Here is a 72,089-nt window from a genome sequence, read left to right on the forward strand (position 1 = left end):
TGCTGAAACCCCTCGGTTACCCTCTTCAATTTAGTGATCATAGTTATGACACTGTTGAATGCAAAATTTACACTGTGAATGATTCCTACCTGGACACTTAGCTTATATGATTTACATTACCCAGTCCCGGTGGAATTATTGGGTGGCTCTGTTCTAATACTAATACATTTACAATGCGGCGCATCATGGTGCAAGGAAGGGCAGATGTGTGACGCATCTTGTAGTGTACGGGCGGCGCATTGCTGGAGTAGCATCGCAAGTGCGACGCAACTCCTGCAATGTACAGAGGCCACCCATACATAACATGGTGCGTCACTCCTTACGCCTGCTTCAAGCAGGCGTAAGGATTTGACGCAGCAGCGTCGTAACACTGACTCAGTGAAATCTTGTAGATTCAGTTTTATAGGGCTTTCCAACAAGGGAACCCCCACCCGGCGACAGAACGCCCACATGAAACCTGACGCAGGTTCCATGTGGCGCAGGGCTTTACAACGTGATGCATCTGCCTAGATGCGTCACGTTGTAAATAGGTCGCATGGATGCACCACGTTTCCGCGCCATTGCGTCACACAACGCGGCGTAAACGTGGAGCAAGTCCGACATAAATCTGCCCCTTTATAATTATGCATTGGTGTTTCTCCTTTATTTAGGATGAAAAATGATGTTTAAAAATAACATAGGGCGATTTGATTGTATGTGCCTATATTTTAACATGAACTGCAATAGAGAAACTCTTTTATGTCTATGATTGTAATGACAAGACACGCAACGTCATGTTCTGACGAAATGTATTTAAACCAATGCTCACCTTGTCACTGTGTCATGTGATCAAGGCCCAAGGGAGGGGCCGAAACGTGCCATGGCGTCCAAGCACTGAATAAACACAAAACGAGCACGAAATTGTGGTCCGTGTCCGTTCCTTGAGTGTGTTATTTCCATCGAATGGAACCTTTTGTATATATATATATATATATGACCCCATAACATCAATGTATACCATTCTCAGCTTGTGCATAGTTTGCCCTGCGATTGACATTATTTGGGCACTTGCCCGTCATTGACTAAAAAGTGGATCACAATTTAAATTGTAAATTCAAATGTTTTTCATCATTTACATATTTGGTGTTTTAAATTGTGTATTTGTCGACCATAGTTGATAATGAATGGTATTTCTTCTATGTTGTTTTAATTCATGGGAGGAGTCTTGTTGTAACCAGTATTTAACCACATGATTCTCTGGGTTTGTCATGTGATCAAGTCCGGGTTTCCCGGACGAAACGCGTCATGTTGCCGTCCCCATCGATGGAATAAAGCACTTCATTCACCTTTAATTCCTCGTCTTGTGGTCTGTACCTGGTCTGTGTCCGTGCGCTGTTGCTGGCACCTCAGGATTGTGAATTCTTATATATATATATATATATATATATATATATATATATATATATATATATATATATATATATAAATAAATATATATATATATGAACCCAGCCCGTCTCCAATGTGCTTGCAGAAAGGCACGCAGACAACAAAATCAGCACTCCGAGGCAAATTGTTCGTAAAGCTGCTTAAATTTATTTGCACAACTCGTATTCTCCCAATTACTCTCCTGCACTCCAGCCGGACATGCCGAGAAACGGGAAACGGACACCAAATCCTGTGGTTGTAGCAGGTCTTAGTTTATTTGCCACAGTCAGATGTGCTTCGAATACCGGAGTATCCTTGTTCACTAGCGGAAACGCAGTCCGCTTTTTATTTTTATGCCGTGTTTTTTTAAATATATATATTTGGACACTCTGCCGCTTTCAGTTTATCACCATTACCCACAGAGGTTTATTATAATCAGTCCCTCCCAGGCAACACTTACCAGGTAATACAGCATTCTGGGAGCTGTAGTTTTGGTCAAACTGCAGTGGAGTTGCGAGCATGTGACCAGTGGTCAGCGGACTACCGCCAATAGGAGAGACTTTCGTCAGTGAAAGGTGTGGGTGGAGTTATACCTTGCACACAGCGGAATCTGAGGAAGGCCTAATTGGCCAAAATGTATTATGCATGAGCTGTTTAAATAAAGATCTCCTGACGCTTCCCCAAGTGGCCTCTACCTCTTCCGTGTGGATTGGAATGCTCTGCATATTTAATCAAAATTATTCAGCCAGAACATGACAGCAAAGAGCGCCTCCCCGACACGTTTTCGTTCAATATCCATACTCATGGGTGTGGTAGGCGAATCCATATATTGCATGACTTTTCACTTTCCTTTATACCAGAGGCACTCATGATAGGCCAACCACTCGTAATCAAATATAGACAATCTCCCAATCATTATTCCAAATGGATATCCGAGTGGGACATATCTGTAGGTATAAAAAGTCACTATCATTATCAAAATTAAACCCTTCAATGGGAACACTTTGGACATGTTCTTCAATCACAAACCATGCAGTCCCATGTTCGCCCAAATTTGCAGACGAGCATGATCCTCCTAAGCTGGAAATCTGTGGCAGCCGGGGCCGTCCACCATGATCACGGCGGCAGAGCGCTGATGGTGCTGAAGTGGTGCAATCCTGTACCGGCATCAGGCTACGCCATCGAATGTAAGTCCAATTTCTCCAATGCCCATGGAGAAAGAAGGATGCACTCTGCTGCAGGCATATTTACTCAAATTTGTTCAGCCAGAACATGACAACAAAGAGCGCCTCCCCGACGCGTTTTGGTTCAATATCCTTACTCATGGATGTGGTAGGCAAATCCATATAGCACATGACTGTTCAATTTCCTTTATACCATTGGCATTCATGATAGGCCAACCACCCGCAATCAAAAATGATGCATATATATGATGTCATCAGTGATGTCACTGACCATGTCATGAGTGATGTAATATGTGAGGTCATTAGCAGTGCATTGCAGAGGTGTAAGTTATAGTTAGCTCTGGATATAACTTACGCATTTTGTTTGAGTTAAATCTGAGCTTAACTTTAACGTTCCTGTAACCTTTGATTTCCTTAAGTGAATTTCTAAGCTTTTTCACATTTTATTTCCTAAGTGTAACCAGTAGCCTTTGACAGTGCGTATGTGAGGGAGTGCATTGGTGTCTTAGTAGGTTTGTGAGTGGGTGTGAGTGTCTGAGTAGATTTGTCAGTGAGTCTGTGAGTGTCTGAGTGGGTCTTGGAGTGGCTCCATGAGTGTCTCACTGGGTTTGTGAGTGGGTACATGAGTGTAAGTGGGTCTGTGAGTGGGTGCATGAGTGTGTGAGTCAGCCTGTGAGTAAGTGAGTACATGACCATCTGAGTTGATATCTGAGTGAGTGCATGCATTTCTATGTAAGTCAGTGAGAGGGTGTGTGAAACTGTGAGTGGGTCTCTGAGGCAGTACATGAATATCTGATTAGGTCTATGAGTGCATGAGTATCTGAGTGGGTCTATGAGTGAGTGTGTGAGTCTCTGAGTGGGTGTGCAAGTCTCTAAGTGGGTCTGTGAGTGGGTGTGTGTGGGTCTGTGAGTGGGTACATTGATCTCTGAGTGGGTCTGTGAGTGGATGCATTACTGTCTAAGAGGGTCTGTGATTGGGTGCATGAGTATTTGAGTGAGTTTGTGAATGAGTGTGTGAGTGAATCAATGGGTCTGTGAGTGGGTGCATAAGTCTCTGTGGGTCTGTGAGTGGGTGCAGGAGTCTCTTAGTGAGTCTGTGAGTGGGAGCATGAGTGTCTGAGTTGCTCTATGAGTGGCTGCATGACTCTCTCATTGGCTATGTAAGTAGATGCATACGTCTCTGAGTGTGTCTATGAGTGGGCACTTGAGTTTCTCAGTGGGTATGTGAGTGGGTGCATGAGTCTCTCAGTGGATCTGCAAGTGGGTACATGAGACTCTGAGTAGGTGTGTGAGGGGTGCAGAGGTCTCCGAGTGGGACTGTGAGTGGGTGCATGAGTGAATGCATGAGTCAAGTCTCTGAGTGGTTCTGTAAGTGGTTGAGTGAGTGTCTGAGTGGCTCTGTGAGTGGGTGTGTGACTCTCTCAGTGGGGCTGTGAGTGAGTGTGTGAGTGGGTACAAGATTTCTGAGTGGGTTTGTGAATAAGTATATGAGTGTCTGAGTGTGTCTGTGAGTGAGTGCACGAGTCTCTAAGTAGGCCTCTGAGTGGGCACATACGTGTCTAAGTTGGTCTGGGAGTGAGTGTCTCAGTGGGTCTGTGAGTGGGTACATGACTCTGAGTGGGCCTGTGAGTGGGTAAATGATTCTATGAGTACATCTATGAGTGGGTTCATGAGTGTTTGTGTGGGTCTGTGAGTGGGTATGAGAGTCTCTGAGTAGGACTGTAATGGATGCATGAGTGTCTGTGTTGGTCTGTGAATGGATATGTGGGTCTGCTTATTTTTCTGCACTCTGTTTTGCCTTCCCTGCTCATTTTTCTGTCTCTGTTTTGCCTTTCCTTCTCATTTTCCTGCCCTCGGTTTTGCCATCTTCTACTCTGTTTTGCTTTACCTGTTGTTCTGCTCACTGTTTTGACTTCTGCTCGTTTTTCTGCCAATTATTTTGCCTTTTCTGCTCTTTTTTCTGCTCTCTGTTTTGCCTTTTCTGCTTGGTTTTCTGCAGTCTATTTTGTCTTGTTCTGCATCCTTCTCTTTTTTACAGGAGAGGGGGGCAGGGCAGCGCCTCTCCTCTGACCGATTTGGTCCTGGGGACCTCTACCCTCAGGGCCCAGCTTTATTATATTTATAATCTAAATGGGAGGGTGGCTGCATGGTCCGTCTCCCTGGACCGATTTCAGACCCGGGGACCCAATCCAACGGGACCTGGCCAAAACGTGATGTGGAATTCCTGGGGCTGATTTGGGTCTTGGGGTCCAGGCACAAACAAATGGTGGAGGGGAACCCACACACACACACACGTATATATATATATATATCTATCTATATATATATATATATATATATATATATATATATATATATATGGTCCAGTAGAAGGCTGGGAAGCCAAAACGTGCAGACCGTCTTTTTAAACCATGTTCTGCCCTTTGGTGCACCATTAAATATACATGAAAACTACCTCTGCTGTGGTGCCATGAATTCTCGCTGTAGTGGTCGAAATCCAAGCGTGGAATTAATCTGTGATGTAATTTGCACCACATCACTCCTGCAATTCATCTCAGAGTTCCATGACGTTATAAAGAAACTTTGTTGTTGGCTTGGTTCCTCTCTAGTGGCACAGAACTCTTTGTTGATCTGCAATATCCTGAATAATGTATGAAAATGATACATTATCCCATATGTAATACTGAGCATTGACAAGATGTTACACTATTACACAAAAAAGCATAACTAGTAAATGTAAAAAAAATAACTTAATTTGCTTTCTATTATCGCTTCAATTAGAATTAAAAGTTTTACAATTCCGTTGTATCACTCCCATTTGAAAGCTGCAAGAACATATTGGTATGTATTGCTATTCAAATATTTTGTGAAACTAAATAAAACCCTAATACATGATCCTTCTCTAGCAGCAAAATTAACAGTTATTAAATACCATGTAAATAAAATGCCAAGCTATTGGCGTTACCAGTGCTTGTTCCTAATGCTTCTAAGGAAACACACCCACTGTGGTCTACAACCTTTTGCTTCCTGTTCCTCTTCTCACGCCATCTGATGTCTGCCCGCCAAACCTTTTGATTCATTTATTTATGCAATGTTTTACAGAGCTTCAAGCTCCAGGTGAAATACAGAAGAGGAGTGTTAAAGTCCAGTCCTTGGATTGAAAATCTGCTTAAAGTCCGCCCCTCTGCTCCAGTGACTGCAGGAGTTAAACCAAATTATTTTTAATATGGATCCATCAAAAGTGTTTGCTATTTTACTGTGCATTATATATTGTTCGTGTTAAATTGTTTGACGGAGTCTTTTGAAAGGTGTTGTTTGACTTTTGTGGTTTTCTTGTAAAAAACAAATAAAGTTGATTAAGACACTGCAGGGGTTTTAAGGCTTCCTGCTATTTTGAGTGCCCCAAAAGGGCGTGTGAATTTCTCCCTTATCATAACAAAGGTTGAGATTTTGGCAAAAAAGAGTCCTTTACTTCTCAGGCAGTCTCCTCTGCCTCACAATGTCCTCATCCCACCCTCCTCCAATGAACATCTGTCTACCTTCCTCTTCCATAACATACACTAATCTGATGTTGCGGCCCTGCTGATTCTCATCTCTCCTCCAGTTAATTGCCAGCTGGAAAGAGGAATGGATCTGCTAAGCATGTGGTGTTTGTCTCGCAGCCTAACCGTGGAGTTTCACAAATAATTGCACCAATTATGAGGCAGACTCTGGCTTCACATAAAGCACGTGATGGGGATTTCCTGCTCAAGGACATCTAATAGTTTTAGTCAGAATGGGTTTTCTTGGAATTCCCAGCACAGGGTCCTGACTCCAGGCACTTTAGGTTTTTTTCTTTTGAAATTCCTATCTCTCTGCAGAATCACGAACACCCGTCTGGTTTACCATTGCACTCGTAGGGCACCGAGACATCTAAAGGCTGAGTTAGGTCTTTGAGCTTCAGAATCGAATGCAGCTGCTCAGCAGTTCAAGTCTTCTGATGGGAACACGGTGGCCAAGTGTGCTTTGTTCTCAGGAACGTATGTCACAATATCACAGTCCTCTACCACTATATCATCATGATTAATACTTATAGGGAAGTCTAGCTTTGCCATTCTTATCACCACATCTACTTACTGCAATGATACAGTAGTAGTCGACAATATGGGTGTGACAATGTTGCTGGTCAATATTTCATCAGCAATATTGTGACCCACCATTGCCAGATTGGATGATCCCAGTGCTATAGAGCTAGATATGTATTTTGTGCATATTTACTACTTTTTGGCTATTCTTGCATGTTGTAATGCACCCATGTATGGGCTGGTCATGTCCAATGGTAACTTTTTCCCATTTTCATAACCCTATATCTGTGTGGTGTACACTATGCTTAATTGGGATGCGATGAGTTTGGGAAATTGAGGAATCAAGTTTTTAAGCTGTATTTAATGTATTCAAATTATCTTTAGATTTACAGAGTAAAGTCAATGTATCCTGCACATATCGGTATTAAAAATATTGTATATGCCCGAACCATCAATTTGTAATTTAAGTTTCGTACTCAAATAAGTGTGGAATTCTTTCCTTCTTACTGTTAAATATTTTGGCCTCATTTTGATCATTGTGGTAAACATGCCATTGAACACAAACAATGTCTCCGTCTGATTTCAAGTTCAGAGTTGAGATCAGAATGTACATTGACTCAATGTTTTTCCTCACACATAATTTTCAAGGTATTTCATGGAGGAATTTAGGTAGAGCAAAAAATGGAAGTGACCTCGATTACAAGTGGTCTGTGAAGACCCATGTGTCTGGTGATGGTAGTCACCTGGTCGAATGGAATTATTAATGATGCTTGTCACATAGACTTCGATCGCTAAAAGCAAATCTCTGTCTCAAACTCTAGAGAAAACCTACATGAATCTGCTCGGAAACACTGACTCCTGCATGTTAATCCCTGAAAATGTTTAATGTCTGTTTCCCCAAATTTTAGGGACCCCCATTAATGGCAATTCTGGGGCAGAGTATCATTGATATTAATCTACCAAAAAAGCAGGAAAACATGCAGTTTTACAGGTCATCAAAACTGAAACTGCATGTTATCTCTCTTTCTGACAACCATACTGAGAAGAGAAAAAGCCTTTATTTTATATTATTTGAAATGTGTTTATTCTGCAGCTTGTATAGTACACAGCGGGTCCTCGTGCAAGAGGCCAAATCAGGAATATAGAATTAGTATGGTACAAGCGCTTGTATGTTTCATAGAGCAAAAAGAACAACCCACAGAACTCTCACCTCCCTCAACCCATTGTCCCCGTGGCACTAGAAGAAAGTATTATGACCCAAGCGGAGCATCTCATCACAGTTTGCAGTATTATAACACATGGTAGTCCCAAGAATAAACACAACTAAAACATCAGATTACAGCATCTATTTTACATCAGGGTTTGTAAGTAAATACACAGAGAGTGGAGCCCAAAAGTCCTTAGGGATGGAGGTTTCAGGCAGTTCCCCGGCATATGTCTCAAGTTGGTCTTTGCAATACAGTAAGTCTCGGACCCACTTATTTTGAGTTGGGGTGGGTCTAAAGCCCCACCACTGCGCCACAGCTCTCCTGGCTAATAAGGTCGAGACAGCCACCAGTCTACGATTTCAGGGCTTTAGATACTTTACCCAGCCTAATAGACAAACCTCGGGGGTACATTGCACAGGCTCAGCCACAACTTTCGTTAGCAGATCAGTAACTTTACCCCAAAATCTATATATACCGTTACAGGACCATGCAAGATGCAAGAAGCCTGCATCCTTTTACTCGGCTCAAAAGGAACTTCACTTCCCCTGGACATGTGGCCAACATGTCTAGGTCCTCCCCCAGACCCAAAGACAGAGGTGAAAAGTCTGGGTGTATGGATTGACTCGGAACTCTCATTCGCCCCGCAAGCAAAGAAGGTCGTAGGGACCTGCTTCGGTCTTCTAAAATCCTTGAGGAAAGTCCTGCCCCTTCTTCCTCCGAAATCGCAAAAATTACTAGTCCAAGGTCTTATTATATCAAGACTGGACTATAGTAATGCGATTTATCTGGGCGCACCGGAAGCGACACTGAATAAACTGCAGAGAATTCAGAATACTGCTGCCCGGATTATTACCAACACCCCTGCCAGATCATCGGCCAAACCTGCCCTCAAACTCCTTCACTGGCTCCCTATAAGGGAGAGAATTAAATTCAAAGCCTTGTGTTTGGTGCACAAAACTTTGAACAACCAAGGCCCCCCAGTTCTCCGCAATTTCATCACCCCTTACATAGCCACTAGATCCCTCCGTTCCAACGCAGAAAATCTCATCAACGCCCCAAGATTTAGGAAAGCACGTTCAGGAGGAAGACGGTTCTCGGTCCAAGCGGCCCGTCTTTGGAACTCCCTTCCTCGTGATCTACGTCTCGAACCCCAATACCTGCGTTTTAGGAAGCTGTTAAAGACACATCTTTTTCCCTAGCTCCTATGTCCTCCTCGTGAACTCAGCCTCAGTCCTCAGTTTTACTGTTCTAGGGTTCTCCAGCGCTGGGATACCTCCGGGTGACTATGCGCTTTATAAAAATAAATAATAATAATAATAATAATAATCCCCCTGCCCACATTGCACACAGCAGGAGCTTTCCCGCAGACCGAACCGCATCAATTGCATCGGAGTATAGTATAGCTGGTGCAGATATTTAAAGTGGATGATGTAGAGGTTACAATTTGTAGTGAGTCGGCCAGTTAGGACGCAGCAGAACTTCTGCATATCTGGCGACAGCAAAGCCCCTAGCAGCGCCAGCCATTTGTTATATGAAGGGGGATCTAGCTGTTCCCTTTCCCTAATAGACGTCGTAAACAATTTTGTGATCAGGCCTGCAGTGCTAACAACGGCTTGGGTTCTGCAGGATAATCGGAGTAGATAGCACGTATCGCCTGTCTCACCCGCACATAAGTGGACCCGAGCACGAAACCCCGGTCCCTGCCACCCTCTATGTCGGAGAGCGATCTGAACTGGCCTTGATTATAGAGGTCATGCATACATGAGGCCGCTGGCTGGTATTGTTCGTCCGCATGGTGTCAATATCATCTCCTATGCGGACAACACCCAGCTGGTGGTTTCCCTTGCACGGAAGAGCGGTCTCCAGTCTCCACCTGACCTAGCGGCCTGCCTGGAGGACGTAAAAAGCTGGATGATGAGCTCATGCTTGAAGCTCACAATGATAAAACTGAGCTTATGCTCCTTGGCCCAGCGGCCCCCTCCACACTGGAGCTAATATGGCCCCCAAGCATGGGCACCCCCCCACTCCCCAAAGACAACATCAAAAGCCTGGGAGTATGGCTCGATAAATCGCTGAGCCTTAATACACAGGCCACTAAGCTTTCAGCCACCTGTATCGGCCTTCTCAGGGTGATCAAAAAAATCCTTCCCCATCTCCCGTTCGAGGCCAGACAAATTGTTATACAGGGCCTGATCCAATCAATAATGCCCTCTATCTTGGAGCCCCGGACTACACCCTACAAAAGCTTCAGCGCACTCAAAACTGTGCTGCCCGGGCGCTCCGGGGAGTCCCTCGGAGGACGTCAATAAAATCTGGCCTAAAAACTTAACACTGCCTGCCTGTCAGGGATAGAGTGAAGTTCAAGGCTCTCTGCATCGCCCACCAGACTTTCTGGAAAACGTGCCCAGAAATCAACTCCTCCCTGATCTTTCCATACCTGCCCAATAAAACTTTACGCTCCTCAACTGCTACACTCGCCAAAATCCCTAGAATTTTCAGAACTAGAGCAGGAGGACGTTCATTCTTATACAATGTAGCCAAACTCTGGAACACCCTCCCTCTGCAGATGCGAAATAATGTAAACCTCACCAGCTTCAGGAAACAGCTTAAAACCCTCCTGTTCAACAATTAGTAACATCAGAGGGCAGTTCTGTTTAGCTCCAGCGCCTGGACGCCTCAGGGCAACTGCAGCGCTCTATAAATCCAATTTTCATTTCTTTTCATTTCATTTCACCTAATTGGGTTATTCCTACCGTACCTATCGCTTTAAGGGCTGCTGGTTCTTTTGCAGCGGAGATATCTAGATGTGCAGCGAGTGTTAACCGTGGGGCGTAGAGATACTGCAATTGTGCGCGTGCCGCAAGCATCTTCCACGCCCATGCCGTGCAAAGTGCAGGGTTGATTTCAGTTCTTGGTCCGCCACTCCCTCCAGACAAGCCAGTCACAGCCAGGGCCATCAGAAGAACTGCATCAGCTTCAATAGCAACATGCGGCTTGAAACGCTGTGGGAAGAACCAATAATGCGCAAACTAGACCTGTGCACATAGATAATATAAGCGCATAACAGCAGTACCAGTACCTCCCAGCTACACCATGGCTCCTTGCCGCCCCATACGAAGAAGAGCAGTGCTGACTGAAGAGAATTAAACAACGCAAGATTGAGGCGGATAGGGACATTAATGATCAAGTAAAGACGTTTGTGCAGTATTGTCATTGCCATTTTGACTACTGCTAAGCGATCCGCTAAGGAGAGAGGGAGTTTGGCCCAAAACGTAGTTCGTTCAGTAATTTGGACTAGGGCCCGACCATAATTCTATGAAACAACTACCTCTGGGTCTCTGTGAAGCCACACACCTAGATACTTTACGGGGTTGGTTGACCATGCTAGAGGGAAATCCAGCTCTATACGACTACAAAGCAGGCACCACTTCTGGGCCTCAGTCCACATCCCCCGCGGGATGAGCCTCCACCTTACCTCACAAGTTCAGGTCAATTGTAGTTGGGGGGTGAGGGCCAGCAAAGCACTGCACATGTTTTGATCTCCCTCTCCTTTCTGTGGGAGTCCTCACCCCCAGGGCAGACACCCTAGCAGCTCTGTAATTGTGCATGTGACCCCTGATCAGTAGGCCGCAAACGTGTTTTGTGATGTCTTATGAACACGTGAAAACTGTATAACCCGTTAAATGACAATGTTATATGTATCATTTTGAATGTATAATCTTTGATACAACCAGAAACATATGGTTACTGTAATTTGATTTTGGTATTTGGTTTAATTTATGAAGATACACATAAAAGAATTCCGTGAAGTGCATTCATTACTGAGTGTAATATCATTGGATTGATTCATGTATAAATATTGTTTATTGTTTATTGAATGATTGTTGTAGTTTAGTAGGTAAGTGCTTTGGAGTCCTAAGGACTCTAAATAAAACCCTGGACCTCCTTCCTTTGGGGCTCGGCGCACTATGACCCAGGCATTGATTACCTCACTCCTCGACTACGGGAATGTTCTCTTCCTGGGAGCTTCTAGTAAAAGCATAGGACGACTCCAGATACTGCAAAATGCCGCAGCCCGCCTAGTGCTGAGACTCCCAAGAAGAACCGCCCTGAAGGCCCTCCACTCGCTCCCAGTGAAAAAAAGAATATTGTACAAAGCCCTCCTAATATGTCATCGGATCCTTTGGCACAAAGCTCCCGGCTATCTGACAGGTCTGGTTACCTGGTATGAACCACGCAGATCGCTTAGATCGGGCGGCATGGGCAAGCTCGTGACCCACCGCTACAGGAGAGAAAAATTGGGAGGTCGGTCCTTTAGAGTGGCGGCTGCCATAGGATGGAATAAACTTTCCATCAGTCTCCGCCTTGAGCCTTCGGAAACTATTTTTCGACGTCAACTGAAAACTCATCTGTTCTCCTTATAGCTTTACTTTAATGCCCTCTGCCTCGCACTTTCCTCTCCTCTGGCGAGCTTTTATTCTCTCTTTTTAGCGCGGGGACACGCCTAGATGGCGTAACCATGCGCTCTATAAATGTTTTTATTATTATTATTATTATTATAATCAAATGTAGAGTCCACCCGGACTACCTCAGCACAGTGCGCAGCGTGTTCTGCCAACCTTGGCAGTATACTTAGCTTTTGTCTTTCAGCACTTGTCAGGCAGCCAGTGCTACGCTGCGGCACCTTTATAAAGCATTGGTTTAAAATAACTATTAAAAGCTTTAGATTAGGTAGAATAGGGAGTGCGCCTCCATCCCCCAATTTTCAACTTTATAAAAGTGGCATTTTCAGAATTGTAATTGAAAATCTGACTTCATCTACCATAAGTTAGGATTTTAAATTAGGTTTCCAGAGACACCAAGTTTTAACTAGCCATATTTTCCTATTTGAAAATGACACTTATAAAATGTAACAAGGTTAACCTATGGGAGATATAGCTATTACAGTGGTGAAAAATGAATTCAAGAGTTTTTCACTACCAGGACGTTCAAAACCTAACAGTATATATCCTGCTTTCCCCCTGCCCTCTGGGCTGCCCAGGGCCTAGCCTATGGTTGAATTATATGTATTAAAATGAACGGTTTGGGCCTGGCAAAAGGTATATTTTGCCAGGTGGAAATGGCAGTTTAAACTGCTTACACAGGCTTTGCAATGGCAGTCCTGAAACATGTGTGAAGTGCTACTAAAGTGGGGGACACAGTTATAGTGTGGTGTGGGTGAACAAGCTAGCTGGAGACTACACGTGACGAGACAAGATAAATCACGAGATTTCACTGCTAAGCGAGGCGGAGCAGAGGAGGAGCACAGTAGCCTTGAGGAGATTAACCGCCCTCTGCTCGCCGCCACCCGCAGCTACCCGCAGCAAGGGTGCTCGACCTCCGACCTGGGGACCTGGGTTCGAGTCTCGGTAACGATGGCAAAAACTCCTGTAATTCTGGACAAATCACTTAATCTCCCCGTGCCTAAAATGAATGTGTGTCCTCATGTAACGTAACTGATGCTATGTAAAACGCTCTGATACCCGATTCGGTTCGGGTCTAGTTCGCGCTATATAAAACTCTGCAAAAAAAAAAGAAAACACCCTGCTAACGGGCCAACAACCGCAAGGGGGGGCCTTGCGGCTGATGAACGTGGTCGAGGCTCAGCCAGGTAATCAGCGGCGAGAGCTCGCAGGAGGCCTTCAGAGCCTCAGCTCCACCCGACCCAGCCGCCCGAGGCAGTTCTGTGGGTGTGGTCAACGTAAGCTGCTTTCTCTTTCCTCGCCTCAATCGGGCTTGATCTGAGGGGCAGAGGGGCTGAGGTTTGCCCCGCATTTGCCTTGCCTTGCCCTATTTTCTTGCCCCGAGAACGCCTCGAGACTGGGGCGCTGCTGGTGGGGAATACAGCACCACGGGCAGACTAAAGTAGACCAATTTAGGTAATAAAGAGCAAAAACAATGCAAAGGGCGACCGGTCTACCTGGAAACATCCGAGAAAGGAAAAAGGGAAAAAAGATAAAGGAAGGAAACTCCAACTGGGTGAACACAGGTTTTTTTTTGTGCTTTTTATCCTTTTCCATTATTTGGAGTGGCCCACTAGTTGCTGCGGCTATGCAACTAAATCAAATTTCGCCAGCCATAGCCCCTGCAATGAAAGCCTCATCTCTAACCTAAACTACCGCCACAAACACAGGAATAACTACAGACGGTTCCTGCAGTTCCATCACATACACACTAAGTGAAACCTTTTTATGATCGCTCTAAATGGATTACCCGAGGTACAGTCCACCAAGAGAAACTGCTACCCTTATAGCTCAGGAAAGGTCCTTAATCATGAAGCCACCAGGAGGCCATACCCTTTCCTTCAAGGATGGAAATGATCTCATAGAATATTTCACCAACGTCGAGCCAAAGCCATGGAAAAAAGGAAGGACCAAAAACCCAAGTCACACAGGCTAAGACAAAAATCAATCAAAACAACTGAAGAGCTAACGACAACCCATGACGTATCTTGCATGCCCTCCTCTTATGGTGCAGAGTCTAATCTCAATCAGAACAAGATAAATCACTCGACCTCGGAGATCATGGTAGCTTCAAAGTCTATCAAAGACACAGCCAGTGTAACAACATTAACACCAAAACTTAAACACACATCAAGAGCTAGGGCCCACACAGATAGCAAAAGGGCCAGCTACAAGAGTAGCAGAAGTATCTCAGAAATCAAAAGAAAAAATTCATTACCAGATTACTTTAAAAAAAAATCTCCCCAGTCAGTCGACTTCAACTTCTTAGACACAACCAGGAAAAAAAGAACCCAACGGAGGCTCAGTAGTCACCTCTGCCCCCATGGTTGATATAATAACACTTATAATCCCGTCTCCTAGAACTAATAGTATGTACAATCAGGCGCTCCAACAATCAATAAACAGTACAGTAATAGACATATCTTTGGGAAGCCTTCCGGATAGTTTTCTGGCAGACATTGATCTATCACCTAGAATGATGGAAACAGACCAAAGAGGTGAAAACGGCATCTGCCTCACAACTAGTCTCTCAACCGCTACCAATTGCCTGTTTAAAGCACAACCCCATTTGAAATCAAACTGCATAACCACAACTGCTTAGATCCACTGCCCAGGGGACAAAAGAACAGGATGCATAGGACAATATGGCACAGTAAGCTGTAACACTGGACTAACTAACTAAGCTGACCACGCACCTTAAAAAGGCAGCCACAGGGGATATGACACCGGTCAGGACCAACCCAGGGCTCTTCTTTGCAATAAGGTCAAGGACAATGATACTATGACTTACACCACGACTGATAAAATACCAGAGCAACACAAGCTCCAACGTTAAGCGGCTCAAAGCTATAATTTGAGCGCGAGCATCGTTGATAGCCTAATACTATTGGCCACTAAAAAAATGAAAAATAACACAGAACAAAACTCTCTACTGGCCTCCATAAATGCCACCTTAGCCAACACAGTAAATGCCCTGACTTGGCAGTCTGACAAATTGGAACTACAACTTGACCTATTTCAAACCTTGGCTATCTCGATATTAAAGATTGAGGAAAACGTCAGCTCCTTGCAGGAGAGGTAAAAAACTTCTGAAGGAAAAGAATCCCCTTGTGCATCATGCTCATGCCACCAGATTGCGGAGAAATTATGCACTATGCCCAACGTTCTTAATCTAATAATAATAGACATAAAATCGGCCCTACAACAACAAATAAGCGCATTGTCGGCTGGCCTAATCAAAAACCTAAGGAGAAGGAAGCCAGACAATTCGCGGAACGAGCAACTACTTTTCCGGAGCTAGCCAACACGGAAACCCCACAGCTGGTTGCAATGCCATCAAAGAAAGTTCTTACAAAATCTCCATTGTACACCTTGGCAGAACCTGATTGCCAGGGGGATGCTCTACCCTTCACATTGCAAGAATTGGACAAAAAATTGCCAGGCTATCAAAATGGAAAAATCCCAACTGTGGACAATAATTGGTCTACTTTCCTATCAAAAAGAGCTAAAAAAAACCTAAAAAAGGCCAGAAAGAAGGCAGTGAGAAAACGCTCTTCAAACCAGCTTTCAGTCAAATCAGTAATACCAGAGAGCAACTTGCTCAATGTATACCCACTGTTTAAAAGCAGTGGAAAAATGAAGAATGCACTAAGATCTTCCCAAGAACCTGTTACTCAATCCTACGCAACCTTGGTTTCGCAACCGGTTCTACCCAAACCAAATACTGTCTCTATAACGGTACCAGGAACACACAAACAGGAACATCCCCACTCATGCAAGACCAGAAGGAAACTCAGCCTAGTAATAGTTGCAATAAGCTAAAAAGGCCTATAATTAGGTCAATTAACTGCTCCCTCACCTGTAATTACAGCAACATCGGCTCTTTCTTCACCCAAGAACAAACTAAGTTCCATTATGGACCAAAGTCCAATATCACGACCCTCAGCTCCTTCTACTCAAACGCAGAGGGCACTCCATCTCCCAGGACTGGCTGCATCTCCTGCAACAAATAGCATGGATCCACAAAGACTATCGCCAGGGAGTGATCAGATCAGATTATTCACCAATGACCATCCTCTCTTCGCCCATCCTCATAGCGAAGGTCAACTTAAAAAGAGCCCGGTTGAGGATCAACCATCTACACTGGCCCTCATCCCGCACTATCCTTCGGAAGGGAGCCACGATGTACTGAATCAATCAAACATACTAAGATTGTTCCAGGCTACTCCCATTCAGTCAAAGATAACGCTGGAGGACGTTCTGAGTGTGGAATTCAAATCCACCCCAGAGTGTCGCAATGGGAGGGAAGCCACATTCTTAACATTAAAAACAAACCTAATGGCAGAAGACATATTAAACTGTAAGGCCATTTTTGAAGAATGGGGCAGAGGAGTTAAAAAAATTCAAGCGCCCAAATACCCAGCCCCACTAAAAAAGTTCTTTGATTCAGTTAACCCAAATGCCTACCCCTACAGTATATTAAGGGGGACTGGGCACTCATTTCGTCCCTTACGGACAGATAATATACAAATCGCTTGCACCTACTCATCAACAAGGGGCCCGACCAGGAAAACAGCAATAGGCCCCATTAGGGGAGAACAACAACCCAACTGGAATCAGGCACCCTTTTTTCTCGTTTAATGAAGCCACAGCTAAAACCTAGCAGTGAGACATGCACAGAAGAGCCACATCAAAATATAAATCTTCTGTCATGGAACGTTGCTGGGTTTTTAGGACTTTTAAATTCAAACACATCAAAATCACTACTAATGGCATTGGACATCCTCTGTTTCCAAGAAACATGGACTCTAACTCCAACAACAATCGCTAGCGTCCAAGGGGTCCATCAAGTAGCAATAAAAAAAAAACATTGTCTGGAGGCCCTCTGGAGGCTTGTCAATATACCTTAACCTTAACATGAAACTAACAACACATCCAATTCCAACTCAAGATAAGATGCTTCAAGCACTCGTACTGCATAGCTCCAAGACATCCGCGCAACAAATTAAGATCCTTGTGATCAACGCTTATTTCAATAGCTTTGGACCATCACTAGCAACAAGGCTAAGCCAGCTGAGTGATAATTTGGATCAAATCCTCTGCAATCACGCTAATCTGAAATAATAATCTGCTGAGATTTCAATTTGAGACACCTAGGAATATCTGACAACGTCAGTCCACCCTTAAATCCCCTAAGTACTCAAATAAACAAAATCTTAAGTAAACACAGGCTAAAATCTGCACAGTCCACAGCTAATAACTTTGAAGTACCAACCAAGACTATAAAAATCTTTAGGGGGATAAGCACTATTGACTACGTGTTTGCCTCTGAAAAACTCATGAACGATCTTGTAAGTTTTGAAGTACATCCTACAAACGACAGTGATGACCTCCCTCTTCGCACAACATTAAATCTTCACTTACCTAAATGTAAAAGCAATAGGGTTTTGGGCACCTCTTGTAATAACGAATCAGTACGTCTTATTCAGAGAATAAAACAGGGACATGTCAACCTTCGGGAACTAGCATTATGGAAGGCCAACACAGGACAGTCCCAAAGTGGTGAATACTTACAAAAGCATTGGAGATCTATAACTAGGGGCATCCATGAAACAATGAACTCCTGCACAGATCGAGGGCACCATCTGTTAAAATCCTTTAACAAAAATCAACTTATACTGCCTAGCTCCCGGCACATCCGAATGTTGACCAGGGCATGTAAAAAAACCCGGAATGAACAAGCTAATGCTGTGTTGTTATTGGAACTTCAAGATGCAAGAAAACAACATAAACAATTGATTTGGCAAGAGAAAACAAGCAGAGGGAAAATAATTGGCTATACATCTACTCTATAATGAGCAAGAATAACCAGGCCAATTTATGGAGACATATCAAAACCAAAACACGACAGGAAGTTGCAAGGAGCAACACCATTAATGAAGCCCTGTGGTCCTCGCACGTAAAAAAAACTATACGTAGTCGATCATCCTATAATCTTCTCGTTTGAACATCCAGACTCCACTGATGACACAAAACACTGTGTCTCCATACATTCAAAAAGCATTACACAAAATAAGAGCCTCAGACGCACCTGGCCCAAATAATCTCCCGGCTCAACTATTTAAAGAAGATTTAGCCCTATGGCCTGCAATACTCTCCTCATTGCTCACCACCTGTGCCAAGTTCCATCAAGTGCCCGACAGTTGGAGAGGTTCAATATTGCACCCAATATTTAAAAAGGGGGACAGACAGAATCCTATTAACTACCGTCTAATAGCCCTACTGGATATTGAGGCCAAGATCTATGCAGCAACACTTCAAAATGAGGTGGAGACTTGGGCAACAGCAAATGAAATTATTCCATTCTGCCAAACAGGCTTTCGACCCAACTCCTCCACACTGGACAACAAAATTACCCTATCTTATCTTGCCCACCAGGCAATCAGACGGAAATCTTTAGTCATTTATGCATGCTTTGTGGACTATTCGTCAGCATTTGACCAGGTGGACAGAGGTATCGTATGAAGAAAACTCCAGGTGTGGGGAATTCCAATCAGTCTGCTTAACGCCATTATTTCCTTATATTCTTCCATTTGGGTGAGAGTCAAAGTGTCAGATACTGCGTTGACCAGGAAGATCCCCACCAACCAAAGGGCTAAAACCAGGGTGTGTCCTTGCCCCCATGTTGTTTAATCTATACACGGTGGACATGTCCAAGGCTCTCAACAATGCAAACCTAATCCCTTCAAAAATTTGTAAAACTAAGATCCCATTATTGCAGTATGGAGACGACATAGGTCTGTTAGACAATTCAAAAATAGGTCTACATACAGCATTAAATTCTTTGCACTAATACAACAAAGCAAGCAAAATTATAAAAAACACCTCTAAAATAAAGGAGGTATCCTTTGGAAGGACGCAAAAACACTCAAGTAGCAACTGGTCTTTGGGCCATCTGAAAATCTCAGAAGCCAAATCCTACAACTACTAGAGTACATTGTTCTCTTCAAACGGCGCACCTACAGCACACAAGTGCCACCTAAAGGATAAGGCGGCACTGATAACAACTAGACTATGCCAGTTACATACAGCCCTTGAAAGTCCCACCTCAGCCCCAATTAGAAAAATGCTTTGGGCCGTATTACTATCTGCACTTACTTATGGCAGTGAGGCCTTCCCAGGCCAACTCACTAGAACCAATGAAAAACTACACCTAAAAGTCTATAAAAGAGTGTTCTAATTGCCGTATTATACTAGAGGATCCTTGGTAAGACTTGAACTTGACCTGGAGGGCATCGCATGGTCCAGTATGGGGTCTTTTCTAAATTACTTCCATAGATGCATCAGGGTGAGGTCAGGCACCCTGAAATTTATTCTGCAAAACATATTCAAGATCAATAATAACCTGTGGTCCACCTACCTAACAGCGGCGGCAGCCACTCTTCTCATCGACTTAACCGTCTTGAACACCCCACTACTAACGCATACTGCAGTAAAAGGCATATTGAAAAAACAGATCAGATTCCTCTCGAAGTCTGCGGACTTAAAAACCATTAAGTCTACCTCGCCACAAAGGGCACTGGCACTATCATACAATAACGACAGCCAAGTTGGCCTTCAGGCCCAATCATATCTCAATTTCACAATTGGAAAAGCCTGCCTGACCCAAATTCTGGCAGCAAGGATGTTGGCTTTACACATTAAAGACTTCAACCCTAACTGGCCAATGCTTTCCAAGATAGTCAAGTGTAGACTTTGTTGCCACGAATCTGAAACCTTTTTACATCTACTCTGCAGTTGCCTGACGTTCCTCCTGCCCCGGTGAACATTATTAAAACCTCTCTTTTTAATCCATGGCATAAGAACATGCAATAAGGCAATGAAATAAATGTTTAGTACCATTGTTCCCCTTGAACTGGCAAGAATAGGCGCATTTTTCAAAGCCGTGCAGGACCTTCTTAAAAACACACAATTAAGCAAAGAGATGCTAGTGAATTGACATATTTTAGTTTTTGCACTTTGGACATTAAGCATAGTAATGTTTGACCTCCTTGCACTTGAGCTTTAACCGCATCCGCGCTCAGAGAATTCTGCTCGCATGCTCAGATTTTCAAAATCCCATGCTTCATGACGAGCTGGGCTCGGCATCAGCGTGCGAGGAGGCTACGCCATGACGAGCCCAGCTCGTCATGAGCGTGGAAGGGGTTAACATCTGTCATGCATTTACTTTACTTTGCGGTTGATTTAAAATAAAAAAAATCTTTTATTTTTTGTTTAAATAATTGAAACTAGCTTTCTTTTAAACAGTTTTTAAATACTCAAATATTTTAAATTTAAACTGTCTCATACCTTGAATGTTACATTTGGGCACCACGTGCCAGTCACTGCACAGACCCATCATTCTTCTTTTTTTCTTAGCCTAATATGCCTTTTTAATGTTTTATATTGTTTTGGTTTTAACCCCTTCAGTGCTGATGACAAAGCCAGCTCGTCATGGGCGTTACCTGCGCTACGCGCATGACGAGTTGGCTTTGTCACGTAGCGCGCGATTTTCGAATCTTCAGCGCGCAGCGGGAAAACCCGCTAGCGCGCATGCGGTTAAGCAATCTACACAATAAACTATGTATTGACAGTTGCAGTCAGTGATGCAGGCCCAGTAGTAGTATTTAATTTACATGCACTGTACACATGCAGTGTACTCTACTAGGGACCTATAAGTATATTAATTATATCACACACCCATTTGGCACTCAGGTCCTAGCTTTTGCTGTCTAGCAGACCTCATGTCAGCACAACACACAACACATTTTCCACACATACCACACCTAGTACACACAAATGATACCGAAATGAGATGTGAATGAACTGTCATTAGTCAATGGCCTGTTTGATTGAAACCCTTCAGCCCTTAGCCTTCTGGGTTGGCTGTCATAGTTTTAGACATGCCTACATTTTCCGGATGTGTAGATTTTTTTGCAGCTACAGCTTCAACTGGAGATTGGGCACCAGTGAAGCTTTTTATTTTGTTATGTTTGCTTTGGCAGTTTTGTAATTGCAAACATTTGTTTAGTAATACTACACTGTGTTTGTTTGTAGCTGTTGTATATATACTTTTCCATGCTGTGGAGAGATTGTGTGTGCATCAGAGGAGATCTGCACTGATGCAGAGACATTGCACTAATGGCAGTATATACTACCGCTGCCCATGCACCAGCTCATGCATCACAAGATTTGAGAGTGGCGCAGTGATGGGCCTATTGAGACCAGGGTGGGGAACATATCTATACTGTCTAAACAGCCAGAGGCTATTACCACTCCAAACATCAGTAACGCCAATTCCTGGCATAGCCCCACTCACACACCTTGGGTCTCTGACAGAGTTTGCAATTGGTCTTGGAGGCAGCCACACAATGCAGTGGCTCCAACGTGTTCCCCACTTTGCTGAGACACTCTTGCCAACAAGAAAACCAAGCCCATCCAAGACTGCATCTTGAGGTCAGATATTCTGTCACTCACTGCAGCCATCTTAGGGTCAAGCCTCTTGAAATTCTACATTTGACGCTCAGCAAGAAGTTCCACCTTTAAGCTTCATTATTCAATCAGTGGTGATTGTTGATAAGGCTGTATAGAAATTCAAGTGGCCAGCCCCCAACATAGATGACTTGAGTGCAATACTTGGGCTCCCAGCTTCCTGTTTTTAAGTTGAAGAAGTGATAGCTATGCATAATTAAAAGGAATCTCGATGTAGCGCAACAGTTATCCAGGAATTGCAATTCTTCACATAGTACACTGCATTGTGTCCACCAAGGCTGGATTTTTGATGCATCCACATTTTTTCAACATTTTAAGACATAACAGTGCCCCTGCTGCGTTGCCTGTTTTAGGTGCTTTGGTGTTTGCCAGCCAAAGGACAAGCATTTAACTTATGTAAAAGTAAGACCTATTGGCTTTGCAAATGCTTGCTTCTTTTGCACAGTGGCAGCTCAATTTTTGTGTTTCATCCTACTTACATTCTTTATATTACAATTTTCCACAGTCACTTGCATAAGTAATATGGCTCTGATTCGTCACACCATAGTCACTCTGCTATGGACAAAAAAAATTACTAATTGTTCATGGACTCCTTCAACAACGAATAAATCCTTATGGCAACAGTTACCTCCCCGCCAATATATTGATTCACCCTCTAAATTTAATGGCAGGCGGACCTTAAGTTCACCCACGGCGGAGACTACTCTGTCTCTGCCATGGCCGAACTATTCCGATAACCAAGGGGTGCAAGGGCCATCGGAAAAATTTAAAAATGGCTACATGTCTGCCCACCCACTTAAGATGGGCGAAAATGTAGTCATTTTTTACTAACTAACCATTATAATGGTCCCCCTGCCATGCAAGAAGCCTCCGATGACTAGGGAGCATTAATTTATTTATTTTCAAAAAGAAAATCGTGTTTTAGGATTTTCTTTTTGAAAAGAAAAAAATAACACAGTTTGCTTCCTTCCGAAGCAACCCTGCAGCAAACAGTAAAATGCATTGACAGGAATTTCCGTGAAGGCAGGCGGTTCCATCCAATGCCTTTATAAATGGCTGCCAGCAAAGCGGTCATTTATAAATCTGCCGGGAGGTCCTCCCTCCAGGGCAATGGTGTAATTTTCTCCATTGCTCTGGTGGACCCACCGGCAGGCCGCCAGGATTTAACTCAGGCCCTTAATCCTTACTCATGTTGCACCAGTATCTTTGTTGTTTATGCACTTTTTCATTGAACATTCATGTTATCGTTCAGTGCAATGTCTCCACCTTTTGTGGAACAGTCTCTCTTTCTGTGAGGGTTTTCCACAAAAAACTTCAAAATGGTTCCCGTCTGTCTTAAACCCTCAGGCACAGAGAGATGTGTTTTGTTGTAAAAACCAAGTGAGCATTTTTTTCTAACGAAAACACAAATCCTGCTCGTGTCAGCACGCACAGTGTGCTAATAGCATTCCAAATTCTATTTCCCATGGAAGCACTGTGTGCCATTTTTAATGAGGCATGTGGTACTTCCGGTACAACACATCATACCTCAGGCAGAAATGTGGGCCACTCATGTTAATACTAACAATGGCTGTCTTTAAATGTCAAACAGTTGTAATGCTGGAAACGCTCTACACCAGACCCCTGCGACGGCAAGGTCTGCGTTTTAAAGACTGTTAATAACATGCATACACACACTGACAGTTAACCCCCCGCCGGGACATCTCTTGGCAGCTAATTTCATTCATAGAAAGAGTTATGTAATCCCAGACTCTCTTGGAACACGTTCCCACAGTGTTTGCCAGCTTCATTAAGGCCAGTCTTCTTGGCATGTTTTTGAGTTTTATAAAATAATGAAAACTGGAGCATTAGTTAGATTGTGAAATTATCTAAGAAAATAAGTGCATTTAGCAGTCAATTTACACAGAGCATGTTAAAATGGCGTAGAGAGTTAGTTAGTAAAGAGCTGGTAAATATGGATGGTCACTATGTCACACTCCATACCTTCTTTTGGTATTATGAATGCAAATTTCCATTTATATACTGATCTGAACTTCTTTAGGGACTCCCCATATAATTTCAGAAAATGGATAATTGAATCCATAAACGTTGTTGCATTGCAAACTGGCCTTTACTGTACTCGGCTCTCCTTTTGTGCAATACCAGTCTATTTTCCCCTAGAAGAATGTACAATCTCTCAGTTTGCCTGACACTAACATATGGAATTGTAGATGGGTAACTGTGACGTAAGGGACTGTTTTTCATGGAAAGGCTCTGATTGACATCAAATAGACAATGAGAGTGAAAGCTGACTTTGTCCCTCATCTTGTCAACGTGAGTAACTAAGATCAGATGGACTAGCAAATGATTTAGGAATTAAATAAGATTATTTTCAGCTGTGGGGTATATCTAGTGAGTTACAGGTATTGTACTATAAATTATTTTTTCCTTTCTGTTGCCTGCCATGGGGAGATCAGGAGCAAGCAATGTAGCAATGTGGATAGAGATGGAAACGCGACAATGATCGAAGGGGAACATGTGTTACCTGCTGATGCAATCCCTTTTTGGACGCCGATGCCCATGGTGTTGGATGCATGCAGAGAGATATGGTGAAAACCCTGGTAAAGGTTGTTTTCCATTCTTGAATGTATTATTCATTTAATGCATGAATGTCTGGAGGATGATTGTTGAGCTGGTCTTGGTAAAGGAAGACTTGGGGTGTGGTGCTTTAAGACTTTTAAGCCGTGGTATATCTTGAAAAGAAGCAATATTGTTTTCATTTTTTTTAATGACCTTGACATGCATTTTTGTACCCTCCTCTATGCAATGGACAAACTGTGTCTGCTTCAGAACCAGAAATTTGCCAAAAATGATCAGATTTTAAGAAACTCAGTCAATTATTTATTGCACGAGGGGTTTGCTGAATCACATTTGAGCGAGGGCATGTAAATCAAAGATCCTACCCATTTCATTCTGGTAAGTGTTGAGGAATCGAATTAAAACAGAAGAGATGGTAGGCATCACTGTGGTGCCACCACTCTCTCTCCAAGTTCCTAACATAATGGAATAGTAATGTACTATGAGTGTGGTATTATTTTTTTGCCGCCACCAAACAAATAATTAAGTGTGAATAGATCACGCAAATTGTTTCTATTATACATTAATTAGCATATTTGTCAAACCACAAAAGGCAATAAACATAATTAAATGTAACTTCCCTGTGAAATTAGTCCATTTAATCATTTCTCTTAGATGAGGCAAAAACAATAGTTAGCATTTATTTTACAACAAACAGCCCTTCAGTTGCAGCCATTATGTGTTTCGTTTGTTAAACAAACTTGTTCAGAGGTAAAGTGACAGTACAATTCTTGACGATTAGTGATCAATTATTCATCTCCGGATATATAGGGTGGCAAACCCCAGTTGCATCTGGTGCCAGGGCAAAGTGGCAGCGCGTGGGGCAGTGGGGAGGGGACGTGGGGAAGAGACAACCACAACAACACCCAAAAAAAAAAAGAACTTACCTGAATGCCAGCTGCATCACCGCTCTTCTGGCTCCACTGCAGCATAGACTCCCAGACTCCCCTGTGCCCAATCCTAATACTGCTTTCATGATGCTGGCAGCATGAGAGCAGCATCAGGACTGGCACGAGCACCCTCGATTTGCACTCCCAGAGAGACTGTGAGCCTGTGCCTGCTATCTCCAACCTGGCAATGCAGCTCATGTTGGAGGCAGCTCAGTGCGCATGTTGGTTTGGCCAGCCAAACCCACATGCGCACTCATAGCAGTGCACCTACTACTCCTCCATGTCGATCATGGATTAAGCCCCACCCCAAGACTTGACCAGGAAAGAAAAATAAACCAATAATAAACCTGCTTTATTATAGTTAAATTTTTCAAGTGTTGCAGCTGCTGCTGGCAGGGGTGCGACGCCAATCCGCCCTAGCCTAGGAGCTACCGCTGGCAAAACCTGCAGCTAATTTGGAAAGGTTGCGGTAAGCTGTGCAGAGTTGGACTAGCCTGTAGGGCAGACAGGCAGTGCCAATGGGGTGGTCTGACATCAGTGTGTGGGCTGTTTCTTTAACTGTTGTGGGCCAATTTTATGGCTGGGCAGGCCGGTTCTTCCTGTTAAATTCATTGACATTTTTAGCAGTTGGCTTCACTAATGGGGGGGGGGGGGGGGGGCGCTTTTATTTTGGTGCCCAGGCCTACTTTTTGTCATCGGTCCGATCCTGTCTCTGTGTATATGTAATTAAATTTATATCACAGGGATGTGTGCTACTTACAGAAAAAAAAAAGTTTCCAGGAGTTGCTCTACTTACTGATGAGTAATTTTTTCAAATAAATTAAAGCCACAATCTGACTTGAAAATTGGGGCAGATGTAAAACAACTGTTGTTTAGATGATGCATGGGGACAAGTTTGAGTTCATTGTCTATAAAATGAGTTGGACTACAGGAGTAGCAGCTAAAGTTGCCCTCACTTTGTCAACAATTAAAAAGAGCCCAGTTTCAAAGGGGTTATAAGAGCACTCGGCCCAGATGCTGAAACAGAATAATAATTTTGCTGCCATGGCTAGTAATCATGTCGATGTGAACAGGAAGGTGGTTTGTAGAAGGGGTAAATTGTAATGGTGCTGGTCTGGTCAATAAGGTATTCCAGGTGAAATGTTCAAAGATGTGCTCGGGCTCGCGGGTAGGGAGCCTTGGCATAAAGGGCCATGTCTAGGATTACATTTCCATCCATTGACATACCCAAAACTAAGTTAATCAAGGAAAACGTGGTTGTGCTCTAACAATTATACTTTAACAATATTGAAGAAGCGAAGTAGAAGTCTATAGTCTGTTATACAGTCTAAAATTAAAGGTCGTTATAACAGGCTCACATTCAAGGCAAATTGGAAAGAGTTTTGTCAGGTCATGACGAAGCAGGGCCTTAATGGAAAGAAATTGCAGTTACTTAGGGCCTGATAACGAGTTCGACAGTCTTACCTCTGTCCTGCCACAGGGTCATTCCCAAGAAGTCAGCAGTTTCCTGCCTGCCATGTTACCGCTGGCATAGCAGCGGTGTTTCTGTTGGCGTTGAATGTTTTTTCATGTGTGTCGATGCATGTGTGTATATTTTGACTACACAAGTGTTGAATGTGCACATATGCATGACACATGTGAAAATATACCTACTACCAGTACTTTCCCATTGCTGCAGTCTGGACCATATGTGCCCAGGCCAGTCAATGGCTTAATACTACAAAAAAGACTTACCTGGATTTCAGTGCCAACAGGGTAATTTTCTCTGGAGTCAAGATGCCTCTGTGAAGGGGTACCTAGAGGAAGAGTTCCACGTTGGAGATTGAAGGGGAAAAACATACATGGATGAGTATGCACCCCAAATCCTTTGCCACGGTCGGCTCGTAGGAAAGCTAACTCGTAATTCAGATGGCGGTGAACTTCTCTGTACCACTCTCCGACAGCTGCTGTCCTCCTACCAACACCACATTGGTCTGTGAATAGCTACAGGTGTTGGGGGAGCCCCGGCAGCCTCGTCGGTGTTCAGTGAATCTGACGCAGATGCTACTGTGGTCCAAAGATCACCAAATTCATAATCAGACCCTTAGACAATAATAGACAATAAGACTATCAGGCATCACCAGAACAACTAATGTAGAAAGATGTTAGTAGAGCTCACACAATGCAGGTAGAAATATTGTTTAAGTGGATTTCTGTCCTGCGCACACCGCTGTTTCCGGAAATGAAATAGTGGCTAGTAACAGCAGCTTGTGAGTGTCAGATGAGTCACTGCTTTGATTCTTCAGGCACATTTGAAATGTGGTAGCAGCAGATTGGTAAAACTATAACAGATTGAGCTAGGTGTTCGCCACTTCACTGTTGTGTTCTGGGCCCTAGGCCCACATGCAGATAGAAACTGGACACCAGACACTTCGTTAGATGGTGGGTTAATGAGCCACGATCACGTGCACTCTGCTCCTTTTATTGACTGTGTCTTGTGACTCGTGACACAGTGGTGGGTGAGTGTAAAGTGTGTGATAACTTCCTGTGATCAACTAGAATGTGTCACGCAGGGCACAACATTCCTCGCAAAATTTGATACAAACTAAGGAAAGACAAAAGTCCGAACCTGTGGGAGGAAATACACAAATGTACAATAATTACAAATTTACACTGAGTCTCTTCAGATGCTTGCTTGATGACGATGGTGGAAATTGCTGCTGAAACTTTAGTTCTTCTTGGTTTGAAGTCCTGGTTCTCGGTGGGCGTTCTCTTCTGGACTTACGCCGCGGAAGTGTGTTGGGCAGTCCACTGAGATCTTGCTTTTGAGGGTGACGTCAAACAGGATGACCAGATGTTAGACTTGAAGGATGTTGTCTTCTACTGGTCCGTCGGTTTCTTCACTGTAGGCAGCTTGGCTTTACATTACAAAGGATGGAGTGTTTGAAGGACATTCCTCTCACTAGGACGCCCCTCTCTCGGGTGTTCTCCTGCCACAAGGTGTCCCGGAGGCCCTTTTCATCAGGTTTCCACTGGGCTGGGTATTATTCCACAGCGGTGCTCCAACTCCACAGTCTGCGTGTGAATGGAGGAGACGAATAGGGTACTACCTCACAAAGTCCATAGCTCCACCTGAAGGGTACTTGTTGACTCCTGCCTTTGCGCACAAGTTCCTCTTCTTCCTGGGACGTGCATATAAGACGGCGATGGGTCCATCTCTCGTGTCGGGACCCTCTGCCACCGGTGCCCCTGAGGCCTTTGCCCCTTGGATCTCCACAGGCTGGTGTGGATTGGTCAATTCTCCTTGTTCAGGTCATCTGAGCTCCCTCCGCGACCAGGTTTCCGCTCGATCCCAAAGGTGGGTGTTGCCAATGGTCCGGCCTGTGCTCTCCTACCGTCCATGGATCGTCGGGGTCTTGTGAATGGGTGCCTGTTCTGTTCTTGGTGATGGGGAATGCTACAGGGTTGTGGAATTGTAAGACTGCTAATTGTATCTATTTCATTCAATGCCCTTGCCAGCTGGGCTATGTGGGCGAAACATCGAGGTCCATACAGGTCAGGCTTATGGAACACCGTTCAGCCATACGTACAATCAAGACCGTAGCACCTTTGGTCAAACATTTTCCGGAAAAGAACCACAGACCCGAAGATTTTAAATGGCGAATCATAGAAAAAATCAGGCTAGCAGACAGCAAAGGAGGAAACAAAGTACGTAAAAAGAGAGAAGTCTTTTGGATTTTTAGCTTGGGAACATTTAAGAACGGGCTTAACAGCGAGATCCCGTGGGAGAATGCCATTAATTAGGCTTTCTCCTTTTTATTTCGTCCTTCTGTATTTTTGAGTAATGATAGGGCCTTTCTTGCAACATATTAATTTTCATATAGAGTAGCCCCCTTTGGATTCTATATTCTTCTGTATTCTTTTTCGTTTACCCCCTTTCGACTCCCTTAATTTGTACTTTATTTTTAAGTAATACTAGGCATTGTCAACGCAGTCGCAAAACCCCTAGGAAGATATAGATATTTAACCCCCTTCTATTCACCAAATCGCGGAGTCTGTCTAGAAATAGGTGTCGCTTGAATTTTTATATATATATATACCTTGTCTAGGTTAAAATAACTCTAGAATAATTATCTTTGGGGTTCTATGTCCATTAGACCCCCCTTAAGCTTAGCTTGATTAGACCATCCATTAGCTTAGCTCGGTTAAAATTGTGGTCATATTTTTATTTTCGTTCATTCCCTCCTAATTATAATTTTCAGTGGAATAATTTGATAGTTAGCGGCTGTCTAGTCTGTCGTATAACCTTCGAATTAACTAGCCCAAATGTGCAAATTATTTGATAATTATATGATGGATTCACTTATTTATTAAACAATTTAGGTGACATTGATAAACCCTTTCCCCTCTCAAGACATTTTTTATCCCTTTGATCATATTCCGTCGGGATCTCTTGATAGTTAATCACAATATGCTATCAGTGCATTTTTCTTTGTATACTTTTTGATTATCCTGGTTTTCAGTCTCTCCTCGTTTTCTATCCCTCCTAGCACATATCCGCTTTCTATGTTTATTCCAACTTAAGTTATAGATCAGATAACGTAGCCCGTGTTTTCAGTCCATCCTCCATTTCTAGTTATCCTTTCAATGGGTGTCCGCTTTCTATATCACTGACCTCGACAACTATGACGTACTAATTAACAATGGCGGGTTATTTAAATCGTACCGCGGGTCCAATACTTTTGTCTATGTATTCGGGAACGCAGTTGGCAGCTAGGACGTAGCGACCCGCACGTCAACATTATATACGGTAAGCACAGCCCGGCCGTCCCCGCCCACGCCGCCTCTACCGTCGTTTTTTGCTTAGAGGTCGTTAGACCCGGCGATTACGCTAGCGAGCCTTAACTAATCTCATTTACCCTCTAAATATATTGAGTATCTCTTGAGTTCGAATGATTTAGTTGAACCCATTCAACCTTCTAATCTATAGTTGCATAGTTTTATTCTCCACTGCCGCCACTGTTTCAAGGTTTCTAGAGCCTGTGATCACGCTCGCTAGCAAATCTTTATCATTCATACCGATTTTTTATAGTTATCGAGTAACTCTTGAATTCGATTTATTTATTTAAACCTATCTAGCCTTTTTAATTCATAGTTGTATAGTTCTAATCTCAGTTAGCAGGTAGTGGTTGTATCGGGCGTACTAAGATGAGAGGAATATATCTATTTTCCACAGACTCCTGACTATCAACAGGATGCTGTAGACAACCAGAGCAACTCCATAAAATATCCCAGTATCGTCTGGATCGACTTTTAATTTGAAACAAGATAGTTTCACTACATGAAGGTACTGATCTCCCTCTCATTTATGTATTTTTACCTTCTCTGTACTCCAGAATATGAATATCATGTCGCTAATTGGCAATTCATTTTTCACAGCGTCCTTTTAATTGATTTCGTCTGCCTACTGAATTGACTATCCTGATACATCAGGCATCAAGCACCTTTATGAATGTTCTCTTAAGGTGGGTTTTAATTGAACATATATACCCCTGTTTGTATCTGTTTTTCCTTATATTTCAACAAAGAACAACACTATGAGATCCTTAAAACACATAGTGGGTCATCACTGTCTGAGCCGTGTGTTACATAATCATTATTACTAATGTAGCAGTTCTCTATCCCATCCTTTATTTTTCTTTTGAGCATTGTTATAGAAGATTACAGTATAGTTCTACCGGACAAGTGCACTCCTCACTAATAATTTTTAATTAATTCAATTTCAATTCAATTCAAAGATCTTTATTTCGGCATAGTTGCCATAAAAGAGTCACAACACATTCATTACATTAAAAACATTTTTACATAAAAACCATCGGCTAAAATACATTTCATAATAAGATTAAATCGAGGCACAAGCGTCAATGTGATACTAAAAAAGGAAAAAGAAACTCCCACTTATTACTCGATTATTCATGTTTTCATGGATGAACTTTGTTTACAACTGTTGACCCTTTTTTTTCCTAAGGAAAAAGATTGAATGTAAGAATCTACTAACACTGAATATTATTGTTTGGCTTGTGTTGGTTGTAAGAATTCTCAAAGCCTGTGTACATGATCTCACACCCAACAATAGACATAGTGGTTTTATCCATCTTTTCCTGGCCAATACATAAGCAGGACAAAAGAAGAAAATATGACACAGATTTTCAATCTGGTGGCATTCGCACATAGAGCAGATTTCATCGGTCACTAAGGATGGGTCATTAGGCCTCTTTGCTCAACGTGCCAAAGTTGTTTTTAGTAAAAGGTTCCCATACCTTAATTTTAGGAATAGAGTTTTGGCAAGAGGGGGCTCTATCTCATCCATAAAGGTCTCAAAAAAAGGCTCATCCTTGATGCTAAGAAAATTTGTTACTAGGGTCCCGGCAGTTGAGGAACTTGATGTCATATTAATAATAAAGCTCCAGAAAGCACTTTTTAGAATTAGTTTCGAGTTGGGCGGCAATTGCTCTGGACTCTCCCAAAAGTGTTTTATTTTACAAAACCAGTTTTTAACGTGCTTTAGCCATGGGATAGTTTTTGAATTATCTAACTCCATGATTTCTTTTAGCCCGTCCCTGTAGTCATGTAATTCGGGCGCCCGCCATAATCTAACCCATAACATCAATGGCCGAATTATGGTGTAGTGGTCGATTCTTTTGAAGTTTAGGTCTAATTGAAGGGGCACTAGAGGAGTGCCTCTTGGGACCCTTACCAGGCTTCTAATAAAATTATTGTCCAGGACACTAAAGGTATCCTTAGACCCTGGTCCCCATATTTCTGCGCCGTATACCACTGCTGGTTGTACCTTAAATTTGAAGAGTTCAATCGCCGGAGACATGGCTTTGCTGGTACTCAGACTTTGCTCCCTAAGGATTGGCTTTGCATTCTGAGCGAATGCCACTTTGCTTTTTTCCATTTGTGCTCTCCATGAAAATTTGGAATCTAATGTGACCCCTAAATATGAGAATTGGGAGACCGAATCTATATGGCTGAGATACCCGCCACCCCCTCTCAACACAATCCCCAAGGATGGGAAACCGGAAACAGTTCTGAAGTCTTTGGAAGACGGGAGGGAGTAACCCTCCCGGCCGTATTTATTAAAATATGAAACAAAATTAAAACATTAAATAAACAGTTTCATATTATGTACAATTTCATTACCACATTGCGATGTTTGGCTAACCTTAACAGATTCTCTAATACAAAGGTTCTCCTAGCCGAACTAACATCCTACAAAACATTTACTTGAAATTTTGAAATTGTACATCCTAACGTTTAAGGGCCAACGGCAAGGTCGTAACCGGTGTCAAGATCCCTAACCCAGAAATATCGCCCTCACTTGTGAGGAGCGGCCCAGAGGCGTACCTCAAGTGCAATTACCAATTTCCCTTGACTTGACGGGGGCCCCAATAAAACTCGACGCCACTTAGAGGTCGTACGAGGACTCGTGTGAGGTATCTAGAAGGTAGCGTAGACCCCCCCCCAAACCCCACACAACTTACCACATCTGCCGTCGCAGACGTCCTGGCCCCGGGAAATTCCCCAGGAGGGGGCTGTAACCCCTCCTACCCAGGAAGGGGCCTTGACCGCCTTTCCTTTTCTTTCGGCGACCCATCCTTAGAAAGGTCCGCCTCCCCGTTGAGGGGCCAATGGCCACCTCCCCCGAGCGCTCCCATCCGTGCTGGGGGACGCCCACTCATAGGGATCTTCCAATTAGTGCTCACCGATCATGACCTTACCGCCCGACCAAAATAAATACGACAATGCTAACTAAATAACTAAACTAAGAAAGACAGTAGCAACTACTACAATTTTATTAAAGCCTGCTTATCAATGAACACTAAAGCAGAATTTCTTTATTTGCGAAACGTAACACAAATCGACCATTCTTTATTACATAATCAAAATCATCACGATAAAACCACAACCTGTAAACGAAAATCAGAGTTATCCATCAACTTTATTCAAGAACCACTTGCTGTCCTCAGGGGCTGGTGGGTGGGTCAAAATTGGCTCTTCGTTCCGTCTCGAGCTCACGTGCAGCGAGGAGGTGCAGCTTCAGAGCACAGGAACAAGAGGATGCCTTCGGATCTTGCTTCTCCTTTTATCCGTCTTCAGGGCGGGCGTAAACCCGCCCCTGCCTGCCCCTAGGGCGTGGCCAGCCGCGTCAGTGTCTAGGCCAACCCCCTCTAGGGCGGGAAAAGGCGCGCCCCGGCTACGCCGCTTCGGGCATACCAGCCGAGACTCGCCTCCCGCCCAAGATGGCTTCCCGGGGGGATCGTGGTACTCTGCCATACGTTCGGGGGGACCGAGTGGTCGCCCCTTTCCATATGGCTGAGATACCCGCCACCCCCTCTCAACACAATCCCCAAGGATGGGAAACCGGAAACAGTTCTGAAGTCTTTGGAAGACGGGAGGGAGTAACCCTCCCGGCCGTATTTATTAAAATATGAAACAAAATTAAAACATTAAATAAACAGTTTCATATTATGTACAATTTCATTACCACATTGCGATGTTTGGCTAACCTTAACAGATTCTCTAATACAAAGGTTCTCCTAGCCGAACTAACATCCTACAAAACATTTACTTGAAATTTTGAAATTGTACATCCTAACGTTTAAGGGCCAACGGCAAGGTCGTAACCGGTGTCAAGATCCCTAACCCAGAAATATCGCCCTCACTTGTGAGGAGCGGCCCAGAGGCGTACCTCAAGTGCAATTACCAATTTCCCTTGACTTGACGGGGGCCCCAATAAAACTCGACGCCACTTAGAGGTCGTACGAGGACTCGTGTGAGGTATCTAGAAGGTAGCGTAGACCCCCCCCCAAACCCCACACAACTTACCACATCTGCCGTCGCAGACGTCCTGGCCCCGGGAAATTCCCCAGGAGGGGGCTGTAACCCCTCCTACCCAGGAAGGGGCCTTGACCGCCTTTCCTTTTCTTTCGGCGACCCATCCTTAGAAAGGTCCGCCTCCCCGTTGAGGGGCCAATGGCCACCTCCCCCGAGCGCTCCCATCCGTGCTGGGTGACGCCCACTCATAGGGATCTTCCAATTAGTGCTCACCGATCATGACCTTACCGCCACAGGCCGGATAGTTGACCGGCTATCCGGACCCCCCACAACACTCCTACCTAAAGGTCATGGTGTAACGTTTTTTAGCCATGCTAAGAAGTCTCCTATGAGTAACTCATTCCCCACCCGAGACAAATGCACTCCATCCCCCAAATACATACCATCATCATTAATACACCCGTGTGGAATAGAATGCAGTGCCTTGGAACGGAACAACCTACTCACTTTGTTATTAAGCTTCCTGACAGAATGATTTAAAGCAGGAACCGAAATAGCCCCCCGCCACACTTTTCGTGGGATCATATGGGACCATGCAATTGTGCACCCTGGAACTCTCCTCGCTAACCAACTTACAGTGGAAAGCATCGCCTCAAGAAGAAGTCGTCTACCAGTGGTGACCAAATCATTGCCCCCAAGATGTACTATGACTACGGACGGCGGTGACCTCGTCCGCCCTAGCAAACCCTCAAAAAATGATTGGAACTGGTCAATACAGAGACCGCCTCTTCCGTAGAAGGACACACTGTACCCGTATTCCCCAGCTACGTGAATCATATCACCTGCCTTGAATACGTCCGCGGCACGTCTCACGTATGAGTGGCCCACGACCCACACCTCCTTTTTCACAGCCGGTGATGTCTGACCGCTGGCCCGGTGTTGGGTCGACTGCAAAGTCCGCCCCGCCTCGTAGGCTTGCGCAACTGAAAACCAAACAAAAACAAGAAGCGTGAGTACATTACTACAGCTTCACAACATGTGCAACCGCACATACCTTTTATAACAATTGGAGGACCAACGCCCCACCCGTTTGACTTGTTCAACATCCAGACCCCTGGCTGTAGCTTCTGTAGCAGCCCCTATCCGAAAGGAATGGGTCCCAAACTCGCCCGGGTTCAAGCCCGCAGCGGCAATCGACATCGCAAGCACCCGCTGAAACTGAAACTTTGTCAGTGGGGTGGCGTCAGCGTGTCTCAACAAGGTCCCCCCCCATGATGCCACCCTTCGTGCTAAATAATCTTCTAGACACCTTACCGGGCACATGGAGGACCCGGGAATCCTGCGTATGATTATGCAGTCACCCATCCCACTTTGATCGGTCTTGGACCTGACAAATGAGACCGTCATCGTCTCCCCTCTGATCCGGACGTGCTCCTGGCACAATCCTCCTGTCACATCCTGCCTGTTCCTCGCCACTAGTTCGCTTACCCGCATAGCCCCATGGAATGCCAGCGTAAAAGCGGCTCGGAATAACACTGTCTCAAACTGAGATGAACACGTAGCAGGGAGTCTGGATAGCAACCGGGCCAGCCTATCTAAACCTATCGGGCGCCTTTCATCTACTCTGCGACCCTCAAGGCGTTGCCACCCTCGTAGCGCTTTCTGTACAACGAAAGACGCTGTCGGGTCAAGGATCCCGTGGGCCCTAGCAACAAAGGAAATGGCAGCCCGATGCCTCTGAGCCGTGGCCACCGATTTCCCGACCCGATGTAAGGACATCAGAAAATTCACCACCCACTCTTCCTGGCCCCAAAGCTCCTCTCTATCAGTCCCCAAAAAGGCCAAATAGGACCGGAACGCCCCTTCATATGCCTTCCTCGTCCTGGGTGCTAAACTCTCTCCCACGAGGTTACGAAGTTCGGGGCACCGAGAGACCAGAGAGCTTCGGGAAAGGGTGCCGGCTCCGGGTCCGCTGTGGGAAGAAAACCCCAGAAAGCCTGCATACGAAAACGAGACAGTGCATCAGCTGCCTGGTTCATTACCCCTGGGACATGTCTTGCTTTGAATAACACATTCAATTGCATACACAGTAAAACAATTTCTTTGAGTAGTCTCAAAATCCACTTGCATCGTGCTGCCTGGCTATTGATACACTCGACCACGGTCATATTGTCAGACCAGAATACCACAGAGTGATCCATGAACCCTTCGGGCCAAGTTTTCAGGGCCACTAAAATGGGGAAAAGTTCCAAGAAAGCAATGTTACTTGTCAGCCCACTGTCATGCCACCATGTCGGCCACTTTTGTGCAGACCATCTTGTGCCGAAGATGGCACCAAAACCTATACTCCCTGCCGAATCCGTCCACAGCCCCAGCTCATCCGAGGACACGGCTGGTTTGTTCCAGACGACCCGACCATTGAAATCCGCCAGGAATGCCAACCAAATGCGCATGTCCTGGCGGACCTCAGCCGAGAGCCTCGTGCGATGATGGCCCTCCTTCAGGCCGACCATGGCTTGAGCAATCGAACGAGAAAAGGGGCGGGCCATTGGTATAACCCTCAGGGCAAAATTCAACTGGCCAACTAGCTGCTGTAACTGATGCAGCTTAACCTTCGATCCATTTATACATATTTTCAGAGATGTCCTGAACTTTGACACTTTTTCGGTAGGTAAACGAAAACACCCTTCCTCGGAATCCAACTCGATCCCCAGAAACTCGAGGCAAGTGGAAGGGCCCACAGTCTTACCAGGTGCCAATGGCACGCCAAACTGATTCATTAAAACACAAAATTGAGCCAAAGCCTGCCCACATTCCGGATCCCCGGCTGCCCCCAGGAACAAAAAATCATCAAGGTAATGCATCACATTTCGGAAACCCGTCTTCCTTGTGAAGACCCATTGTAGAAAAGTACTGAATTTTTCGAAATAGGCACAAGATATAGAGCACCCCATCGGCATACACCTATCCATGTAATAATGACCCTGAAACATGAAACCTAGGAGACGCTGATCGACTGGATGTACCGGGAGCAACCGGAACGCTGACTCGATATCAGATTTTGCCATCAGCGCCCCGGGCCCCAGGCGATTCAAAATGGCTACGGCCTCATCGAAGGATGCGTACCGCACCGAACACACTTCCGGGTCTATCGCTTCGTTTACGGAAAGACCACGTGGGGCTGATAAATTGTGTATCAGCCGAAACTCACCCGGGTCCTTCTTTGGGACCACACCTAAGGGGGAACAAACAAAGTTAGGAACCGGTGGTACACTAAACGGACCGGCGACTCGACCTCGAGTCACCTCTTTCCTGATCTTATCCTGTACCACGGTCGTATGCTGGAAGACCGATAGCTGATTTTTACATTTCGTTGCACCTTGAAAGTCCCCCACTGGGATGCGGAAACCATAAGAAAACCCGTTCCGCAACACCCCAGCAGAAGTACGATCCGGGTATTCACTGAGCCAAGGAATCATCGCCAAGGTATCAATCGGGGTAGGTAAAGGCGCCCCTCGGACTATATTAGACCTGTTTGGCGCCTCCTCTACCCCCGTTATCACCCGTTTTGGCTCTGCACGTGGACTCAGGATGGGATGATTGCCCACACCCACTACATTCGTGCCTAAATTTGCACGATCCCTGGGGCCTGGTACATTTACCCCTGTTGAAGTTCCAACAAACCCCCCTTTTTCCTGTATTTCCGGCAGGCCTCGAGTAATTGTCGGTACCTGTACCTGATCGAAAGGGCGTCCCCGCATACTGGCGGCAGGATTCGCCAACGTTACTTCCCACCAATGGCACTTTCAACATACCAGTCTCCTTCATTTTATCCCAAGACACAGAATCATAACAATCCCAAGTTAAGCTTTTATCATGTTCTTTAGCCTTTCTAAACAGATTATCATAGCAGAACCAATGGTTACCCTCATGTGACACCGAGTACCCCATGATTCGAGACTGATAAATCGGCAATTCGTGCAGCAGATCGGGCCTTCGTTCCCCCAAGATCGATGTAAAGACCCCCCACGCTTTGCCCCAATTGCCAATATTTTCGTTCACCTTAAAGGCGGCCATTTTTGCGCGCCAAACACTCGGATGCATGAGATCCTTCTGGCCCTTAACATGCTCCATTTCATAGTGATCAGTAAGCAACGAGAAAATGTTCACATATTCTCCCGCCCATATCTTCTCCTTAATAGCCAAGGGAACATGCTGACCCACCCTTTCCCTACGAGAAGGTGCTGACTCATCCCTTGCAATCGGCAATGGCCGCTTACCTGAACCGGACGGCGTCTCTGCGACCGAACCTGTCCCCTGTGGCTTCTCTACTACCGCAGCCGGTGTGGATACCTTCGCTGCTTCCCGTGACTCACGCAGTTGCTTCATCAGCACCTGCGCGTCGACAGCCGTGGCGCCCTCACTATCCTTACCCAACCACGCTGCTAGTTGTGCTGCCAGCTCAGGCGGCATATCGTCCCCGGACACGGGGGTGACCACAACGGGAATCGGATTCCCTCCCTCCGGCACGGGGGTGGGTGCCTCTAGCGGGGCACTAGGGCCCGGGATGTCTTCCACCGCTCTCCCTCTCCTGGGCCTCTTGTTTTTCCCTCCCGGGGCCGCTCCCGCCAAAGGACGTTTCGGTCCCCCTTCCTCGTTTTCATCCATTCGCCTCTTTAACTCAGTCATCTCTTTCATAAGAACGCGCAGCATCTGGTCAGTAGTCATGCGCTTTCCCGCCTTCTTCGGCATTCTCCAACAGAGTATCTGGAAAACAAACAAGAAAGATTACAACGCTCAAAATTGGCTCTTCGTTCCGTCTCGAGCTCACGTGCAGCGAGGAGGTGCAGCTTCAGAGCACAGGAACAAGAGGATGCCTTCGGATCTTGCTTCTCCTTTTATCCGTCTTCAGGGCGGGCGTAAACCCGCCCCTGCCTGCCCCTAGGGCGTGGCCAGCCGCGTCAGTGTCTAGGCCAACCCCCTCTAGGGCGGGAAAAGGCGCGCCCCGGCTACGCCGCTTCGGGCATACCAGCCGAGACTCGCCTCCCGCCCAAGATGGCTTCCCGGGGGGATCGTTGTACTCTGCCATACGTTCGGGGGGACCGAGTGGTCGCCCCTTTCCAGTTTTACTCCTTCCAATAATAAACAGCCTTTATCGGTTTTTGTTGGATTTAGGGCCATACATTTAGTCTTTTTCCCATTTATCTCCAGTCCTTTCTTACTACAGTATTCACTAAAAGAATTCAGTAGTGCCTGGAGGCCTTTCTTAGTTTGGGAAATCAGAATAGTGTCATCAGCGAATAGTAAAGATGTTACCCTTTCTCCGTTCAGTTTTGGAGAGTAATTTTTGCATCCCTCTAGGTGAGACGGGATGTCATTCACGAAAAGGGAAAAGAGTGTGGGGGCCAGTACACAGCCTTGGCGCACACCACGCTCGATAGGGATTTTTTGAGTTTGTTCCCCACTTGGACCCCATCGAATTATCGCAAAATTCCCTTCCTGTAACTCTTTTATCTGAACTAATAAACTGATTGGTAACCCTACTGCACTCAACGTTTTCCATAAAAGATTACGTGGCACTAAATCAAATGTTGCCCTCAAATCAACGAAAGCAACATATAAATGACCCTTTTTAATTAATACGTATTTCCAATAAAGGCAACAAAATCTAAATATCTGATCAATTGTGCTTACTTTACATCGGAAACCAGCTTGGAATTTGGTTAAAATTGCATTTCCCTCCATCCAATCACTGACACGAAGTAAAATGTGAAGTGAATAAATTTTCTGGAGGATGTCCATCAGGCTGATTGGCCGAGAATTAGAGGGATCCATCCTATCCCCTTTTTTAAAGATTAACACAATTTCAGCTCCCCTCCAGCTTTCGGGGAAATCTAAAGTAAGGGATAACTTATTACACAAAAGGTTTATGTATGGTGCCCATACTTTTAGGTCGTGCTTATATAAATCCCCTGGGATCTTGTCTAGACCTGGTGCTTTGCCAGACTTTATTTGGCTAATTGCCAGCTCGGTTTCGCCTAATGTAAAATCCAGACAATCTGTGGGGTGTTCGTAGCGTGGGACTTCTAAATCCATGTAAGCATCATCATATTTTTTATAAAGACTAGTAAAATGAGTAGTCCATGTTAGCTCATCCAGGTAGATGTCCTTGGCCACTCTCCCCACATGGTTTCCGTTGGCTACTAGCCTCCAGAAACCTGCGTTGTCACCTGTTTTAGCAGCCAGCAACATGTCAGCCCATTTTTCTTCCTCCCAGGCTATTTTAGAAGCCTTTTGTACTAACTTATAGTTGTTCCTTGCTGTTTGTATATCCAAAGGAGACTTAGATTTAATTGCTGATAAAAGAGCCCTTTTAGATTCTCTACAGGTTCTGCCGTACCAAGGTTTACTATGGGACAGATTCTGTATCTTTTGTTGGTTCTTCTTGGGCATTTTAGTAACTAAAATTTTTAATTCATTAAAAACATTTTGTGCAGTGACAGAAAATGGTTTGAGTTAACCTCCTCAACCGTAGGACCTATGTATGAGCCAAAGGTCTCTGCAAGGAGAGTGTATATTTCTGTGAGAATCTCACAATGGTCTAGTATAAATGGCCATTTGAGTGCTCGTCTGTTGTTACTAATGTGGATCTCAATATTATCACCATTACTACCATCTGCTGGGTGAAAGGAAGTTGCTCCTTCAAGCAAGGAGGCTTCCATCAAAAGACTTACTGGAAAGTGGTCGCTTTCTAGCCTATCCTTTACCTCAAAGTCTAGAATATTCGGCCAGATGCATAATTTTGTAATTTGGAGTGCCAAAACCGAACATTTTACAGGTTTTGCATTCTCCAGGGCAGGAATTTTGTTTGCTTGATCTTCCTCTTCAAAGATATCACAAAGACCCAAGATAGGTTCGTAATTACAGTTTAAATCACCGGCCAAAATGACATGATCCTCCCTACCATCTAGTATGCTTAGAAAACAGTATAATTTCGACAATGTTAATGAGTCTCTTGATGAAGGCTTTGGTCTATTATAGACATTTATTAGGAAGAGAATTTTCCCTTCTTGTGTGGTTATTTTTAAGGCTAAGATGTCAAGGGAATTTGTATCCAGCACCTCAATTTGTACCCTTAGGTTTACTTTCACCCAAATTAATAAACCACCCGAGGGCCTTCCACTTCTAGATGGGATAGCACCTATTCCAAAAGACTTATACCCAAGTCTGTGTGGTGTAACTACTGCCCAAGTTTCCTGTAACAAGCAAATGTCAAAAACATCCATGAAACTTGCCCATTCTGGGTCCCTTAAATTTTTTGCGACTCCGGCTATATTCCAGGAGACTAATTTTACAGGCTCTTTTGATCCAGCTAGGATCTCGGGGGCCAGTATTAATGGCTCACTTGTTCTAACTGGGATCTCAGGACGGGGCACCAGAGGTACTTCCCCAGTTGTTGACATTCTAGTGTCCTCCCCCTGCATGATTCCATCCCTCGCAACCAGGATGAGCAAAGGTGAAAACCCAGTATTCCCCAACACTTCAACTCCATTATCAACACCCTTTACACTAGGGGTGTGTGTTCCACTTTCCTCACCCCCCAAACTCAAAAAACTTCAATCACAATCATCTATGCCACTGAATATGTCAAATCTATTTGTGATCTCCAGAGGTGTGAATGGTTTTAGATGATCCATTCTCCTATTATTTACATTATTGGGTCTAGCTGGTACATAGTTCCACCCATAGGGATCTGGGGTTAACGTGGGATAGGGCACATATTGGGGGTTCCTAGCACTCTGTGCAGTCGATGGATAGGTATTTAGACGGGTTTTTGTTGTTATAAACTGGGGTGGTTGGTGTTGGGTTGGAAACACCACTGATCTTGGGTAAAAATATGTCAGTGGTCTGGGAATTATGCGGTTGTTGGTGCTACCTGGTGGCCAGTTTAAAATATATTGGACAGCATTTGGGTCCCTGAAATTTACTACCACCACATCACCCTCAATGTCCTTGGGTCTGCCCCCCAGCCACTGAAGACGGCGAACGTGAACAATATCGCCACTGATGTTATTTATGATTGGCCTAAATAAACTCAGCCAATGCATAATCTTGTTCTTCAGTTGTGCAAAACCCTCCCGCTTATTTGGTTCCAACACAGGCACCCCTGTAAGAACTACAACAAAAGGTACTGCCTCCGGCGGAAGTTCTGGGAGTGGAACCCGTTTAGGTCTCCCCCAATTGTTGCTAGTACCATCCAACTCCCTTGTTGGTCTCCCCATTAATGAGATTGCCATGACCTTAGGTGGTTTACTGGCTGGAATAGCCGGAATCTGATCTGGTTTATCTTGTGGCAACTTGGAAGGTGGGTTTTGTTGTTTAGTGATCTTGTTTTCAGGGTGCTTCGATGTAGATGGGTTCGTATTTGTAGCAGAGGTTGGGGCAGTTATTATAGATTGGATTGGCAATGTAGTGGTTTGTGTGACATTACTTACAACAGGCTTAATGGCAGCTCCCTTGCTTCCTAATTCCCGTTCAATTTTCCTTAATCTATCCTCCACTTTGTTCAGTCTCTCTAAGATTGCTATTGAATAGCTTCTGATTAAGCTCTCTATACTATGCAATGTAACGAGTTCCTGAACTGCTTGGGGCATATTGTCAATCACACTAGTATCTAGGTTAGCCACCCTATCTATAGGCATATTGGGTAGGGGCGGAGGTGAAATATTAATTCCTTCTGTTGTGGCTATTAAGGCCTTAGCACTTTCAACGGGAGTCTTTGTCTTTTTTCCAAAATCGGAGTGACTCAACTTTATTTGTTGTAATTCCCCCCTTTTACGCCGTTTTTTATTCGGTGGTGGACCATAAATTCTAGGCGTAGGCATTGTTTTTTTAACCCTATGTCGTATAGTTTTGCCTAGAATAGAAGCAGGGGCAATCAGTGGCTTCGTTGTGTTAGGAGTACTGGTATGATTGATAGAGGGGGGGGCCATTCATAATCGGTGTGCGGCAAGTATTATGTATAAGCGTGGTATCTTTGAATGCTAGTGACTGACTTTCCAGCAAAAGTACACTATCATTAACATTCTGACTGCCCTCGTCAGAAGAAGTAGCAGGTAGGAATGGAGCAATCACTGGCCTATTCTTCATGTTTTCTACGGAACGGCGACGTTCCGCTCGTCGCTCTTCTAAGGTGGTTCCCTTGGAAATGTCAGCAGCGGGTTTTGTAAAGTAATTGTCCAAAGTTCTGTTTAACAAACCCCCTTGCTTGTTTGGCATAGCTGGATCGGAGCTTAACCGAGGAAATGACATTTTAGCGGGAAGTAGCAGCTATTGATTGTCAAGCAGTGTAGTCTCTATTGCAATGGCACAGGAATGGCTGTCGGCCAGGGGGCTGTGCCCAGTCCAGTCTCCTCGGGCCTCTGAGGGCCACAGAGGGCCCGCCCTTGTCCCGGGCTTCTCCCGGGATGCTCCCGCGCCGCGGGGATTGCACTAAACTTAAATACAGGGCTGAAGAGTGGAGGCGGGACTAGGCTAGCAGGGAGAGCGGCCAGGTGACGGGAGGCGTTAGGAACCGGGACTTCTGGGAAATGAAGTCCGGACCCCAAGCGCTCGCAGCCCAGCTAGCTGTCAGTTCGCCTACAAGCACAGTTGTACCGCAAGTCGTGAAGGAAAAGGAACGGCTACAGGGAGCTAGCAGCAGCAACCAATGCAACGGTGAGGTGTCCCAGAGAAAACAGCTTCCAAACACCTTTTCAAATGTTGAGGCGGGACTAGGCTAGCAGGGAGAGTGGCCAGGTGACGGGAGGCGGGGGGAACCGGGGCTTCTGGGAAATGAAGTCCGGACCCCAAGCGCTCGCAGCCCAGCTAGCTGTCAGTTCGCCCACAAGCACAGTCCAGGTGTCCCTTGATGAGGAGCAGCGCAGCGGGACCCGCGCAGCGGGACCCGCGCAGCGGGTACCGCAAGTCGTGAAGGAAAAGGAAAGGCTACAGGGAGCCAGCAGCAGCAACCAATGCAACGGTGAGGTTTCCCAGAGAAAACAGCTTCCAAACACCTTTTCAAATGTGGAGGCGGGACTAGGCTAGCAGGGAGAGCGGCCAGGTGACGGGAGGCGGGGGGAACCGGGGCTTCTGGGAAACGAAGTCCGGACCCCAAGCGCTTGCAGCCCAGCTAGCTGTCAGTTCGCCCACAAGCACAGTCCAGGTGTCCCTTGATGAGGAGCAGCGCAGCGGGACCCGCGTAGCGTGTACCGCAAGTCGTGAAGGAAAAGGAACGGCTACAGGGAGCCAGCAGCAGCAACCAATGCAACGGTGAGGTGTCCCAGAGAAAACAGCTTCCAAACACCTTTTCAAATGTGGAGGCGGGACTAGGCTAGCAGGGAGAGCGGCCAGGTGACGGGAGGCGGGGGGAACCGGGGCTTCTGGGAAACAAAGTCCGGATCCCAAGCGCTCGCAGCCCAGCTAGCTGTCAGTTCGCCCACAAGCACAGTCCAGGTGTCCCTTGATGAGGAGCAGCGCATCGGGACCCGCGGAGCGGGTACCGCAAGTCGTGAAGGAAAAGGAACGGCTACAGGGAGCCAGCAGCAGCAACCAATGCAACGGTGAGGTGTAAATTTTTTAATTAAACAGATATCCCGTAAATGAATGAGGATCCGTTAGCTAAGTTAATAACACAGAGGCCAGATTTTGGTTATATCACTAAAATGTTAGTATTTGTTATATGAAAATGACTATCCCCTTGTGTATGGTATTATGAACTACAGCATTCATGAGGCATCTGATAAAATACACATTTTTTTGATGGACTCTCCAGAAATAGTTGTGATGGACAAGGATTAAATGAGTGTCATTTTAAATTTGTTACAGAGCTAGGACTTTATTGCTTGCTGTTCCAGCTTAATCATCGAATTTTAAATTGAGGCTATCGCTATATACAGTGTATCTTGACTCAACAGTAAGTCCCCCCTTTTTCTTTCACATATGAATTTGTTATGAAGTGTTATTTGAGATTAATGTTGAAATATGAACTCCAATTAAAACCCAGTGTATATGTTACTATCATACTGTTACATCGAGAGAGTTCATTTTTTATATGTGTACCATTTGCTTAACTGAGTTATCCCTCATCTTGTATCCTTTCTCTACCACAACAAACAACCCCTCCCCTCCCCCCTCATATCCCCTCCCTTTTGGAGTCTATAGATTGTTGATATCTGTGGGTTACTCGTTGCTCTAGCATCAAAAGGTTATATTTAAATAAGCCTTGGAAAACAATACGAACTGGATTGGAATTGAAATGACAGTTACTAGCTTTGGTATTTTAGATTATAGGACAACTTTTTTATATTTATAAAGTTTTATTGTACATGTATGTATAGCTATGTGAATGACTAATTTATGAATTCTGTTTATACATGTTTCAGATTATTATAGATACAAAAATTGTGTCTCCTGAAGAAGACGTGTCCTACGCCGAAACGCGCGTCAACTCTATTCGCCACTCACTGTTTTGTTTCTAGGGCTAGAAACTATGATAATGTGTACAAGCTGATTGATTGATATTGATTATGTCTTCTATTTTTATTGTTATTAAGTGTATATTGTATTATTAATTGTATGATTTTTAATTGTGCTTATTAAACTGACATTTTAATTTTAGTTAGTTCCTTCTGTCATTTCATGCTGATTGTTTTCCACATGGTTACTGTCTAGGAAGTTTCTCACACATACTGTTCTTGGTGATCTCAGTGTTCTCCTGGACGTGTGGGTCACTGTACACAATGTTGTGGTATGTCACCTCTTCTTCTTTTAAGTGTGTAGACTTATCACACCTCTCCTCCCCTTTTCCAGATGTTGTTCTTGGCGTCGTGCCACATGACTTCTTTCTTCATTCTTTCTTTTCACGACACAGTGCGGTCACCTTTCTATCTTAGTCTTTCTGACCAGGCTTCTTCAAGCAGTGTGCACTCCGCCTGTTTCCCTCTGGTCTTATCCTGGCTTTAGGACACTGTCTTCTCTCCACTCTTCTGTGACTGGACCGGTCGTTACGATCTTTTCTCTTGCCTCCGTTTTACTTCTTTTCGTCAGGTCGGTGTCATCAGATTTCTTCGTGGTCCCATCCCTGGACTTCTTCTTGATCTTCACATCGGACCTTCTGACATGACATCTTCATCCTGACTTCCTACAGAATACCTTTGCTGCGCCTTTATGGCGGGTCAGCATTCCGGCGATCTGTTGGCAAGTCCGCTTTCTTCTTTTTCCTTCTCGGGCGACCATCTGAGTGATCGGCTTTTGTTTGGGCGCCCCTCTGGCTTGTCGTATCATCCTTTTCTTCTTGGGCGATCTTCTTTGCTACCAGATGGGGTGGACAGCTTCCTCTTCGTGAGTCTTCTCACTATCCGCGATCGTTGGGAGCGCCATTTGTTCTGCTGCAGTGCTTTTGCGTTGGCGCAGTTTCTTCTGCGCTCTTCGTGTGCTGTGCTGTTTCCGGAGGGTTACTTCACTGCTCCATGGACCTTCTCCGGTGGGTGTACTTCTCGTGCACGCTGCCGGTGAGGCTCTTTAGCTTCTTGGCGTGGTGATCTTGTGTCACACTTTCATTGCACATCATTGTGCATGGCAGTTGCAAGTTTGTGCTTCACTTCGTACCGTTGTAGTACATCTTCAGTGTCGCTTTGTTCCTTGCTCTTCTTTAGCTTCTCTGGCATCATCGCTTTACTCCACATGCCTGCTGCACTTCTGCTTCTTCGCGTACTCGGGTACTTGCTGCGTACTTCTTCTAGTAATTGAGGTGTGGCTTCCTTACTGTCAGGCGCTGTCCGGTACTGTCCGCGTCCGGGGTACACTTGCGCTCTTCCACCGGTTGCCTTTGAACCTTGCTGCTTGCGGTAGACGTTGTGAATCTCCCTCGCTGTCCAGCGTGGTGATGTTGACTCTCCTGCGGTTGCGGTGAGCACTTGTGGCCACAGGCGTCACTTCAGCAGTGATGATGGGTCTCCGTCTACGTCCACTTCGCTGCAGGCTTGCTTCACCTCAGTAGGGATTCCCTTGGCTTGTCTTGTGCTTGTTTGCTGATTGAATCTCTTCCAGGCTGTGATTGCTGCATATGGTCACTAGATGGCAGTGTTGCTTTTCTTTTCCTTTACAGGCTCTAGAGCTTCCTCTTCCATTCGACTTTTTCATTGTCGTGTTATTTGTGCATTCCTGTCCCAGCTTGCAGGGCCTGTTTCCCGTGTACTGTGCAGGAGGAGGCTGGAGCCAGATGCTGATCACAGGCGTCCGGAGCAGGAGGTCACTTCATTTTCTCCCGGTGAGTGCTCCTTCTTATGTTCACTTGTTTGGGAGCATCATGGTGCAGGCAGCATTTTTGTTTTTTTATTTTATAGGTATTGCCAGGGGGAGGGCCAGGCATTACTGTGCGTGTGCACGAAAAGGGGGGGGGGGGGGAAGACTCGGTCTCTCTAGCAGCGTGTGGTTTCACTTTAGGAGGCTGCACCTTTGCCTCCATGCATTGCGGCTGGACCGTGAATTCTCCTTGTGCTTCCGGCACTCGTGGCCTCTTGTGGGGCTGTACTCTACAGGCCTCCGCAGCTCCGTTCACGCTGCAGGCCTTCCACTCTTTTGCCCGGGGACCCAGTATATGGGGCATCTTGCTTTTCGCCGGCGACGGCGATTGCCGCCATTTTGCTTCGCCCTCCTTGCCTGCCAACCGCACGCTGTCCTCGCGAGGGCAGGGAGGGGGCTGGGGACCAGTCAGGCCAGGGCAGGGTTATGTTGGAGCCGTGCAGGCCAGCCGCAGGTGGGCTCCGCATCGGCTTGGTTTCCGTGAGGTTGCCGTCGTTGGCCACAGAAGCTGGTGGGTCCGCTTGTCCATGGACTCCTGCCCGGCAGCTCTCCGCACGCTGTGGGCGTTTAGCGCCTCAGTTCAGTCACCCCGCCGCCGCAGCCTCACATCCTACACGCTGCGCGGCGGGGGCAGTGGACGCTATGGGCAGGCCACGGGTGGGCACCGCTGGCCTTGCTGCCTTGTATAATTACTTTCCGCTGCATCGCACGCGGCAAGGCACCATGGCCATGCGGGTGGGCACCGCGTCAGTCTCTCATAAGGAGGGGGGGCGCTTCAGGCATGTGCGACCCCCGAGGCCATTCACAGCACCCTCACGGGCTCACTTCCGGCCGACGGGCCTCAATTCTCCTCCCGCGGCCATGGCGAGTGGGCTCCGCCTGGCCTGCACTCCGCTCCAGTGGGGGTCCCTGCTGCTGCGGCCGACTCTGCTTCGGGCTGGGGCACTGTTGCGGCCGTGCAGGTGGCCTCTGTCCGGTCCGCTTATGCTGGTGGAGCACCTGGTTGCGACCACAGCGGGTGGGCTCCGCGTGGTCCGCACTTCCTCAGCAGGCACGGCGCATGAGGTGCGGGGACGGCTCCCGGTCACCTCGACATCAGCGCAAAGGCCGGGGCACAGCACACGCCCCGTGGGTCACTCGGCGGCCGGCGCTGCTTCCTGGGGGAGGGGGCACACTGTCGCCCTTCTGATCTCTCCCCCTTCACCCACGACAAAAATGGCAGTGCCAGGCTGTGATCAGCCACCACTCCTCGTCGCCAATGTTGTGTTCTGGGCCCTAGGCCCACATGCAGATCGAAACAGGACACCAGACACTTTGTTAGATGGTGGGTTAATGAGCCACGAGCACGTGCGCTCGTCTCCTTTTATTGACTGTGTCACGTGACTCGCGACACAGTGGTGGGTGGGTGCAGGGCTTAATTTGAGCCGGAGCTTGCCGGTGCTTAGCACCGGCACCTAATTATGAGGGCCGGGTCTATAGTCACGGCGGCCGCGGCATTAAGTGCACCTGTCCTGCGTTAGAAATTAAAGTCTCCTGCCTTGGAAATGAAAGTCGTGATGACTCGTGCACGCTGCTGCTGTGGTGCCATAAGGGGATTGTTGACTGAGTAACAGTAGTACTGCCGGCTGGGTGACGTGACGTGAATGTGACTGACACTGACTCGTCCAGTCCCACTTCGATTCATTTCTCAATAATTATTTCCTCCTCCGAATCACGAGTCCTACCTTACTGTCTCTTCAAGACAGTCAGTTCCAGGCCGCGGCGCCAGGGCCTCAGTGTGGGCGGGACACTAGTTAGTGATGTTGTTGCAGCCAGGGCACAGGGCAGGACTTTGCTACGGGGGTTGGAGCTGTGAGTGGCAGAGGCAGCGACGCGTACGCAGATAATGCATTTAATGCACGCGCATTTTCGCTGCCCGCCCCAGCATACCCACACCTCCTCACCAGCATCGTGAGCGCAGCCATATAGTATCCATCCAGTCAGTGGTGTACTCAACTCAACCAACGCCCGCCGCCCGCCTTTCAACTCAAATTAATTTCAGCAGGAGTTGGGAGCGAGCTCTGGACTGCTCAGCAGGTGAGGGCGAGGCGAGCGAGGCAGGGGCTGGCTGGCAGGCCGCAGCCTGGCGCCGTTACGGTGGTGACTGACTCACTGTGATTACTGGTCAGGTTTTTAAAGACAAGATGGCCTGGGTGTAGGTAGGCCGGCCGCCGCCGGCCGAATCAATCATCATGATCAGTAATCACCAAACTGCGCAGGTGAGGCAGGCAGGGCCTGGGGGCCGCAGGCGCAGGATCACTGTTTAAAAAAAAAAAAATTCATAATTGTTGACTCTGGTGAGTGGTGACTGGCTGGTTAGGATAGGCGGCGTAGAAGTAGGCCGGCGGCCAGCCATAAAAAAATTATGAAGTTGCACAGTTGAGGCCTACGGTCACGTCACTGGTTGTTGTTTTTGATCCCCGCCTGCCTGGTTTGATCGACATCAACGATCATGTTGTTGCCAGGCCAGCAGTGCACTGCAGTGGGCAGTAGTGTCTATTTGTTGCGCAGTTGCGGCAGGGCTGGACTGCCTGGACAGATCAGTACTACTACACAGGATGATTCGGTTTCGTTTCAGGGCAGGGCAGTGAGGGCACGCTCATAAAATCTGTGGGGGTTGGGGCTGTGCGCGGCAAGCAGCGTGCGCACATTATTTCACATTGTAATGCGCGCACATTCACTGCTTTGCTACCACCACACCCCACCGATAAGTTACAACGACGGACAGTTCATGCTTCTCAATTGCAGCCATTTACACGATAAAGTAGAAGCTCCGATAGAAGGAGTTTCTTAACTTGGTGATAGTCCTTCTATAATTGTGATGTCCTGTCCTAAGGGTTTTAAACTTTAATGGGTGCGCCCTCTTTGCCTTCCAATGTGCCCATGCGCAATGATAGCGGTTGTACCTGGCTTGGAAAGGCCAGATGATAGACGAACAAGTTTGGCTAGCTGCCTCGATTATGCTTTTAACATTTGCAGAGGGCTGGGGGTTTCCCGGTTTTCTGAAGCAATGTCAGTATACCGCGTGAGACACACAAACCAAGTACACACTGGGGCCCAGGGTGGGTTTTCAGTGAAGAGCGAGGGTGGGTGCTTCGTGCTTTATGAGGGCAGAGCAGAGGTTAGGGGAAATAACGTGGCTGCGATTCTTCCTGAGGGAGGTGGATAGCAGAGCAGTGATGGGGCAGAAGTGTGAGGAGGTACAATTGGCCAGAGGTGAGAGGGAGATTGAGGCAGAGTCAAGATCAGGGGCGATTGAGGCTGAGATGAGAGGAAGAAAAATGAGGCAGAGATGAGAGGGAGAATGAGATAGAGGTATGAGGCCGATATGTAATTGAGGTAGAAGGAAGTGAATGTACATAAAAGAGAAGCGAGGCAGCAGCATACACTTTGTGAATGTGGAGGGTGGTGCAGTGGTGAACTGGGGGCAGAAGGGATGAGACAAAGGTACGATGGGGTGAGATGTTGTAACACAGAGCCCTCAGCGAAGATCTGTTTAATTCTTTCATGTAACACTATGGGGGTGGGGGGGCAGTTTGCCAGTATATTCTTGTTTTAAAAGCAGCTGGTGCCGAGTTCGTGGGCTCCAGTAATATTCAGGCATAAATTAAAATGTCAAGATAACTCTGGTGATTAATCGTCTACCTGGGGAGCGGCAGGAGCTTTGTTTAGGGGAAGCTGCAGGTGTGACTGCTTGAAAGGTAGGACAGGGTTATATATCTGCTGCAAATAACGTTTACCTACCTAATAGGTATGACTTACTTGCAATACTGTGAAATTCAAACTGCCTCGCCATTACTTTATTACATTATTTTGGCACATAAGGTATGTAAAAGTTGTACCTTAGAACTCATAGACTGTTAAAAATGGCATACCCCCCTACCCCAGTATTGTCCTTTAACCAAATTAGCACATACAGCACTGACATTGTCCCTTTTCAATGCATTCGTGACTTTAGCTAATTTATTCCAAAATTGTGCTTTAAATGCACTTTTGAGTTAATCTTTTTCAAAATGCTCACAGGGCAAGGGAACCTCCTATCAAAACCTTACTATGAGGAAGGCTCCCTTGCTGAAATTCGGATCAGCCAGATATATATTACCTCTGACTTTTAGCAGTACCAGTTGAAAATGTGGGTGGAGCTAATATAGTAAGTGGGTGGAGCCAGTGGATGAAGTGGGTGGAGCCAGATAAAAGTAGGTGTGGCCTCCGACAAACATTTGAGCACCTGCACTTCATATTTTACAAATTAAGCACTGCAGTGATCACTCCATGTTTTGCGTGCAGTATATAAAGAAAATATATATATATATATATATGTATGTATACATATATATGTGTGATTGAAGTAACAATAAATACAAAAAATACAATCATTTTTGTAATATAATATAAACATTTTAAAAAATATATTTGAAAAAATCAAATAATAAAATAATAAAACTAAACAAGTAACAAATAATATATTCCACTCACTCCAACATTAGAAAAACTGTTGGGGTTCAGAGGGTTTTGATTTGCTAATTCTAGTCCTATATAGGGAACAGTGGAGAAGGTGTTGGACTTCGAAGGAGTTAGATTTACTATTCCCACTCCAGTCTAAGCAACAGTAAGGAAAGTGTTGGACTTTGGAGGGGTTAGATTTACTATTCCCACGCCAGTTTCAGCAACAGTAGGGAAAGTGATGAACTGCATAAGAATGACATATTCCAAACCAAGTCATAATTATTTTATAGAAAACATTGGTAACGATATAAATTAAAATAAATACACAATAATTATAAAATAAATACATTTGCTAAAATTCGATTTACTTTCCTCATGAAAATCACAAACACCTAAAAAAATAATAAACATTATTAAACTAAACACATTAGTTAAATTAAGCAAATACAATAATAAATACAAAGCAAATGTTTCAAAAATTAATATTAAATATATGTAGCAATAAATGAATAAATATAGGAAACAAAATAAGTAATTTAAACAATAAATATTCAAAATATATGACTTCCCTCCCTGTTCCCCCACTAACCCAACACCCCTCTTCTAAAATATAAATTGCTAACATAAATGTAAAACTTTTAATCCAAAATAAAATTAACAAATTTAACTTAAACAGCTAAAATAACAGCTAAGAAAGTAAAGAATATACATAAACAATTGCCAATTACATTGTTTATTACTAAAAAAAATAATTAACATTAAAAACAAAGTAATTGAACATTTAATTAACTACCACTCTCTTCCCCTACAAACACAACAACCTGCTACTACATTATAAATAACAAATTATATAAAACAAATAATCTTCTAAAATTACAAACTACTCAACAAAAATTATAATTATACTAACATTGGCAGCAATTAAAATTAAAATTAAAATACTAGCTAATGTCTGTAAAATTAATGCAATCAAGATTTATTACAATTATGTTAAATTAAACAATATTTAATATAACAATATTCTTAAACATATTATATACAAAAATGACATCCATAGTATACATTAGGTCTTCTATTCCATGATATTTTAGAAGTCACATTATGTTTCATACAATATTCATGTATACAATATTTCAAATCCATTTACAATATTTCAAATCCAATACTTTGGTGAGTCACCATTTTGGGTCCAATAATAGATCTGGTAACAGTGACAAAATACCTCTACTGGCATACTTTTTGCCCAGTAGCCCACGTGTCCCAGGACCCTTGAATCAGATTGCTTACAGGGGATCGGGATTAAATATTACACAGCTCTATGATGAGTAGAAACATCCTGCCTTTTGATGATGTTGTGTTGTTTTAAATGGAACTACTATAGAGTGAACCTCTATTAGCTTTTGGTATAAATATGTTATGGACATTGCTAGGTGAAACTAATTTAAGGGTGTGGTGAACATGTTTATGCTTGAGCCAACTGGTAATGGTGTTGCTATGGGAAGACTGAGAATGAAATGAATGGTGTAGCGATTGCTTCAGATAGCAGTCGCTTCCTGTGGTTGAAATTACTTATCTTGATGCGAAGACAGCAATGAGAGTGTCGCCTGCCATGTGAATGCAATGAATATCCAGATTGAAGACAAAAGTTTCATGGCTGAAGAGAAGGCATGGTGGTCTGATGTCATGCAAGTTGGTCAAAACGGATCTCCTGAGATATTAAGAATGGGTGGTCTATTGTAAAGTCTGACGTGGAGCCCTAAACAGCATCAGCAAACGTCAGCTTTTGTGGGAGTGAATAAATACATAAGAAGGAAGAAGAGCAAGAAAGTGAAGGATGGTGAGAGGCAAATAAGAAGGAAGTAACATTCCAGAAGTGAGTGGCCTTTAATGCTAGAGGTTTGTGGTATTCTATGCCATTACTGTCTTTTTTATTCATATGTCTTCTGAACCAGGTTAGATACTGATCAACTGCTTGTGTAGAATAGTTTCAAACTATTTCTCATCAACGTAGTTGGACAGAGGTCAGTAAATCCGATGTGATGGTTCTAATAATTCATCTGATAAGGATGGCAGCAGTGTTCGGATTGCTGTTTTTTTGTGTAACTATATGAAGTGGATGAAAAGATGATAATAATAATAATCCACATTTGTAAAGCGCACAATCACCCTTAAGGGTCTCTAGGCGCTGGGGGCCGTTGGGAAGATTAAGCAAGCTATTGCCCAGAGTCACATGGTGCTGGGCTAATCTTCTGCCGCATGTGCCGGGGATCGAACCGTGATCCTCAGATTCCTGAGTCAGTCGCCCTAGCCGCGGCTCCACACCTCTTCCTATGCCAAAATCAAGCTCCTTAAAAGGTTTCCAGAGGCCAGCAAACTACTATACATGTTGCTCTAGTGATTGTTGATATAAAGATGTTATTGAGGTTGGAACTTGCAGGAGAGGAAGGTAAGGCCAAGATTATGGTGTAGTGGAGCGCACACTGTCTACTGCAGTGTTTTCTAAACTTTGGGTTGCGAGCGGAATTTTGGCGAGTTGTAAAAGTCAGAGCAATAAATAAAGATGCCTTTAACTTCTGCTTTTAACTTGTCACATTTGCTGGTGATTCAAAGACAGAGGTCAAATGACAGACTGCTTTAATCCTTAAACGCAGTGTTTGGTGTTTACTTTTATTTCTCTGGTTGTAAAGTGAGAGGAGAGTTTAAATTGTATTATGTGCCAATGTAGGATGTTGTTTTTTTGTAATACACAAACAAAATGTAAATACTTGTAAATGAACTGTATGTATGCATTTAGCAGTTAGGAAAGCAACAATGAAGCCTTAGGTAACGGTTTCAAGGTGATGGGTGTAAGAAGCTTATAGGGCAAATGAAGTAGAGTAGGAACAGGAGAATAATGAAAAGGGTAAGGAAGGGTGGAGTGAGGGTCTGTTAAAAATGGATGAGTAGGTTGGGGAGAGGAGGACGTATGAATGAATTAATGAATGACCAGCACTTACAAAGTGCGCAGCTACTCCAGCAGGAGTGTCCCAGCGCTAATAGTTCACATATGGCTTCCTTACTAGATGCTTATCTCTTAAAAAGCCATGTTTTCAGCTGTTTCTTGAAGTGGGTAAGATCTGATGATGCTCTCAGTGCTATCGGCAGTTTGTTTCATGCTTGGGCTCCTAGGCAGCCGAAGGATCTTCCACCTCTTCGCACCAGGCGTGTTTTGGGGATGCAGGCTAAGTTGGCGGAGGATGACCTGGGTGCTCTAGTAGGTGTGTAGCGGCTAGCTCGCTTACTAAGGTAGTCGACGCTCAAGCCGTGGAAGGCTTTGAAGAAAATTACCATGGCCTTGAATTTTATCTGCTCCCTTACTGGAATCCAGTGTACAGAATTAAGATGAGGGGACATATGTGACCTGGGTTTCAGTCTTAGAATTGCCTAGGCAGCTGACTTTTTCACTACCTGAAAATGCTGAAGAAGGTAGTCTGGTAAACCCAGCTAGAGGGCATTGGCATAGTCTAATCGGGACCACTGTCTTCCTGAAATCCGGAGGGAGAAGTCAGAGGAATTTCTTCAACATCCAAAGTAAGCCGAAACAGGCACCCACTAGGGCCTGAACCTGGACCGCATCGAGAGCTCATTATCAATGTAGATACCCAGGTTTTTGACTGTACATTGGGCAGCACTGGGAAGGGAGAATTCTGCGGGCCACCATTGGCTCCAGTTGTTCACAGCGGGCTGACCGAACAAGACAATCTCGGTTTAATCAGGATTGCCCTTGAGTTGGTTCTCCTTCAGCCAGCTAAAAACCCTTGTGAGGCAAGATCTAATTGCGCCCCATTGAAGCTGTCCCTTTTGCCCAAGTAAAAATCAGCTAAGTATCATCAGCATAAGAAATTATATTGACGCCCTGTGCCTCCATCAGTGATGCTAGGGGTGACATGTATAAATTGAAAAGAGTTGGACCTAATGAGAAGTCCTGCTGGACTCCAAACCACATGCCGGGCATAGAGGCTGAAAACAGGAGAGTCCAGATAACCTGTTCTCTACGCTCCATAAAGGATGTTATCTACCTAGTGCCCTCCCTTCGAAGCCCATGTTCCTCAGTCTGTCGAGGAGCATTGCATAGGGCACCGTGTTGAATGCTGCCAACAAATTAAGTAAAATGAGAATGGAAGGGTTTGGGAGTAGAAGGGTGAATCAGAGGAGGAGTTGTGGGTCATGTCTTATGCTTAAGGTATAGATCAATGAGTGGTGCCACTTATCAAAACTTTGACAAGGGAGAATGTATACTGGTGACATGAGCAACAAATCTTCTCGGATAGTGAATTTCTTGACATTCTATGCAGCCCTTGAAGAATTGGCAGTGATGTGCAGGTTTTACATTGCCTTTGTGGATTAAATTGGTGGCTGGTTGAGCAGCACTTCAATGGATGGTCCTCTCAGATCACTGCAGAGCAAGCAGAGCAGTAGGTTCAGCTTGTTAGTGGTGCACTTTAGCTGGTAGAATTCACTTACATGCATTTTTCTTATTCTGTATCACTTAAGTTCTTGTTACAGGTTCCTTTCAGTTATTTTTAATGGAGCATGATGTTATAATTCTGTTCCAGTGGAAACTCAGTGTTTCCGAGCAGGCCCTCGATACGACGTGCCTGACTTCATTGCGGCCACGACCCGGCCAAGACCCGGCGCTGAGAACGCGAGTCCCGACCTTTTCAGACGGCAACCCCGTTCCTCGTTAACGTGAGCATCACATGTGGTTGTACTCCGTTTTGATGAATGCCAACCTACCTTTGGCGGAGTTATTTATTTATTTATTTATTTGTTTGAAGATATCCGGGATTCAGACTCTTATACCAAAAACGGTTTCATTTCATTGCCTCGCTTGGAGCCCTGGGCCCAATTCTTCCATGGAGTACTGGAGCCATGATGACAATTCAATCACGGTCCCCTGCCCCTACTGCATTTGTCCTGATGAAGACCCCACCCTAAAGTTTCCATTTCTCCTAGAATCTCAGGGGTCAAAATGTCGACCATCTTCCACCTTGCACACGAAACAACCATATTGTTAATACGATTTAAATGGTTATATTTTTGGAGGCTTTTTGCATTTATATTGTTTGACATTCATGCACAGAGTGTGGCTGAATTCATAATCCAACACAATTGTTGTTAGAAATTGGGTCCTACTGACCAGCATTATTTCACCATTTGTTTCCCAAACCCACACCATTCCTTGCACCACTCCTTACTTTCCTGGGGCACTGTTGTTGCTTTTTGGTCTTCTATAAATTACTGAACCTGTATATGAATAAGTTAAATTGTGAACCATAGAGTGTCTCTGGATTCTGTGTAATTGATTTTCATTGAGTCTTAACTATTCTCTTTAAACCTTTGTTCTTCAATTTGTATAACAAAGTTTTCTTTCTTGTCCTTTGATGGTTTTACACTGGGACCACCTATAATTGTAACATCTGAAACCCAGGTCCCAGTGACTATTTTGGGTACACCCCGTTTTCTGTACCACCGGTGGAAGCTAAGGCATTAGAGCAAATTGGGACGTTTGTAATCCATTGTAGGTTTTGAGTTCAGATATGTGATCTTTGGTCAGGGGCATTAGAAACATGGCTATCAGACTCTGGAGCACTCTAGGCCATTGATATGAGTCTATTCCAGTTATTGCTATTCTATATGAGTCTGGTGTTTACCTCTGTAACACCAGATGCTAGGCTAGCAGAGTCACTGGTCTGTAACCCATTGTATTATAACCTACTGCATGGCCTGCATTTAGATGTGTGGCATTTTGGTATAGAGCAGCAGAAGCTCAGCTACCCGATCCAGTTTGTACTCTATTGTGAGTTCTGGAATTTGTACATATGGTGATTTCATCTGGATGAGTAGAAAATCAGCTAACTATACTTCTGGACAGTTGGGTCCTTTGGTATGTTTCTGTCCGATTTTAGCTCTGTATTAGCAGAAGATCATCTATCAGTGTCATTTAGGAACAGAGGTTACGATATATCTTGATTTAGTCCGGAGTGGATGATTGTGTATAGAAAAAAAGACTGTATATGCAATATTACTTTAAATGTTATTTCCACATAAGATCACTGTTTTGTGACTTGTGAATGGTAGGATCGGTGTGTGCGTCTCTGTGTTTAAATATATATGCAAGTTTAATTGTCAAGGTGTGTAGGTCTGTGTGTGCTTCTTGTGTCTGTAGTTTTGCTGTGCAAGGCTGTGGACTAGTTGATCCATGTTTTAAAGTGAATTTGTAGGCATCTTTTTGGTTCACCGGAAACAGGTATTCTGGGGTGTATTTGAATGTGTGTGCAATTATCTGACTTGGCTGATTTGTGCATTTGCAAATATCTGGTAAGAAGCAATTTGGGGTCTGCTATCTTATATTTGCATTGTAAGAGCTTGGACACATGTTTGCATAATGTGTTTATGATCTCTGCATATGTGAATGCCTACTTGTTTTGGAAAAACATTGTGGCTTTTTTTCTTGTAGAGAATCAGCATGTGTTAAGCTGTGTTCATATATATTCATTGGTGTTTGCTCAATAATGTAGGCATGCATGTGTACTTGTGTTTAAATATGGGTTGAGTGTAGGGGGATTGCCATTCTACAAGTGACGTGTGCTTTTGTATACACAATATTTTGACATTTTACCTCTTTCCTTTATCAATAACGCCATTTTCAGACCTTTTTTGCGACCTGGCACAGGGGCGGCCTTAGGCATGTGCAAGCTGTGCACCTACACAGGGCCACCAAAGCCCAGGAGCCTCCACGCCAATATATAGCCTTAATATAATAAATCTTTGATGATGGATACATATTTGCATGGAGGCCCATGGCAGGGATTTGGCGCCCTCCAGCTTTGTTCCACTTCATAACACCCTGACCCCCCCCCCCCTCCTGAGCTCTGGGGGGTCCGCCCCACCGGGACCCCCTCTTCCGGGGCCCTCTAACTATGCTCCCTGCCCAGGGCCACCATGAGCCTAGAGCCGCCCCTGCCTGGCACCGTCTTGTGACCGCATGTGGTGACTGCATAGAGCAGCCACCTACGTTAGCCTCACTTTAGCCTCGAGTTTATGTGCACATATTGGTGTGTGCATATTATTGTTATTTCTACTGTAAATTAGTGTTTGTGATTGTTAATTAATGTGTGTGTGTGTGCACCTGTGTGTGATAGAGAGGCAGCGAGTGAGAGTGAGAGAGAAAGAGAGAGATAGAAAGAGAAAGAGAGAGAGAGAGAAAGGTAGAGAGAGAGAGAGGCTGGACTTCCTGGCTCGAGAGGTCCTGTTTAAAAGCAGGCAGCCGATAGTTTATTAGGCAAGGATTTCCAGAGTGTTGATCCCTTGACCTTGCCTTTGATGCTGCAATGTATTTTAAAGTCTTAGAAATGGAGTAAGACGAAATAGGAAGGAAAATGTGTTGGAAGGTAGTGCTGATGGAAAATATTTTCCATAATAGGATTACAGACATTTATAAAGATGCTCATGAGAGAGACACCACAGAGATATTACCATGCATGTAAATGGAGAGGAAAATGTGGAATCACTTCTTTTCAAATTGAGCAGTTATGATCCCTGTCCATTTACCTTAACCCCTCAATACAGTTTCTTGGAAAGATAGCAAACCACTTCAGCAGTGTTCTTCGGTGTGTTCAGCAGCAAGTGATTCTCAACCAGATAATAGGCTCTGTAAATCAATAATGTTTATGTCATTGTCTTGACCCTGGGCCACTGGCAAGAAGATTCCATTCTGTATTTTCCCACTAGCATTTCCAGCACGTCTCCTTTTTTTAGGTCGGGCTACAGACGGCTCTGGCTCTTGGCCACTGCTCATGTCATAAAGAAAGTACAATAAAGAGAGAGTGTGCTTTTTTCAGTCCATGTAGAGATTGAATTTGCTGCTTTTGCTTATGTTAGCCATTACCAGGATGGTCTGAGAGTCAAACCTACAGCATTGTTTCATGACATTTACATTAAAACTGATGATTGGGCATAACACATGCATTTTCTTTGACTGGAGCAGCTTTTGATTATATTCATGCACTGACAACGATGTTACTGTGTGTGTCCAGGGAACGTTCACACTACAATGATAGATAAGTGCTTATGTGGGAACATACAGCAACATGCAGAGAAGATGAATGCTACTCCTGCAGGATCATCCCAATACAATATGGCCGCTGGTTCTGATCACTTATGTGGCTTTATTTAATGACAACCGTCTATCTCTGTAGGTATTGTGATGCCCTCTATTAATCCACTTATGTAGAAAAACTCTACTATGGCACTTCAAATATCTAGGAAAGGGATAGCATGTGGATACTCAGCCTCCACATATCGGAATCTGTCTTGCCTGTGGGCACATTCCCTCTCAGCCTGTCCATTCCAAGTAGGATCACACTCTGTTTGCCATGCATCTGCCCGCTGGTGCTTGCTCACAGAGGGCCAGCATCTCTGACATCATCTTGCAATTGAGTCTTCAGTATTCAAACCCTCACCCAGCAGAGCTGTTAATTACTCAATCAATTACTCAACAAGGTGCCAGAAAATGTGAAGCTGCTTCCCCTTGGGAGCTGCTGTAGTGAGAGGAACAAGGCAGATGTCATTGGTTTGTGGCTTGGCAAGGGAGATAATGCACCTACCAACAAACCAGCCAACCATCCTCTTTCCACTGGATGCCACAGTCCCCCAAGGAATGAGCAGAGGAAACAGTAATGTGGTGATCTTTTGGCTCTATTAGTACTTTCTTCTGTCCTTAATGTTACTCTCTTTTCTTTTTTAATGTCTGCCTCCCGGCACATTTTCCATTCTTTCCCTGGATCTTTCCAACCTTGGCTCCTTTCCTCCTCAGCCCTGAACTTTACTCCTTCCTTTTGTAGATATTGTCTGTCATCCTGCACACCTCAACAGAACCTAACTTTCCAAGCATGATTATGGCAGATATAGCTTGTAAACTACATGCATTCCAAGAACATTTTGGTGAGGTGTATTACTTAACAAGCTTCGAGGGTGGGGTGAAGGCTTTTATTTTGGAGTTACGGCACACAAAGCCTTACCTCATTCACTGATGTCATCAGCCAGCATGCTGCTGTACCAGGTATACTTACTACTACACCTCCCGCTGTGCTTCCCACTTCCCTCACTGAAGCTTCATTTCACTCCACTCTCCTCACTCATATTACTACTGTTCCCATCACACTCAATGCCCTCATCTCAGTCAATCATCCAAGCAATTCACAAAACAGCATGCAGTCAATTCAATTCAAAATACTTTATTCGGCTTTAAAAGTAAAACCATAAAAGTTGCACAATTCCATATAACAATTTAAAAACATACAATTCATGTCAATAAAAAAGTAATAGTAAGTCCAGTAAAAACAGAAAAAAATATATATACACCTAGATCAAGTAAAAACGAAAGGGGAAAAACGGGTAACCAGTGACCGGGAATTCAGCTTCAAAGACGGTAATAGGGGATGCCTACCAGCATTTAGGGTTTATTATTTCTCCATGCAAATTCTAGATCTCAATGAGGATTTCAAAAAACCTGCTACAAATGGTATACATTCTGCTTTTAACAATTGAAGATAAAAAAGAGCTGGGCGGATCTGGGTAAAATTCAGCTTCTTTAAAAGGGGTATTAAAAAATATCTGCGAGAAATTACAAAAAAAACATAAAGTGCAGAAAATCCTGAGAAGACACTCCGTCGCACCACAGGATACTATCACCTGGCCGCTGCAGCTCTCTTTTGGTACAGCAAGTAACAAATGAAAATAATCCAACCGAAACCTGATCAATAAAAACCGCTCATGGGTCGACAAGGGCCACAGGAGATATGGTTCTGTAGATGGAGTAGTTTTAAGCATCACAAATTTACGGACGCTAGGTTTTCCCAATTCTACACCGTCTCTACCAAGCTTTTTAAGGGGCGTGAAAGTCTTCTGTACAAATTCCATATCCTCTATGGTAAGAAAATCAGGCTTTAAAAAAGGTCCGGCCGCTCCAGCTCTTCAAAGCAACCCTTTATGTATTTTAACCATGGAATGCGTAACGTGATCAAGGCTCAACATTTCTCCTAAAATCTGGTGGTTAACTGTGAACTTTGGCAGCGTTTGCAGCCGTACTGGCCATTGTGCTCCTGCCTCTCAAATCGTGCGATTCCGCACTTGATTGGACCCGTTTTATCCTCTTCACGAGAGGGATATCCAATTACCTAGGTCCCATTAGCTGACCTTTTCTCCAAATCTGCACCGAACACTGCAATTCCAGCAAACGTTGGCACCTGCTCTCACAAACGTTTTTTATTAACATTACAGTAATGCGATTAAGGCAATGTGTAATTGTATAAAATTAAGATAACAATGATTGATCAAAAAGTCCTGAAGATGATGCTTAGTATCTAGTGCAGGCATCGAAATGTCGTCGACACCCACACGCCATATGCAATATGACTAAACAATATTGTACTGTGCAATGGTGTAGATTGTAATGACTTAAGTCTGTAAAATTCTAAAACACAAGTATACGGACATATTCTACCTTGCCCTTTGGCCATTCTGTTTTCGTTGTTGTGTCTCAATGTTCTGTGGGTCACGGCGGTACCCACTTGTCATCTAGTGTTTGAAACACCTCCATATTTTCTTCTCTATTTTGAAAATAAATTCTTGTCCGGCTGGACTAAAGACATACTAGCTATTTAGAGTATGATTATTCCTTGTTTGTGATTTTTGCTCCAAAAATAGGGACCACTGTTCTCTAAAATATGATACTGCCCAAGGTCCCTATACTATACCTTTTGGGTTCCCTTGTCTCTTTGTAACAATACTTCTCCGTCCCCGGCCCTCTCAAATAAAGGTCGAATAATAATGCCCGAGAACCTAGAGCTACTCACTATGGTACTTGGCTCCAGTAATTCTTTTCACGTTTCCTCCTTCAGTTCGCCCTTGAAATGCCAGTTATACTTAAGGCGATAGGTGTGAATCACTGATTGATCTCTGGGGGTAGCTTTTAAGGCTTCCTTTAGTTGTCTGGCTGCTTTAGAGCATAAAGGATCAAACCATCTGGGTTCAGGAGGCACCGTCCTATGAGAGGGGGAGCTTAACAGTGCCCCTATCTTGCAGATAATCCCATCAAAGGCTTTAAGGACACCCCTACGGTGAGAGCCAGGAGACACACGGGATGCTATTTCGGATGCGCATGACACTTGTACTTCGCCATAAAATAAGTCCAGAGAAACGTGGGAACATTTTAGGTGGCGCCTTCCATCCGTAGATCTCAATATACCTGGCACTGTCCCCCTTGCGTGACTTGTTACCAGTCCACCTCCCAGGTACACACAGATAGGGTTATGATCACTAAATACACTTTCCATGATAGTAAACCCCCGGAGATTAGACTGAAGACCAGCTGAGATCACAATATGATCTATGAAAGATCTGTCACTATGTCCTTTAAAAGACGGGACAGACTGTTTGCTAAGGGGGGGCAGAAAAAGACATTGAGGGTAACAAATCAAATTCATTGAGCATATTATTAAGTGCGTCCCCGTGAGCAGAATACTCAAAGGTGAAACCCTGCATCCTGGCACATTCCAGCTCTCTCATACAAGTGGTTTTGGGATCACCACAGGGGTGAATGTTAAAGTCCCTGCCACTATAAATCTATGTACGAAAGGACCACATCACTGCCTAATAAGGCAACTCAGCTGAACAATCTTGCACTCACCCTGTGTGCTCACTGCATTGTAAAAGTTAATGATGCCCATGCTATCATTTCCTCTCCTTAGGATGATAACTTGGATGTCTTTATTAGCTATAGGGAGTTGCTGGATCCTTCAAGTCACAGCCAGCGCTATAAATATAACCAAACCACCCTAGCTCTGCCAGAGACTGATGGGGACGCAGGGACAAAAAAGGCTTTATATCCCTCCAGAAATAGGTTACAGTTCACCAGCCAAGTCTCCTGGAAGCAGATCATAGCGAATTGCCTGATGAACAGCACCCACAAAGAGTCCTGAAATGTTCCCGCCATTCCTGCAATATTCCATGACAGGACATTATAGGTATCTAAGCTGTAGAACATCCCTTGGTGTGCAACTAGCGAAGGCACCTGCTGGTGGGGACTGGGCCTCCTAAACAGCTGCGTACCGCAGGGCACAACACTACGGGTGGGAGGGCAGGGAGACTCCTGTTGATAAAGGAAGTCTCCAACGGGCTCTAGGTTCTTCTGCAGTCAGTCGCACTCATCCAGCCTTGAAAAAACTGAGAATCTGTTTGATAACTCTAGCCAAGGGGCAGGCTGATGCCCAACCGATCGGGACACACCCCCAAAGAATTGAAAATGGCTACTTCCTAAAACCTCAGGGTGTCTTCGGATCCACCTGTTGCATGACATGCTTATATTTCGGCGCCTTATGTGGTCAGCCTTGTAAAAAAAAACAGAGGAAGAACCTGGATGCCATAGTCACTGAGAGTGGGATCAAGATAAACATCCCGAAAGATTCTCTCCACAGGTATATCTATTCAAATTCACGATAATACAGTTCCCCCCACCGGGTTTCCTCGAGCTACCTATCCAACCCACTCGGCGTACATTGATGATATTGTGTTCCACCATTGGACCCACAAAGGTGTTGCTCGATAACCAATGAGTAACCTTATTTTTAAGCTGAGTGAAATCCTCCTGGAACCCTTGTGTAAGTGGTGGTATGTTCCCCAAGATTACTACCAGGGGCGCGGATTTAGTGCAAGATTGATGACCGCTATATTCTGGGGGGCATATGTTGGGTATCCCTGCGACTCTTCCGATATTATTCGTGGTCTATGGGTAGCCTGGCCCTTGGGTTTAGTAGATGAATACCCATTAGATACCTGCCTTTCACTTATACCATCCACCACCCCCCTTAATATTTGGAAGCCATTTTTTCACTGGAGGACTGACCTCCACTAGAGGACCGGGAAACTGCAGCTACCTAAGGCAAAAGAATAGAGCCTGGCACTGTGTTAGCCTTGGTCGAGTCCAAAATCACAGGTTGGGAAGATTGAATGGATCCAAAGACCTATGTTGTTCTGCTAAAGTTTTTTGTTTTCTGTTGAACTTTTCCAATATGGGGCTCAGCTTATCATCCAGCATGCAGCTCATGGTTGATTTAAAGGCTTCCGTCATAGCCAAATTGACCTCCTTTTGTAGATATTGTCTGTGATCCTACATACCTCAACAGAACATAACCTTCCAAGCATGATTATGGTAGATATAGCTTGTAAACTACAAGCATTCCAGGAAAATTTTGGTGAGTTGTATTACTTAACCTGCTTCAAGGGTGGGGTGAAGGCTTGTATTTGGGAGTTACGGCCTACAAAGCCTTACCTCATTCACTGATGTCATCAGCCACACCTCCTACTTTGCATCCCACTTCACTCACTGGAGCCTCATTTCACTGCACTCTCCTCACTCATATTGCTAATGTTCCCATCACACTCACTGCCCTCATCTCAGTCAATCATCCAAGCAATTCACAAAACAGCATGCAGTCAATACATACAAAACACACTCAGGTATGTAATGCGAGACCTGTTGGCTTGGACAATGCTTATTGATAAAATTGCTAATTCTATCTTTCTGTCAAGGATCCCTTGGGATCTTGATTAGGAATATTAAATCTTGGTCTTCCTTACACTGAACCAAGTATACCTCTTTTGTTTTGTTTTTCGCAAGTGTGCTATTTGTCCAAATCTTACAATTTTCAATGATTTAACTATTTGCTTAAACCTTTTATCCCCCGTTTAAGTTGGTCAAATGTTTCTAGCTACCATCTGCTGCTGGACCAGACTTCTGTACCACAGCCAAATGCCCCAATAGTAGGACTGATGACAGAGATTAGCAGTAGTTACAGAGTGTTTGCCACATCTTGTTGAAATATGAGCATTCTTATTCAAAATAAAACCTAACTATTAACTTTTTCTAGGTTTGGCCTAGTTCACTGTTTCCCCAGCCTCCTGTTTTCACAAATAAATCATAATAAAATGCATACATGTAAACACATAGACGGGCTTTCAGTCAACCCTGTTCATCCATTGGTCTGTTCAAGAATCACTCATATTTTGCTTCCACCCACCACAGCTTGAAGCATAGAGCACTGGGTAAGCCAACTTCAGCCACTGGCTCTCTTCACTGTGAGTGATGGCATTTTGCTTTTGCACATGTGCACATCGACATAGTCAACATGGAAGGTAGTCAATTGCAGTGTCAGGACTGGAAGTCCAACATCTGCTTTCATTTCTGCTGCCAATTCATGTTTTTTTTTAATTCTATTTTTGCGATCTATATTTCATTTTTTTCACAAGCATTTGCACACCACCTTTAGATGGCAGCATTTTTACCTTCCATTTCATATACACTTATCATGTCTATTGCACATGTTTGTAAAAGAAAACAATTGCCGTCTTGCCAGGCAAGACCTAGTGATTTTGCCAGTGCTTGCTCTTACTTGAAAGTCAACCCTGCAAGCTAGTAAAGTTTTCAAAGATACGTGGAGAAGTGTGGCTCAATGATTAGAGTGGCAGACCCTGATGCAGAGGTCTAGCCCGGGACCAGGGTTCAATTCCCCGCCTCAGTGGGTCTTGGGCTCAAAATTCCACGGACCTGATAATTCTTGCCTCGGTGCCTATTCCAATCATGGAGTCCCACTCTGCAACTCTGGGCAATAGCTTGCTTAATCTCCACAACAGCCTCCACAACGCTAAGGATGCCTGGCCTCCACCTTGGGGATGACCAGGGGTGGACGCCTCACAGGGAAAGCCAGGATGGGTTCCACAGCGGTATTTGTACAAGCGCCTTGAGACCCTTGCGGGTGAGTAGTGCGCTATACAAGTATCAATTTACTTATGGTAAGACATAAACACTGCTTAAATATCGGACTGCTCTGACTCATCAACTGAGATTGCCTTGTTATTTGATGATACCTCCTTACCTTCCCCAGCAACAATAGGATGATGTCTTTCTGACCAGTAGAAGTAAAGCAAAAATTGTAATGCATCGGTTTCGCCTATGAAATGAATAAAGAGGAGTTTTCATCAATCAACATCCTGGAAAAGGAAAGTGCTCCCTGGCTGACAACACAGGAGTGGAGAGGATGTGGCGCAGGACCAGAGCTGCTGACTCAAGAGCTGGGGGTCCCAGTTCGAGTCTCGGTAGCGATGCACATCATCCTGTAATTCCTTGCGAATCACTTAATGTCTCTGGGTGATAAATTGTTAAATAAATATGCTGCAATGGTAAAAGACAAAACTTTATGAAAATATAGTTCCATCAAAGTACATGTTAACAATATTTCGATGGCAGTAAACTGATTAGAGAAGCACAGAGGAACAAGCATTGGTAAATGCAGAAAAATATACTACAACCAATGGAAATTGATGAAAGGTAAGGGGCACACAGAGGAACCAACGAGAAGCCAGGAAAGGGAGGAGGAAAATGTGTACAGGGAACATGGTGTCTGGCATGACTTACCAGATCCGAGCTCCTCAGCTGCCTCCCCAACATCGTCCGTAATGTAGATTCCCTGGTGCCCTTTTGACTGTTGCCTCATCGCGCTGGGCTTGCCGGCTTTCCCTCCTCTGATTGTGTGCCCTTTGGCGCCAGCTGACTGAGGACCTGTGTTGGTGTGAGAGGGGGATCGGGTCGGCTTGGTGGCTCCCGGCCGTTGTTGGATGCCGGCTGGGGCGGATGTATGACATTACAACGCATGCTTTTACCACGCATGCTTTTATATCGCAAGTTTTACAACGCATGCCTTTACAACGCATAGTGTTGAGGGGTGCTGGATAGTGAATAGTTTAATTTACTATTCCAACTCCATTCCCCGTGGATAGTAGGGAAGGTGTTGAATAGTAAATTAAATCTATTCCCTATCCTAGAGCGCCCCCCAGCGCAATGCGTTGTATGGTTTATGTTGTAAAAGTTGCGATGTAAAGGCACTGCGTGGTAAAAGTTGCATTGTAAAGGATGTTTCCCGGCTGGGGCTGGCCCAGGCTCCACCCCTTTACGGTTTTCAGCGAGAAGAGGGTGGCTGCGGGCTGCTGCAGGGCTCTGCCTCAGTAGGCATGCAGCCTCCAGGATTTCTCTTCATGGGACCCTGAGCAAAGTAAGCTCCTGTTTGCTTCCCCCGCATCAAGGAGATCTATTTTGTGGGCACATGCTTGCCCGAGGTCACGGTGGTGAACTTGACCTTTTCCAGGCTAGCCCAAGATGAGCAAGGCGTCTGGGGAGCAAGGATCCCGGCCCCTCTTCTAAATCTTCCGCTGCCGCAAAAAAGAAACCACCTGGTCAGTGCAAACTAAGAAGGTCAGTGCAAACTAGGAAGTAGGGAAATATCAGCCCTGTGGAAGCTTTTCCATCTCTCCAGGCCCCCACTTTGGAGCAATGTATATGCAGACAAGCAAGTAGGAGAAAAGGTGAGTCAAACACAGTAAGCACGAATAGTATAGCATTGCAATCATCAATTCCAGCCTCTGTTAAAAACCCTGGGACCCTAAATTTGCCCAGTAATATTAAAGTATGAATAAAGATGACCCCTTCTTTAAGAACCTTTTTTAAAGTCCAAACAAATGCTAAGAAGTCACCCATACAAAATCTCTCCCCCTGTCCTCGACACAGTAAATATATTAAACAAGGGGGCAGGCGTAAGTAGTATGGAGCCTGTTGTAGATTTCAAGTGCTGGGTGACAGTGAAGAAAACCATACTGAAGAAGGGTCTCAAGTGAACCACGCCCTGGATATAGCAACTATGCCCAGGTTGGATTAGAACTTTGGCCACCATCCTAGCCTGGCAAAGATATTCGACTCCTTTACCTAAAAAATTAGAAATAAGTTTGCTAGAACTGAGAGAAATCAAGTTTAGATTCAAGAGATTTGTGAGACTTTAGAAGCTCGAAAATCGTCTATAACTGACAGAATAGCTACTACGGAGTCCTCCTTAGAAACCCTTAGCAAAGTAGTGGAAATTAACCAGGCCCAAATTCAAGAGTAAAAAATGAGGGAAAAGGAAATGATCAACAAAATGGTGACATTGGAAAATAATTCTAGGCGTAACAACCTTAGAATACTAAATATTCCAGAGGGCCTTGAAGGGGACAATATTAAAGTTTTGTTATAAGTTTGCTTAAGGAATTAATCTCCTCTATCAATGTTAAGGAGATTGAGGGAGACAGCCAGAGGATCCACCCATACCCTTTTTTAAAGAATCCAAATAGGAAGGGTCTAAGAAAGGTATTGATAAAAAAAACAGGTGGTTTTACGGAAGGAGAGCAGTCATTCAGGGTCCACTCTGATATCTTTAAGATTATACTGGATAAACAATCGGAACAGGGGGAAACGCATTCCTGATTTGAAATACTTAGGTGCCACAGCTCATGTTCGATTCCCTGCCCTATTGGAGGCCATGTGGAACAACAAAATGCACAACTTTAGAGATTCTAAGTAGGCAGGAATGTTTATTGAACAGATCAGGGTGCAGCAAAAGATCTAAGATATAATGCTGGATGGAGCTGAGAGCTCGAATGGGTAACACTACCCAGCGTAGTTTTAAGGAGGGTTCCCTGAGGAGAGGAGTTAACATTTTCACTTATTAAGATAGCTAGTTTTGATTTTCACTGGGTGAGGTGCAGTTGGGATTTTAGCTTAAAGGGGTGAGTTTGGAGGGGAGCAGGTTTGGAAAATACGGCATGGCTAGGTGGCCGGGTTTTTTAGATGGTGCCCCCCTAAATTTTTTAACCTGGAATGTAAACAGGCTAAGAGTAGCTAGGAGAAAGAGGCAAATCTTACAATACTTGAAACAGGCAAACTATGATCTCATTCTGTCGCAAGAAACTCATTTAAAGCAGGATGAGTGGAAGGCTATTCTGACTAAGCAGAATTGGATTGTAGACTCAATCCATACTAATCAATCATGCAGTACAAAAGGCGTGCCACTGCTTATTAAAAAAATCATTAAAGCTATCTTCAGGGGAGGATAAAGTAGATACCGGAGGGAGATGGATTATTGGGAGGAGATTTTAACTTGCTACTTAACCCTATTCTTAATAGATCAGTTAAAGCGAAGTTCACTAGCTTAACAAAAATGAGGAGGTTTCTGAGGACCATATTGGATTACTTAGGGCTAGTAGATATATGGAGGGCTCAGTTTAAGAGTGTAAGTCATAACCAAAATGTAACTTTTCAAAATAGAAGGCTTGGGCACACCTCACAAATCGATTTCTTTTTGGTTGACTCCAGATGGGTAGGCAGAGTCAAGAAGGTTGTTCATATGCCCAAACACTTGTCTGACCACTCTGCAGTCCACATGGAGTTACATTTAGGGAAGGGCCCACCCCCAAGCAGGTGGGCTTTTGATAGAACTCTGTTACTTGACTCAGTAGTGATTGCCGAACTTAAAAGGGATAAGCAAGAATTTTTTTAAATAAATAGATTCTCTGCCCCAAATAATATAATATGGGATGCATATAAAGCCTTTAATAGGGGAAAGGTCATACGTTTGGCTAATAAAATACACAAGGAAATAAGCATTTGCAATGCAATAGGTCTCGCATTTATGTGAGTTTAAGCTATTGGCATTGTAAATGACAATGCTTTTTCTTTATGTTTTGGTTTTTAAAACCTATTGCATTGCAAATGCTTGTTGTTTCTAGCAGGCAGGTGGTGTTATTTCTGGAATCCCAGCACTGTCTTTCCCCACCAAAGCTGGCCATAAAAGTAGTGGCTTGTTTAACTGTGTTGCCTCTGCTTCTTGCAGGCCAGACTTATTTTGGTATATGACTGCAACCGGCTAGCGTTCATCTTCCTGATGAAGATAAAATGAGTACCACTGAGTCGGGAACAATAAACATCTATTATTCACACGGAGGTATAATCCAAACTCAAACACATTTCACGCTGTGGCCAGGACTGGGTTGTCAACATGGAATACTTCTGCCCTGTTAAAATAACTGCAAGTGCTTAATGCTCACTGTGGTGCATCCCCGGTATGGTATGACTGACTTTAACATTTACAACAATTTCAACCGCTAAAAATAAGTGTTTTTTTTCTGAAAGTGTGGTTTTCCCTTAGATGTGTACGTTAAAACAGAGGCTGACAATTAAGAATCAAAATTAAACCATGTTTTAATAGACAATATTTCCTCTGTCAAGGGCTCATTCATAAACCAAATTAGCAATAAAGAAAAATCAGGGACTTGTAGGCATTCTGTTCGATTTCATCAAAAGAAGAAATGTTCAAAGAACAATTTCAGAACGAGAAAATTAGCTCCTGAGCCAGCAAGAATAAAATAGTTTTTCCAATGACCTGTTTCCTTTATAATGTGACAGGCCCATTGCGTCTAAGGAGACACTGCTGCTGTGGGGCAAGCCAGGAGAACCTCAAGCCCCAGGACGCTGCTGGACTCGCCGACCTCTCGACCCTCCCCCCAGACACCGCGGGCTACAAACACTGCTTGCGCCTCCCGCTTCGCGGGAGACGCATCGCTTCTTTAGGAGACACTTCTGCTGTGGGGCACGCCAGGAGAACCACAAGCCCCAGGACGCTGCTGGGCTCGCCGGACCTCTCCCCCCTCCCCCCTGACACCGGAGGCTGCAAACACTGCTCGCGCCTCCCGCTTCGCGAGAGACGCATTGCGTCTAAGGAGACACTGCTGCTGTGGGGCATGCCAGGAGAACCACAAGCCCCAGGATGCTGCTGGGCTCGCCTGACCTCTCGCCCCTCCCCCCTGACACCGGGGGCTACAAACACTGCTGGCGCCTTCCGCTTCGCGGGAGAGACGCATCGCATCTAAGGAGACACTGCTGCTGTGGGGCACGCCAGGAGAACCACAAGCCCCAGGACGCTGCTGGGCTCGCCGGATCTCTCGCCCCTCCCCCCTGACACCGGGGGCTACAAACACTGCTCGCGCCTCCCGCTTCGCGAGAGGCGCATCGCGTCTAAGGAGACACTGCTGCTGTGTGGCACGCCAAGAGAACCAAAAGCCCCAGGACGCTGCTGTG

The sequence above is a fragment of the Lissotriton vulgaris genome, chromosome 3_1 (assembly GCF_964263255.1).
Source record: "Lissotriton vulgaris chromosome 3_1, aLisVul1.2, whole genome shotgun sequence".
Lineage (NCBI taxonomy): Eukaryota > Metazoa > Chordata > Amphibia > Caudata > Salamandridae > Lissotriton > Lissotriton vulgaris.